The 72,089-nt window shown below is 26.4% G+C and overlaps 4 protein-coding genes across 5 annotated transcripts in view; 2 read left to right on the plus strand and 2 right to left on the minus strand.

The window, feature by feature from the left end:
• Positions 1-2,704: 2,704 nt before the first annotated feature.
• Positions 2,705-13,558, minus strand: LOC135923852 (deoxyuridine 5'-triphosphate nucleotidohydrolase, mitochondrial-like). The gene is made up of 5 exons (XM_065458830.1): positions 13,429-13,558; positions 13,295-13,386; positions 5,795-5,914; positions 3,235-3,305; positions 2,705-2,889 (listed from the first exon to the last, which is right to left on the minus strand). The coding sequence occupies exons 1-5, from the start codon at positions 13,521-13,523 to the stop codon at positions 2,833-2,835; spliced, it is 435 nt and encodes a 144-aa protein (XP_065314902.1). The 5' UTR covers positions 13,524-13,558; the 3' UTR covers positions 2,705-2,832.
• Positions 13,559-22,739: 9,181 nt separating this feature from the next.
• Positions 22,740-27,811, minus strand: LOC135924562 (uncharacterized). Of its 2 annotated transcripts, none has more exons than XM_065459630.1 (5): positions 27,729-27,811; positions 27,580-27,687; positions 27,372-27,481; positions 27,285-27,329; positions 22,740-23,313 (listed from the first exon to the last, which is right to left on the minus strand). In XM_065459630.1, the coding sequence occupies exons 1-5, from the start codon at positions 27,790-27,792 to the stop codon at positions 23,215-23,217; spliced, it is 426 nt and encodes a 141-aa protein (XP_065315702.1). In that variant the 5' UTR covers positions 27,793-27,811; the 3' UTR covers positions 22,740-23,214. The 2 variants fall into 2 exon arrangements, with proteins under 2 accessions (XP_065315702.1, XP_065315701.1); XM_065459629.1 differs by having other exon boundaries at positions 27,523-27,687.
• A 16,737-nt stretch (positions 27,812-44,548) lies between these two features.
• Positions 44,549-54,985, plus strand: LOC135925036 (annexin A4-like). Its single transcript, XM_065460174.1, has 10 exons — positions 44,549-44,556; positions 49,446-49,608; positions 50,297-50,391; positions 50,498-50,611; positions 53,437-53,527; positions 53,635-53,714; positions 53,857-54,112; positions 54,213-54,271; positions 54,633-54,755; positions 54,898-54,985. The coding sequence occupies exons 2-10, from the start codon at positions 49,479-49,481 to the stop codon at positions 54,955-54,957; spliced, it is 1,008 nt and encodes a 335-aa protein (XP_065316246.1). The 5' UTR covers positions 44,549-44,556; positions 49,446-49,478; the 3' UTR covers positions 54,958-54,985.
• An 11,670-nt stretch (positions 54,986-66,655) lies between these two features.
• The window catches only part of LOC135924434 (annexin-B12-like), a 6,831-nt gene continuing 1,397 nt past the window's right edge, over positions 66,656-72,089 (plus strand). Inside the window, exons 1-6 of the mRNA XM_065459491.1 lie at positions 66,656-66,833; positions 67,730-67,824; positions 68,743-68,856; positions 71,333-71,423; positions 71,692-71,771; positions 71,912-72,089. The exon at positions 71,912-72,089 is cut by the window's right edge and continues 78 nt beyond it. Coding sequence (XP_065315563.1) covers positions 66,656-66,833; positions 67,730-67,824; positions 68,743-68,856; positions 71,333-71,423; positions 71,692-71,771; positions 71,912-72,089 — 736 coding nt within the window. The remainder of the gene's footprint in view (positions 66,834-67,729; positions 67,825-68,742; positions 68,857-71,332; positions 71,424-71,691; positions 71,772-71,911) is intronic.

Genomic DNA, 72,089 nt, shown 5'->3' on the forward strand with positions numbered 1-72,089 from the left:
TTTCCCCATCTTAGTAACCCAAAATAAATGCATTCTAGGCTACATAGATCCTTAAAAAAAACTAATAAATACATATTTGTTCTTATCATCGTATCAACCCTTACAACGTTTGGTTAAAGACTAGCAAATTCATTAAGAAAAAGTATGTCCAATTAAATGTATAAACCTAGAGAAAGGTGGGTACTATTTTTGACAAAGGCTCGCCATTTATTTTATTCGCTGAGGTTATTTTAGCTTCATTTTTTCTATGGATTGATGATGAAACTTTTTAAAACTTAACTACTAATGGCTAATGATCAAAGACGATTCATCATTATAGCAATATATTAAACAATGACCAAATTTTATGAATAATTATTTTCAAATATATATCAACCCAGGTATCTGAACCGTAACAAATATCGATTTTTAGAAAAAAATAACAGTTCAAGTTCGGTTCATAACCCTTAAACCCCGGTTTTAATCTTTCGTATGCAAACTTATTAGAATTATTAGGTGGACACATTTTTTAAACATCAAGGTTTCCTTAGAAAATATTTAGCCATATACAATTAAAAATTTTCAAGATTTTTCATTGTCAAATTATATTAAGGATATATCAAAATTTTAACAAAAGAACATTTTTATAAGTTCAAGTGCGTAACTACCACTGGTGTAGCAAAATACGAAAATAATTATTGATACATATCAAGCAAAACTAATTATCAAAAATCTATAAAAGAGCTAGGATATTAAAATATTTCAACAGTTTACATACCCTTTTAATGGTTTGGTTTAGATTATGTGACATAATTTTTAACGGTTCAGGTTAGGATAATAATAAAATTAATATCTGTTTAATGGTTCGGTTTAAATGGATCCTTGATTTTTAAATAGCTTAGTATATTTTTTTTAAAATATATAGCCCAGCGGGTTAGCCTTTTAACCTTTAAAAAATTTAATACGTGGCTTGTGGGTTAGAAATATAAACTTATTGTAGACATTTGATTCCAATACCAACTAAATTTTCTCTTATCAATTTTTTGTAGTTATTAATTATTTTATAATCATAAAATATTAATGTTTTACAATATTTTAATAATTATTTGGTAATATTTTATAACACTTTATTGAGAAGCTCTAACCATACTTAAAATATATTTTGAAGGATACATTCACAGGGCCAAAATGCAATTAAGGTGCTGAACATTTTAACAAAACTTTGTAAACCCTTTGGTTTTTAAATAAATTATTTTTTAAAAATATTTTAGGCAACATTTCCTCCTTCGGCTGTCAAAATCCTATTGAAAATCTCATATTATTTGTAATCGCTTGCAAAGGCGTCGATGTTTGGATCAACCGAAATGTGGAAAACTTCTTTATTATCATATAATTACAAACGAATATTAAATATTATTCCTATCTAACTCATAAAAGAAAAGAGAATTTAGTTTGTAAATATAAGATACAAAGTTGATAAATTGTTCCAAAAGCCTGGCCTTTCTTCTAATGTATTTCAAAAATTTTTAAAAATAATTTAATGTTAAATCATCAGATTCGTGTATTTTCTAGTGTCATATAATATAATAATCAACAAATTTTACCAATTAATAAATAAAAAATGAGCCCACTTTTTAAATAACAAACCGTTTATTTTCCATTGTTAAGATGTGAAAAAAGTCAATCATACATATGCATATTCATGAATTTGCTGAGGGGGGGGCGATATTAGGTGAGGTTATTCTCCAAAATTTTATTTGAATCCACTTAGTGCTGCCTTTAACTATATTCGATTTTTATAAAAATAATTTGACCCTTTTTTTTATATAAAAATACTTTTTTCTAAAATTATGAATTATAGTGTTTATTTTAAAAAGTTATATACTTTTGCTAATTTTTCCTTATCGTGATATATTGTAAACATTTTTATGTGGAGGGGGAGGGAGGAATTTTTAAGATATAATGAGTATGAAAAATATCGCTGTGATCATTGTTTAGCAAATAACATTTACAATTACTAAATTTTATTAAACTCTTTTTTGAATATAATTAACCCTACCCTATATCCGTTTTGGTTAGTTGTATTTTTAGTTGCTATTTGACGGTGCCATCTAGTGTTGTTAAAGAGCCCAATTTTCGTCGATTTTTCAAAATAGCCCGATAGACTTTAGCTAAAATAATATATGTAAGCATCAAGATTTGGCAAATAGATGCCCAAGCATTTCTACCAGCTAAGAGCAAATATTTTTGGCTTACATAATGTTATTTAAATAGTCTCAACACATTTATTCTTTTTCGTCTATAGATATTATTTGATAGAAGAGAATCTATAAAGTGATATTATTTTTAGGGAATAGTGATAAAATTTTTAAAAAATAGGGGTTTCTTTACATCATTCTAATAAGCTTAGCAAAAAGGTTCGAATCGGTTTTTTATTATTTTTGGAAACGGAATCTGAATCATGATCCGTTATTTTAATCTTAACATAAACCTGAACCCATATTCGATACAATCCGGATCCCTGACACGATTCAGATATAATTGTAACATAAGGACTTTCAAATCGGTAAGAAAATTATATAAGATTTCATTCAGTTTATTAATTGTTATTTTTTGAGTAAATGTTATTTCCTTAAGTAGCATACTATTTAAGAATAAATATTTAACTAATTAAATCAAAAAATATTTATATATAGCTTTTTATTAAAGCAATCAGTACAATATTTACAATTTTTTAAAAATCACCAATAATGTGACAGTTTTATATTTATATAATAAAAGTCTAGTCTGTCAATTTTTTTTTTAAAAATTAAAGTATAAGAATTAGATTTAAAAAATATGAATCTTGTAAAATTAGTTAAGACCCGTGGATCCAAAGCCCTTATCATTTCTTTCTGTAATATCCAATCGCTGTTAAAAAAATAAAATATATATAAATAAACAGATAAAATATATTTGTGAATATTAATTATGCAATATAAAAAAAATATAAAATTAATTATGATAGTTATAAACAGAGTTTGAAATAGGAAAACAACATTAAGAATTCTCTTTTATAAAAACCACAAACTATTTAAAATTTTTAAAAGGTTGTTAGAACAGTTGTGAAATGTTTAGAATTGTTGTGAGTAATTGAATTTAGAGGATTTATTATTTACACTTTTGAAATTTTTATGATTATTTTTATTAGAACAAATCATATGAATAATTGTGACAATTAACATATATTATCAAAAAAATGCAGAATTTTTTTACCTCAACTTCTTCGATTGTAGGATAAGAAATCTTTTCGCATATAAGTTGAGCTATCCTACTTCCTTTCTCCACTTTTATATAGTTTATGTAAAAAATTAAATAAATTTTTAACCTGTTAAAAAAAAATTATTTTAAAAAATTAGGCCATGACTCTGACAACACGTGTAAGGTAGAGTTTATATCTAAAACGAATTATTTGTTTTCGATATTCGATTCGTATTTTACGAATACGAATAACACAATTATTCGATTCGAAAATTCAAATCGAATTCGAATAAGGAAAATATATTATTCGTCGAATAATTTTTTATCTATTATTCGATCGAATTATTCGATTAAAATAATTTATATTAATAAATATCGAAAAATAATCATATATTATTAGTAGGAATTATTTGCAATTATTCCTATTTAATAAAATTTCCTAGTGGAATAATGAAGAAACATTTTATATTACTAAATGTTGTTAACGGCTGTTTTTATTCGAATAATTCATAATATAAAATTACTTCGGAAATTGTTTTATGATGGACGAAGAAAGTATTTCTTTTTATATGTAATTTATAACACATATACAATTATAAATAACTAGTTGCTATCCCGTCAAGAATGATGGGCGAACCAGATATTTCGCCTTTGTTTGATGATGGAGAAATCATATATTTGACTTTTTGAAAAATCATTGTGGTTAAAAAATTTGTTGTTGGTATATTTGTCTTCTACATGATATGAATATTATATTGATTTTTCTACATTATATATAAATATACTATATAGGTATGCTTCGATATTATCTTACTAATAAAATTTGTTTGTCGTTTATCCATAGTTAAATTTTACAAAATAAATTAAATATTCTATCTTTTTTAATTTATGGTTAAATAAAATTTTCGAATTGAATCGAATCGAATAATCATTTTATTATTCGTACGAATACGATAATGAAATATTCGATTTAAACGAATACGAATAATTCCATTATTTGATTCGTATTTTTGTAGGTCTAGTAGAGTTAAATCATTCCTTATATTATCACAAAAATTGTAAATCTAACTAAATTATGAATTTGACACATATTTGGTTTAATAGTCTTGTTAAATTGTTTTAAAAAGATAATTATTTATTGCATTATTAGAGCTGAAATGTGTAATGCAATGTAAATAAAGCTCCAAAGGCAGGCCTTCATGATAAATATCATATTATGTATATTAAGTAAATTAAATTGAATTTAGAACTTTTAAGAAATTTTTGTTCACTTTATAAATTAATTCAAATTTCTGTGATAACAAAGCAATAAGTGATCATTACTTTATAAAGTAGGTCTAATTATATATCTTAAGTTAAAAATTATTTTGGGTCAAACCAGGCTTGGCCTAAAATTAATAAAAATTTCCAGGTCAGGGTCTGGTATTATCATAATTATAATTTTTGTCACGATTTTTTTAAATTAAATTTTTTAATAAAAAAATTTATTCTAAATGCTCTATAGAATAAATAATCTTAATTAAATCCCTTTGAAATTTATGTATAAACGATTGTTAAACAACATTGAATTTACTAAAATGTATTTTAACATATAAAAATAACCAATATGTTTAGAAAATATAATACTTACTTAGTATATTTAAAATAAATTCTTTTTTAATGTTAGCAATATTTAATTAAACCAATATTTTTATGCATATGAATTAACTTTCTTAGCATCAAAATATTAAATATCAATATTTATTTAAAGGGCCATTAAAATATATAGATTTCTTATATCTTCTTAAATATAAACAATACTAGGATTCTTATTATGTGAAATTTTTTTATAATTAAATTTAACAATTAATTGGAACTCACATGGAAAATATAGTAAAATGAGGTAAAAATTAATAATTATTTAAATTTACATAAAAAAATTAATTTAAATCATGATTTTTATTCAAAAAATTAGTGATTTTAATCATAATTTAAATCAATTTAATTTAATCATGAAAACCCTAATTAATGTTCTTATTAGAGGTTTGCAAAACCAAATCCAACTCAAAACTGAGTTATTGTAACTACTTTTTATTTCAGGAAAAATATTTTGTGGGTCAGGTTGGCAAATATTTTTGTTACAATTTGAAATTAAATTCGGTTCATTTTTAATTACTAATTCTTATAACAAACTAGTGGCTCAGTTATTGAGTTAGCCTTGGAACCATATAAATCTACTTTTTAATAATCATTATGGTACAGTGTAATCAAAAATTATCATATATACAACTCAGTAAAATTATAAACCACCAAACAAAAAGATTAACTTAGTTTTAAATTTATCATTTTCCTGCAAAATTTACATAAGGTGTTCAACTTCACTTTACAGGGTGTGAGCTACCAGCTATAAAACACATTATAGGGCATAGTAGTCTACCAACTAAATTGTATCTTAGTGTACTAATTTACTTCTTTGTAGAATATAGACTACTCGCTAATAACATCTTTTATTTTATCAAGTTAACACAATACAGAGTGTTGTGTGAACAAGATCTTATTATTATAAATTCAATAATAAATTAAAATATTTTATTACCATTCATAGGTTGATCACTATGATTAAATAATATAACGCTAATATTTCCCCTATAATCTTTATCTATGACACCAGCACCCACATCGATTCCATGCTTTGCTGCTAAACCTGATCTAGGGGCTTTAATAATAAAATTATTAAAAATAAATATATATAATATATTTATCAAGGACCTGCAGGCCTAATATTTTCCAATTTTCCCTTCAAACAATTTGGAAATTATTATAAATAGTGAAATTCTGGCCATAGTCAAAAAATGATCAACAAAATATAATTATATTTTTGTAAAGAATTCATGGACTAGACCTAATTTTTTTTTAGAAATCAACACTAGGCTGGGTGCAAATTACTGATATCTATTAAAATTTAAATTAAGGACCTACAAATTCAGAATTTTTTAGCCCTGGCCTACCTGATAATAATTTCTTCTAAAAAAAGCTTAAAGAAGAAATCTTAACCTAAGATGTTGTAATCGTAGAAATATATGTAGATATATATATATATATATTAAAAGACTAATTATTTAAAATGTCAATAATTTCTTTTATTTCAAAATATTTCAATCAAAATCATGAAAAATCACATGATGATGTTTTTATCAATTAATATAAAATATATAAATTTTATATGATTGACATTTCAAATAATTAACTTTTAATATATATGTCGAGGGATCAGAACTATCGGGGATCATCGCGGGTTTAAAAAAATCAATTTTTTAAAGGGTAAAGAACTATACGGTAATATCACGTTTAAACTATGATAAAGAAGAATCTTAATTTAAAACGCGTTTTCTTTGTTTTTTAAAAAAATTTATTATTTATTTTCAATGTTAATTTTTTGGCCTTATGAAATAAGATATGTCTAAAATAGGGTATCAATTGATAACTAATCAAAATATCTATTCAACTGGAGGTCAGTCTCTTCCCCTTAATGGGCGAGTCTAGGTCTGGTGAGCGAGGAATATTTTTATCAAAACAAAATATCGATATGGGTATCAAATAATAGCTAATTTTAATATCTTTTGACTGAAATTCTTCATTCTTGGTCTTGATGGGTATGACCAGAGTTGTTAAAGTAGCGCGCTAACTTTTTTGGTAGCTATAGCTAATAGCGGCTACTTTTTTTGTAATTATTTAATTTTTTAGCGCGGTACTTTTTTTGAAAGTAGTTAAGTAGCCGCTACTTCGCTACTTTTAAAAAATATAATGAAGGTAAGTATAAACATGAAAATTTAAATATAATATCATAATTAATTATAATTTTTATGATTTATTATTTAATTTTGAAATTGAAATATAATTTCAATTTGTAATTTATATTTTCATTTGTATTATAAACCTTAATCACGTGTTGATAATTTAAAATGTCATCGCCTATGGATATCCAAATCGTTGAACGTGATTCAGACAATGATATTAATGAAATGAAAGATACCAGGGAAGAAAATGTTCTTAATAACTATAATATAAATTTCCCATTCCCTAGATTTGAAAATTTTTTTAAATAAATATATAAGCAAAACTGGTTTCAAATTTATTTGTTTAAAATGTAAAAAAAAATATTTCCTCAAATCAATCCAGTAGCTATAACCTCAAGAAAAACCTAAAGGTAAATTGTCATTTTTACTTCTAATAATATTTATTTTATAAGACTGTTCATGAGTTTTAAGGAAATGGAGAAACATCTAAATAATTTTGGTATAGGCGACTCTACATCCAAAAAGACTAATTCAATTCAAACCAAATTAATTAATAATGCAAATGACAATATTTCTCAGAAAATGGCTGATAAAGTTATTGTTGATTTTATAATTTCTACAGTTCAGCCAATGTTATTAGTTGATAATCCATCATTTACCAACTTTAAAAAGAGGATCTGTGGCATTATCTCTCAAAATGATAATAGGATGCCATACATACGATGTACTTGCAAATAAATTGATAATCTCATATTTCAAATATGTATATAAGATTAAATACCCTCAAGTGCTAGTGTCGAGAGATTATTTAATAAGGCAAAACTTATACTTTCTGATCGTCGCTCTAGACTTGGGGATGATAATATTGAAATGATTTTATTATTAAAATGCAACAAATTACCATAAATATTTATTTTTATTACATAAATTTTTTTATAATCAAAACTAACTATATTTTAATATTTATAAATGTTGATTTTTATATATTTATTTACTATACAATAACATTAGATGCAAAAATTAAAAAATTTGTTTATAAATTTTTTTTATAAAAAGTAGCTAATAGCGAACTACTTTTTTTGACAAATAGCGATAGCGTTAACGCGCTACTTTTTTTAACAAATAGCGATAGCGGTAGCGCGCTACTTTTAAAGGTAGCGTTTAACAACTCTGGGTATGACTTGGTCTGGGAGAGTGCATGGTAGGGGGGGGGTAAAAAATCATTTTTTTGATATGGGTATCAAATATTAATTTTCTTTGTAATAATAATCACTCATAGAGGGCGGGTCTACGTCTTGGAGGATTAGAAAATTTTTTATCAACACAAAATATGGATATGGGTATCAAATAAAAGCTAATTTAAATATCTTTTGATTGAAAGTGTTCATTCTTAGTGTTAATCGGTATGACTTGATCTGGAGGGTGGATGGGGGTGGCAAAATATAATTTTTTTTGATATGAATATCAAATAAAAGGTAATTAAATTATTTTATTGTAATAATAATAATCACTCATGGGCGGCTCTAGGTCTTGAGGGGTCAGGAATATTTAACTTAAATATCTTTTAATCGAAAGTATTCATTCTTGGTGTTGATGGGTTGACTTAGTCTAAAGAGTGGATAGTGATGGGGGGGGGGAGGCAAAAAAATAATTTTTTGATATGGGTATCAAATAAAAGGTAATTAAAATATTTTGTTGTTAATAATCACTCAAATGGGCGGGTCTAGGACCTGGAGAGATCAGGAATATTTTTTAACATAAAATTATCAAATAAAAGCTAACTTAAGTATCTTTGACTGAAAGTATTAATTATTGATCTTGATGGGTATTGGTCTGGGGGATTAAGGAGGGTGTTAAGAAATAATTTTTTTGATAAGTATATCAAATAATAGGTTATTAAAATATTTTTTTTATTGTAATAATAATTAAACTCTAAATGGGCTATAGGTCTTGGAGGGCTAGGAAATTTTTTGTCAACACAAAATATTGATATGACTATAAAATAGAAGCTAATTAAAATATTTTTCTATTAAAATAATAGTACTCACTCTTGGTCTCTTAATGGGTTGGATTAAGTCCGGTGGAGGGAGTGTTTAAAATAATAATTTGATATGAATACCAAACATAAGATAAAGAAAATCTCTAAAGATATAATATTAAATAGCAGTAAATGGTCGGGTCTAAGAATTAGGTGGTCAGAATTTGTATAAAATTTTCATATTATATAAATTGAATATGGTTATAAAATACTTGGGAAGTCCGTTATTTATCACTAAATATATTCTACATATTTATTCTGCATATTATTAAAATTAACTTTCACATAAAATTATAGACAGATCGAAATTTAATATATTAATGGTTAGGTCGAAATTTAATATATTAATGGTTGGGGTTGGCCTACATAATATAAAATTAATTTTATTAAAATCATTCTTTTATGCGTTTATTCCAAATCTCCCTTAGTATAAATTAAGATTTAGGATATTTATAAATTTTCTGTCAAAACACAAACCTCGTTAAACTTAACCTTTCTTTAGTAGCCAGGCCCTCAACATATTAACAAAATTTCCACTTGGATAGAATTTTAAGAAATATAAAAGAATAAAAATAAAAGATTTTTTTAAATCTTTTTTTTGGTTCCAATCCTGAACCCGAAATATTTAAATTGCATTTAATATCGATAGCTTTAGCATGCTATCTTTTTTTTAAAAATTGCGATAGCGATTGCTAGCTACTAAAAATAATTGCAAAAATTATTATAATAATTTTATATAGTTAATTCCAAAATCAATCTTTTTATTTTATCTTGAAATTTAAATTTACTAAAATATGCATTGAAAATATATTTTTCAAAAAAATTAAAAAATTTTAAATGTCGACAGTAGAGATTGATAATGAATAGGGATATACCGATATTTTATATCGGATCGGATCGAGCCGATATTTCGCTCATTTTAAAATATCGGTTATCGGCAAATATTATAAAATTTTCCGATCCGATATAAAATGGCGCTTTTAACAAAATTTAAAAAAAGTTATATCTAAAAAACCATTTATTTTTATAAATAAAATCGAAATACATTTTTATGTTTAATTTTTTTAATAGAAATAATTAGTTAATAAACATTCTGCAATATAGTTATTTTTTTCGCATTCTGTTTAAAAAAGTGTTCATTAATCTCTTCAGTATCTGTTTTTAGTGATGCTAGTGATATTAACAGTCCCCATCACCGCCGACATATCTCTGATATAAAAAGAAATCTTCGATATATTAATTTTAAATATTAATTTCAAATTTCATAATATATTTTTTATTACTAATTATGTAAATAGATTAAGATTACTTATTATATAAATAATAGCAATTGAATTGAATATAAACTATAACTGACCATTATAATATATTTAAATGACATATGTTATGGTATAGTAAAATTATAGATGTTGTACTAATAAAAAGTATATTAAAAATTAAAACCGGTATCTTTGCAGAATACAAAATTAGATATGATATCGGATCGGTTATCGGCCGATATCAATTAAATATCTGAAATATAGGATCGGATCGGCCTCCAAAAAGTGGTATCGGTACACCCCTAATAATGAAGATAATTTTGGTAAAGATCATATAGACAAAGTAATATCCCTGTAAAATGATGATGATATGGAATTTTCTTTTCCTAAATTTACAATTATTTTAATCTCGATAAAAAAAAATTAACACAGGGTATAAATTTTGCTGTAAGATGTGGCTGAAGGTTTTATCATAGGGTATAATGATTGCTCACAAAATAAAAAGGGGAAATTCCTATGAATCATTTTACAATATTGAATATTCGGAGAGAACGAACTATAAAATAAGCAAAACAATATTAAGGAAAGATAAAAATACTACAAACTAAATAGGCGATAGATCTAAAATATTTTAGCTAGACTGCCTTCGTTTATTGCATATTTAAAAGATAGGAATAAGGAAGATAATTTTCACAAAAATAAAATTATCCATTGGGAATCACGTACTGATACCAATAAATAAAAATGATAGATCAAATCTATGCCCTAAAAATATTGAAGCTGAAATTATCCAAATGGAGAGGGGTTGGAATTATTTTGGGAAAAATTAATTCTTTATTTTTAAAAACGAACGTTCATAAATCAATAAAATTTACCAATTTAACCATTCCATAAGACCAACTCCATAATAACAACATCAAAAAGTGCATCTTATTGTAATTGTAAATCAATTTGCAATTGCCAAAAAAGTTGCAACAATAAGAGATGCCAATGTTTTAAAAATGGCATTAATTGTTCCACAAAATGACATTTTTGTGTAAATAATAAATAATTGTTCAAAATTATATCTTATATTTCAATTATCAAAATCAAATAAAATATGTGTTCATTATATGGTTTAAAAAAAGGAAAATGAGGAATGATTTGCTTGTAAAGTATAATAATTTATAACTGTAATAAAAATAATTTATAATGTCATTTTTAAATTTTTGAATCGATGGTTTCAAATATAGCCTCAAGAAATTTTAAGATTTAAAAATATTGAATTAGAGGTACCTCAAGATATAAGGTTGTTCCAAAGACTATAATATAGAGAAAGAAAAGAAAGTGAATTTTGGAAAAACACAACAGGATATCATAGACTAAACGAATTGGAGTCTAGGAAAAAATGCTATGGAAATCGATTTTTGCCCCTGATACATTATTGCAGAACAGTTACAATGATTATGAAGGTTGTGAAATCAATAACAAGCTATACAAGTGGGCAGAATCAAGGAAAGATGCATATGGATGTCACAACAAGCTATACCAGTTTACAAGATCATGAAAAGGTGAATATAAAAGCTTGGTGAAATGGAGGAAATTGCTACAATCTGAAACTTAATATAAAAAAAATTGTGATCATATATATAATATTTTGTTTCTCAAAATAATAATAGTGCTAGATTTATATATATATTGAAAGATTAATTATTTGAAATGTTAATCATATAAAAATTTATACATTTTATACAATAATTAATTAAAAAACACCATTATGTGATTTTTCATGATTTTGATTGGAATTATTGGATTTTGAATGAAATATTTCTAAATAAAATAAATTTATTAATTATTTTAAATAAAAATTTGTTAGTTATTTTATAATGTCAAAGGGTAAAGTCTTTTTAATGTTTAACAACATTTTATTTAGTTTTTTTTATCACATATTACAAAAAATTTTATTTTACCAATGTCTCATAATATTTTTTAAAAAAATATTTTTTTAAACTTATTTACACAAAAACTTTTATATTATTGAACCTTAAAATACCATGACACATGGTATTATTTAAATGATTTTAATAAAATAAATGTTTTAACATTTTAATTCTTAATTAAAACAAAATTTTTAAAAAATTTTCCTTTTGTAGTACAATCCAATCAAAATGTCCTATGTTGCCATAAGATTGACTTTTTAATTCTTTAATTTATATAGTCTTCTAACCAATTTCAAATATTTCAGTGAGTTACTATTGTTTAAGATAAATAAGATTTTTCTTCACACATGTTACACTTATCAAAAATCTGTTATTGATATTATTTCAAGACAATATCACATTTAACTATATAAATTAAAAACATTTTTTATTATTCCATTCTGTCCACTGATACATGATCAAATCGCTATCAATGATACAAAATTACTTTAATAAATTCAAATATTTTTATCCTTTTATTTTTATGTTATAATGTCACACACATTTTCAATATCTATCCCCATACCAGGCCACAATACATATTCATGAGCCCAAAATTTTTTCTTGACCCTGATGTCCAGCATATAATATAATAGATCAATAATTTTACCATGTAATTTAAAAGGAATTACGGCTCTATTGCCTCACATTAGACAATCATATACCAGATATTAATTTCTCTATTTTAATGTTATGCATTAAATTAAAATATTCAGCAATGACTAATAATTTGATGATATTGTATGAAAAAATATTATTGGTGAATAGTAAATATTTCCACCTGCTAATTTTTTAAAACTTTTATTATTTAAATTTATCTTATAATTGTAATATTCAATCACACAAAAAATAGGAAAAATATAATATTAGTAATTTTTGGACCATATGAGGTGACCCTGCTGAACTCTGATTATTTATTATTTGATAAGATTATGTTTGAATTGTAAAAACTTAATTATTGTCTAATTTATTCCATTTAGGTTAAATTTACAGATTTCTTAAACAAAATTATGATTTAAATTTTCATTATAAATATTATATTACCTACTCTACCATAGCAATTATCAGGTAAAGATATTTGAATATCTGTCTTAACTATACATTTACCTCTTGGTGGTACATTGTATTCATACGCACTTTATTTAAAACAATTTAACATATGTGCTCGTATAATTTACCTGTATAGATCATAGCCAGCAGAATCAGGAGTACCTTTTGTAGGTATTTTAGCATTCTCTGTCAATTTCGCAACTTTCAATATATCTTTTATCATTTTCCCGCGAAATAATTAAGCAAGTCAAACCTTGGCTTAAAGAGTGACAAATATAAATCAATTTATAGCTATTTGGGGGGCTAGATTTTCAGGTAGAATATGTAAAGAACATTTATAAATTATTAAATTATATGAATTGTATTTAATTAGTCTAATGTCTCATTATAGTATTATTATTTAATAAATGTTTTCCATAAACTTTCTTTTCAATATCATATTGTTAAATAAACTATTTATCGACAAGATAATTAATTACTCATTCTATTAATTTATTCATTATAAATCTCACTCTATAAATATTTCTTAATCACATTATAAATTTTTCCAGTCATTCCATAATGCTCATGGAGGTGGTTAGCAATTTTCAAGGGAATGTGAAAAAGGATTGAACTTTTAACTAAATTATTTTTATAATGCTCTCATCAATCTCCTCCATGGAAAATATTTAACTATTACAAAATGGTGATAGTGTTCGTGGTAATAGTTAAGGATGGTTGGAAGCAATACCAAGTCCTAACCTAGGCAGCATCTACATGGCAGGATATTCACTGGAAGCATACCCTTCTCACGAACTTATACCTGCTCTCTAAAAAAATTTCGCTATCTTTGGAGGCCAGTACATGTTTCTAATTATAATGGTACCCTCTTCATATATTTTAAAATAATAACTCAAACTATCAGTTTCAGTACTCTACTATCAACTATCAAAAAGAACACGAATACAATTTTATAAAACTACAATTAATATATTAATATGCATTATTATATATTGTTGCTAAGTCTAATCATTTTAATTTAAATTTTGAAAGATAGCACTAAATTATCCAGAAATATGTTTTATGAAAAATAAGGACGTATGCAATATATAGATTTGTCGATGTTTAGCACTACCATCCTAAATTTATTACTAGATTATTAAGTAATTTTCAATATATAGTGATTTCGTAAAAACTTAAATTTCAATCCGGTAGGTATAACCGAGAATAAAAATATTCTAAATTAACTAATTATGTTTTTTTTTACCAATCATCATTTCTTCCCTTGGGCATGTCAAGCAGGACGTTGATTTTTTAAGAAATATAAGCGATTTATTTTCTAAAACAAAAAATTTTAATTAATATTTTAAAATATAATTATTCATGTTTTGTGATATGGAATTTGTAGTCTCAATTCCGTTTTTATAGAATGGGGTTTTTATTTTTGCTATATAATATTTTATGATTAGAATATAGTCATTACGAATTAAATTTAAAGAAATCGACCTTTAAATAAAAATGCTAATTATCTAATATTTTTAAAAAGTGTTTATAAATGTTTTTATTCAATTTAAATATAATTTATTAGAGCTTGTGTTATAGATTTATAACTTCTACTTGGCATCTACTACTCGGGGGAAAGGGCAGAACTCTAATTTTTTGAGGGGGGAGGGGAGGTTAGGGCTGTAAGCCTCGAAAGGGGGTAAAGTAAAATAAAATAAACATTATTTATAGATTAAGATATTATAATTTTAAATTATTTATTAACATACCATTTAATATAGTTTAAATTTATATACACTCGTAGCTAATATTTAGATTCCGAAACAAAAAGTCATCACCAATTGATATTTAATTATTATTCCTAACCTATATTTTGATGCTTATAACAGTTTAATCATGATATTTCGGGGAGTTAACGGAAGTATAAATTAGGAAGGATGGGACGGGGGGGTGGTTGCCTCAAACTAATTTTCTGTCATGTAGACGTTTCTTCTATTAAGATCTATTATAATATTGCTAGTTTAAATTGTTATTGGGTTTAATTTGATATGTAAAAGTGTTCATTGAAAATCTAATAAATTAATCATTTATAGAGTAACATTATTTATAGATTTACTTTTATAAATTGGGAATCAATTTTTTTTTTAAAAATGGAAGTTGGGAGACCTAAAAGTTATACCTTATTAGGATAATATGTAAATGAAAAACTTGAATATCTAAATTGTTTCTTTTAATCTTGATTGTGTAGAATCATTGAATATAAAATATTTGGATTATAATAAGTATGAATTTCGAAAAAAGGTTTGGAATGTCTAGACATATGTTTTATAAGAAAAAATTTATATATTATAGTTTAAAAAACATCATTTTTTTTGGTTAAGAAATTTGATTTTTTTATTGAAATTTTTTTTTATTTTCCTATTTATAACAAATCTTTAAAAACAATTTTTAAATTTTCTATTGTCAAAGAAAAAAAAATAATCCATAAATAAAAAATATAATAAATTTATTTTTTAAAAAAATACTATTTCCATTAAACTATTTTGTTAAATATTTGGTCTATTTTCTCATAAAAGTACTTTTTTGTAGACTCTATTTTAAAATAAAAAAGTTTGCACTATAGTCTTCGTTTGTTACACATATACCTTTCAGGTGGGTACACTTTAAATCAGGATCACTAGACTTTATAATCTCAGGGGGCTAAACAAAAATAATTAACGGCCGAGTTTTATAATAATATATTATATAAGATTAAATTTTTCAATGTATTACTCGATCAAAGATGAAATTCTTTGGAGGAACATTTTTATCAGTTAAAGCTCTTAAAAGATCATTTTTGATCGATACAATTTACAAGAATAAATAAATGCGCCTGAAAGCAAGTTAAAAAAATCTTGCCAGTTAAATATTTAACAGATCAGGATGCGATATTAATCCTCAAGAACAATTAATTGAATTAAAAACTCCACAGGAAATTTTAATCTATATTAATACTAATTGGTTAATGAAGCTTTACTAAATATATTCATTATATTAAACATTATTTTAATTATTCCAAATACCGTATCATCCGCAGAACGCAGCTTGCTAAAATTAATTAAAACTTATCTATGATTATGTCTTATTAATCTCTCCTTAATTTTAATAGAAAATGATATAGTCTTATCATTAGATTACACTAACATAATATTCCTTTGCATATAAAAGGCAAGGAGGTTCAATAAAATCGCAATATTTTAGTCTATGACTATATTCAATTTTATAATGTTAATTACTTTACTCATTTATGATTAATATTTTTAATTCTCATTGCGAAAAGTCATCAAATAAGCTTAGGTAAATCATGATTAGGGACCGCCAAATTATTATTTGACCTGAGTCGCCAAAAGTCTTGGCATGGCACTGCTCTGTATTAGATGAAATTGCTCTTTTAGATCTCCAATATCTACTGTTAATTTTTTTTCCCAGAATTCCCAAAGTGTTTAAATTATGAACATTAAAATTGCATTGTTAAGATCGGAATATTTGTTTTTTAGAGTTCGGTGTAAGCCAGTGCAAAGTGTCAAATATTTTCAGCTAATAGGGAAAAACCGACACACTAAGGTATTAAAGTATTATTATATTAAGAAAAGGCATTATTTTACAAATATCAACTTTCTCAAACTAATAACCCCAGAAAGCTTAAAAATTGATTGTTAAATGTTTTGTAATAATAATTATAAAAGCCTTTATATTTGAGCACAGCTATATCCGAGCACATGAGAAGGATCTCCTCGGGAAATGGCTGTTTATTTTTGATCAAAAGGCGATAACTAAAGCATATCAAAATTAAATAAAAAATTGCCATTTAAAATTAAATATATTAAAGCCTATAAATCAAGTCTTACTAACAAAAGGCTTATTAAACCTCATTTTTCCTTTTCTCAAAATGGTATATTTTGAAAAAATGTAACCTTGCCAAAGTCCTACACAGCTATATGAGCGGAAGGGGTAGAAACAGTTTGCTTACAATTTTATTGAGGGGGGTAGAGGGTAGATAGACTATTAAGGGGGTTAGGCCAGGAGTAAGATAAATTACTTGGGGGTAGGGGGTTAAGGCAAAATGTATTGCTGTAAAAATTAATATTTTTATTATAGATCTATTACAATACAATGATAATGCTAAACATTGCTCAAATCTATATATTACATACAATCATAGACATTATTTTTAAAACTAAAGGGTTAGCCGTTTTCAGCAAACTTATATTCATGAAGAAATACCATTATAATTAAAAAGATATAATTAATGTGGAAATATCGTCACCAAAGGCGGTAAATTTTTTTTAGGATGACAGGTATATGTTTTAGAGGGTGTTCGCATCCATTAAAAATTCTGTCATGTAGACGCTGGTTTAGCAGTAAGTGAGCCTAAATCCCTCCAATATAATCTATGGACAAAAGTAAAGATGTTACCCTGGCCTCTACTCTTCCTATTTGAAAATCGTGTCCTATATTTATAGTCAATCACAAAAATTGACCCTCTTTTGTATTATGAAAATTGATATTCATTTAATATAGAAAAATCAAAACGTAGCCAGGACGTCTCCTTAAGGCATGGGGGGGGGGGGTGCTGGATATTCAATCATCTATAGTATTTTATTGGAGGGCTTTAAACCAAATTTACAAGCATTTATTTATTTAAACCCCCTTAAAATCCTATCCTTTACCTTCCTGAAGATATATGGAATCTCATTTATGTATAGACACTGAGCAAAGAAAGAACCATCTATATAAATGTACATACTCCCCAAGGTGGACGTCTACCATTAGAATATAAGTAGTACAAAGATGATGAATAGTAGAAACGAGAAAACCTGGAGAACCCAAGTCTAGGTCGGGATGCCTCTATTTCAGAAAATGAGATTATTTAAAAATAATAAATTCTAAAAGCATAAAGATAAATTTAAGTTAACAATAAAATTTTAAAGAAATACACTTCTTTTTTTTCATTGTGTATCATTCAATATAAAATAGTTAGAAACCACAATTAAATAATAGTTATTTAAGAAGAGAATTTTATCTAGTTAAATATGGATTAATCAACTGTAACTGTGAATCATTATAAAAATTTTAAAAATACAATAAGTTTCCTATAATTAAATTTTTATGTTTTATCAAACTATATAAATATGAAACATCTAAATTTATATGTATAAAAACCATAATACACTATGATAATAAATTAATTTTACTTTATTCTTCAAAATTCAAAATTTTTGTTAAAATATAGTTTGATTTATTGCGTTTTTTCACATCATTATTGACGATTAAACCGAAGAAATATTATTATAATATATGTAAATCATGCATCATTATAATAAAATTGAATCATATGATTATTAGATGCATATTGTTTAAATTCAAAAAAAATTACTATAAAATTTAGGAAATAACAAAGAAGCTATTTTGAAAATATGTTAAATTTTTCAGACGAAAACATATTATGCCAGATTTTTGTAAGACGATGAAATTAGGTTTGTATAAAATTTGTTGATCTATAGTAGCTATTTATTTCATAGGCTCCAAAAATGTTAAGGAATGTGAGCAATTTTACTCCCTGAACATGACAATCTAGAGGGAGGGATTAAAAGTTATCATTGCCTCGAACATCTTCTTACATTGTTACTAGTATATAATATGAGATGATGCAGTTTAATATTAGAACAATTTACCCTTAAGAAAATCCATAATCATATTTTTTGTAAATTTACCTAAAGAAAATCAGACAAATTGTGTCTTTCATCTGTGACAATGTGAATAACTGTGCTACATCAGCTAGATTGCCAAATTTTTAGGTCAGCTGTGATATTTATTTTCGATTTCCCTTTGAATGTCGATTAGGTGATAAATTAGAGTCCATTCAGCGCGTTCCGTAAATTTATTAGATATGTAATAAACATTAGGGAAAAGTCAAATTATAATAGCAAAATTTTTTAAAAACAATTAAGCAAAATATGGATATGCTAGAAATGTCATTATCCCAATCCCTCCCGTTAATTTTTTTTATGAATCAGGCCTTCGTTTTAAATCTCCATAATTCTGAAATGGTTGAATGGATATAAATTTTTTCTAAAGTTTTTATAAAAGTATTATTATACTGTACTAAAAATGTTTTATAAGTTTATTTTTTTAAAAAAATTTAATTTCTTCACACATTCTTTTTTAAAAAAAAAAATAATGTCCCACCAAAACATATTAGTTTTTTTATTATATATTAAGTCGGAGTGATATATAAACCTTTTTTATTTTAATAAAGCAAACTATAAATAATACTATATAATAATGAATAATTAATATATCCAATTTTAAAATCTCCAAAGTAGGAATAATAAAATAAATATATATTTCTAATTGAAAGCTATTATTAAAATTCAATTTGATTGTTACAATTATTACTTCTAATGTCTAAAAATAAAAACGACGAATCAATTCGTGAAGTGTTTTCATATTATCAGCGTCAGGTAATATTTATTTCCCTTATGATTACCTTTTGCAATTAGTTGGTTGTGAAGGGGTGGGGGGACGGGGTAAAACTTTCTTAATTCATCCTTTTTTCGATGTAAATTTACTAATATTTTATAACCTAAATAATGTTCAAGTATGCAGAATAATTTGTGGTACTTTATAAAATGCCTTTATACGTCACAAAGTTGAAAAATTCCTTTCATTTGTTGAGGTTGTAATAGGTAAGGAAGTTAATCTATAATTCTTTTAATTTTTTTCCCAGTTTTTACCCATAGGCAATGGAGCTTCTTTCTAATATACTTCAATATTAATTTTTCCATTCGGAAACAAGAACATCACATTACAGGTTAAGCTCAAAATTAAAAATAGGAAAATTTTAAGTCTTTCCTCTAAATATCTCGCTCTTTATCGTTAATTTATTACAAATGATCGTCTTATATTTACAAACTTTATTTGGTTAAATTACTTAAATCAATGAATTTTATGCCCTCAAAAATATTATTATATCATAAATGATAGAAAGACGGTTCAATTCCGGTGGAATATGTAGAAGAAGCTTTTAGAGGTTGTGGAAAAAATCCTAGCCTAAAAGATATAGAAATCATTAAGCCTTCATATCAAAGTTAGACTTATGATATTATTCTTTTTAAATAATATTTATTAAAATATATATTTAAAACGTATATGCATGCATTTACAGAACTTAAATTGGTAGACTTCAAGAAGTTTTTGGCCATAATTCACGAAATTAATGAGCTTGAAGGTGAATTAGACAGCACAACAGCTTTCGAAGAGTTTATAAGATGCATGAGCCTTTTTGATCACACTAAAACTGGCACGGTCACATTGTATCAATTCAAAAATCTTTTGAAGAGTTTAGGTATGTACTATAAGATTAAACAATCATTGCTTACATCTTTATTTCAGAAGGAGGAGGGTGAGGGGGGGGGGGGTTGCATAATTATCAATTTGTTTATTTTAATTTTTAATTCTGGTTTGTCGGGTTAATATAATTAAAAAATATTATATGGAAAAAATAGGCACTTGCAAGAATCTATTGTAAAAAGTAAGTATAATATTTATAGAAATTATGTCACCTAAAGTTGTTTAAAAAAAAATTCCAATTCATGGAGATTTGATTTTTAATTTAGGCAGCCATTATTAGCGTAATAAATGCAGTCCTTAAAATTATCTAGTGGCATTTTTAAATATTTTTTTTAGGATCCCAAGCTGCAATGTAAAATAAAAATCATAATGTGTAATTAAGAGAAAATGAATATTAAAACCTTATAAATTTAAAATAAAAAAATTATTTATAAAGGTGAAAGATTGGGAGAGAAAGAGGAATTAGCAGTGATTGAACCAGAACTATTGAAATTCAAGGAGTCGAAAACATCGGATGAATTTAACTACGAAAACTTTTTAAGACATATAATTGATGAATCAGTTTTAGGAGAACCCCCTTTACAGCGGTAGAATGAAGTCGAGAATTGTACTAATTACTTATATTCTTTTTTTTAAAAAAATTGATACAATACCTTATAATAGTTATAAGCTATTAATGTTTAATTATAATTTAATGTTATATTACCTAACTACTTTAAAATAAATGTGCTATATTTCTTTATCCAATTAACAAAATAGGAGGACATGTATGAAGTATTTTGTCAAAGGTCACAAATTTAAAGTTTCAAGATATGTTTTTAGATTTATTAAAATAAACTGAAAATAATTATTTTTTCGATTTTTAGTTTATTTTTGTAAACCCTAGATTACAAGTAATTTAAATAGTCTGATTGAAAGTCTATGTGTATTGGATATCCGATTACCAAACATTATGTTTGTTACCTTGGATTTTTTAAAATAGGCACATAAAAAAAAATGGAGCTCTGAGTTGGTTTAAAATTGAATATTCATGTTTACAAGAAACGAAAATAAATTTAGTAAGGTAAATCAAGATTGGTTACTTATAGCCTTATAAATTTGACTTTTAAATCTTTATCTATGCCGAGTCCAGCCCAATATTTTTTAAAAGTTTATCCAAGCCGGGCTTTTGTTAAATATTATATTGCAAAGAAATAAATAGAAGTTTATTTCAAAGGGTATTAATTAAGGAGTAATAGGCTTTAAAATGGTACGATTATCTTAATATTTGCTCGGTTTTCTCGGCCAACATCTCTATCAATTGAAAAGAGACAGAATTTAAATGTGAAGATATGATTCAGAACAGTCATTCAAGAGAATTGTTGAGAGACTTAACCCGCGTTCACAGTTAGCGCGAATTAGCGGTGAAGTATACAAAGTCCGCAATAAAAAAAAGCGGATAGGAACATGTCAATGGCATGTAAAGGACAAACTATGGCAAGAGAAATGCGGGTTGAGGAAGTTGATTTGAGGGAATGTGATAGATATAAAAGAATTAGGATGGCCTACATAATACTAAAAGCTATTGAAAAGAGTACAACTATAATGATATAAAGAATAGATGTGATGGGACAATCAGATCCGATAATAGGTGTTCAAAGCTCAAGATATAAAGTTTCAACATATTAATGGTTGAGAAAAAAAAATTAGATCGGTAAAACGACACAAAAAATAATTTAAAGTTCCATATCTAGATAAATACATATATTGTAGCCAAGAGGTGGATTTCATTATAAATATATAATAGGCACCAAATTGATGAATCTGATCTTAGAAGTGAATAAATAAAAAAATAACCCAAGCTCCATATACAAAGGCTGCTAAGGTTATTTTTTAAAGTGTTTTTAGATATGTTTAGAAATTAAATATTGAGATAGGACTTAGTTGCATTAGTAATCAGAAATACAAGAAACAGAATCGATCTAAATGTTATTTTAAGTTTAAATTGCGGATAATAAATAAACTTTTTATTTAGTTATTAATTAGATTTTCGAGAATACTATAAAACTAAACGATTAAACTCATATCATACAAATTTAAATTAAATATACAAATTTTCTAAACATAATAAATTTACACATTTAAACCTTGCTAAAAAAATTTGGAATAATATTTAAAATAATGAGAAACAGTGGAGTATAGAATAAAAATTAATTATAAGGGGAATAAATTTTAGAATCAAGAGGTAGGTATAAATATAAAATCCCGATAAGAAAAAAATAAGGTTGAATATAAAATATGTATATAAGGATGTAATTATGCAATGCTCATTGATATCATTAACAATTTCATAAAATTATCAAATTATATGATATAATTAGTGCGGACTATTTATAGATTATTTTAAAAAAATTGAGCCGAATAGATTTTGACACAAATAGGGTATTAGAGATCTATTTAATTTTGACAGGTTAATTTAATTTGATCCATTATACATATCCCGAGAACCCTTTTCAAAACGCATTTTATACTGAAATTATAAAAATATATAAAAAAAAATTCTATAAGGTTTCTGAATTTTCTATCAATTGTTGGTATTGAGGATTTGGTCTTCTCTTTTGGATCTGATCTTTCCTACCCTCGATCAAATAGGCTGCAAACTTTATTATTTTTTTTTAAAATATAAATATTAAACTTTTTAAGCATATTTATCAAACAATTTATAACTTTAAATTTAGCTAATACTAAAGATCTAAGAATTACTTATATCTTATATTGATTTATATTTTCCCAATGAAAATACTCCTATAATATAGTTCGGAAAAGGATTGATTTAAAAAAAAAAATTAATTTTGTAAAGTTTAAAAATTTTAAACGCATTTTTCTTTTTCAAAAAAACTATCAAATAAGTTTAAAGGTTTTTTTAAAAAAATTATTCAGCCCTGTAGTAGGATAAGCCCATTTTTAGAAAACCCGGCGGATCAAAAATTTTTTCATACATTTTATAAAAATAGCTGTATTTTTGTATTCACTGCCACGAATTTGCGCTAATCGTGAATGGGTAACCTGCCTATTCTACATACACCTTACATTTTTATTTTATACTGATATTAAATCATATTTATAATCGTACTTTATTTCTCAATCTCAAAGATATTAAGATAAATAAGTATAAGAACCTATCTAGAAACGCCTTATAAACAATGTTATTAGTGCTTATGGATATAAAATTTATTATTGACTAAGATTAAAGCGTCCAAAATTGTAAAAATAGATCATTTTGATATTGTTAATAGCACCATGCAAAAAAACGCCATTTCATGTTTTTATTAACATTGATAATAACTTTTTTTTAGTTTTTCAGGCATTACAAAAATGTGGCTAAAAGCCCTTAAAAAATTATTATTATAAACTAGAAAATCAATGATTTTAGAGCTTATATTATTTGTGTGAAATGAATTTTTCTTTGTAAGCCAAAACTCTACATCAATTGTTGCTGTTTTCTAGATTAAGATTTTAGAAAGAGGGGTATTCTAAACATAGGGTAGTTTATTTAATAATAAATGAATAGAGTTTGACCTATGTTGAAGAAAATTTTTCTAAATTATAACTTTGTTGTCCAAAACATAAGCACATCTTATTATTATTATTATTGTGAATAATTGTAGAGAAACAAAGAACATCTATAATATTAAAAGAATCATTTGTTAAAATATTAATATTGGGAGTTCTAGTATTTTTAGTGAAATTATTTGAGAAACGTTAATAATTAGAAAAGAGTGCCTCTAATATTTTTATTAGTAGAATTAAAGAAAGATATTAGAAAAAGTGTCCCTTATATTATCATTGGAGAGAAAGTTAATATTTGATTTATTTCTAAGAAAAAAAAACCATTTAGGGAGAATTGTGGGGAATTTTCTGTTTTTATATTACTACTACAATCTTTATGAAAGTAAATCTTGCCAATATTTTATCGCAAAGCTTTCATTATCACCACCATTTAATAACCAGGGTTGGGCAAATTTTCAGAAAATTGTATTCGGATACAGATAATTTATAAAATTTTATATTTAAGATACAAGATACTTTAGAAAAATTTCAATAAGATATAAGATACAAGATACTTGTATCTTTTCTTAGAAATGTATCTAAGATACAAGATACTTTTTTAAAATTTTTTGTCAAAATCAAAATATATAAAGCTTTATTTTCTTATCTATAATATAAATTTATAAAAATTAAAATAAATTGTAGAAAATAACAAATTTTTTATAAAAGATAATGCGATATTTTTTTTAATAATTGCATAATTAGTTAATAATAATAAATCAGCATCATATATCAGAATTATTTTTTAATATTATTAATTTTTAAAATAATTTATAGTTCAATCTTTGACGATTTGGTCTATTAACCATATTAGCAAAGCTAAATAATCGTTCAACGGGGGCAGAGAGGAGGGTAATATTGTGTTATATTTAATAAATATTTCTTTATATTTATAACTATTTAACTAATTTATACTACGCCTGTCTTCTTTCATATAATTTAGGACCTCTAATTCAATATCATTTATTGAATTATTAGAATTGGATGTGGTACTTCTAAAAATTATATTAACAAATCCTGAAGGTTTTTTTTTCTTTTTCACCATCAATCCAACGATTTTTAAAATAGGGATGCAAAATAGTTGCAAAAAATGCGCTTTTAAAGTTATTATAAAAATTAAATATATTTTTTAATCTTTTATTTAAAGAATTTTCTACGGCAATAGCTAATGGTTTAGTTTGAATTAAATTTGTTTTTTTAACGACATTTAATATTGGAGGATTCTCCATAATAGCAGTTAATTTCACTTTGTATTTTGTCAATCGCTATAGCCAATGGGGACATTATATTGCAATATTCTTCTAAATATTGAATTTCAATATCTCTTAATTTTGGAAATTCTAATTTTTGAAATAATTTAGGAAGTTCGCCTTTAAATTTTAATAAACTACTAAGACTATCAAACATACTATTCCATCTTGTGCAGCAAGGTGTAACAAATTGTTTTCCTAAAACTGCTTTGATAAGTTCTGCAGTTTTAGGCCTATTACTAGCATTCCATAGCTTAGTATATTTGACAATTGCGTGATGATGAATTTTAGAAATGTTAGGAGAATCTTTAATAGCTTTCTCGACATCTGTTGTGGCAATAAGACTTATCGTATGGCACAGACAACGAATGTGGAAATATGATATGATAATGAATATGATTATAAATGTGATTTATTATATAATTATATATTATACTTTTAGATGCTTGGCAAAATTTGATGAAGAGTCCACAGAACCACTTATAGATTTGTGGCATTCTTTAAATTCTGCAGTAATTTTATTATGATCATGTTAAAGTACTTGAAAAAATTTCCCATTTATAATACTTAATTTAAAAGTTATATTTTTCGGTTGGAGAATCATCTGAAGATGAATATAAACATATTATTCTATTTTCTTCTTCCATTATTTTAAAATAGACGGATATAAAACGATTCAAATAAAATATGGTAGTTCTAATTGTTAGCAATGCTATATGACGACCAACGTCACATATCATAAATTATCGTAAAATATCTAAATTCTGATTAAATTTCATTTAAATTTTAAAACAACATTATTTTAAATTTTAATACTATTAAAATTAACTAATAAAATTTTTTTTTAAAGTATCTGTATCTTTTTGAATACAAAGTTGGTAGAGATACAAATACTTTTAAATAATATGTATCTTAGATACTGGATACAAGATACTTTCCAAAATTTAAAAAAAGATACAAGAAGAGTGTTTCAAGATTTTGTTAAAATAAAATTTAAGCATATTTTTCCCACTGTTTACTACATTTGAAAATTTTGTTTTTTACATCCCTATTTATTTTACAATTTTTTGTAACTCTAATAAACTTATATGAAATTTAAAATGACAAAAGATCATTCCAAGATAAAAAAAAATAAACATATTTTTCAATATTTCTTTGTAAAAAAAATGTCCCTTGAAAATTGCTAATCACAAGTCTGATGTTTTACATTAAATAGTAGAGAAATCAGTTTATATATTTATTAAAATATAATACAATATTAGTAGCACAACAACAATAATGTAAGGTATAAGATTTTTTTTTATATTATTCTTGAAAATTGTTTTTAGAATTCAATTTTCTTTTTATACTTTTTACTATTATACTTCTAAATTATATCTCTTTAGATAATCCAACCTTGTATGAAATTTAAATGAATGTCTTAATATTGATGCTAAAAATTCAGATTTATATAAAAAAAATTCTTCTCATTCCTATAATTGTTTTTTTTATCATTTTAAACTTTTAATTCCTTTATCAATTTTATTGCACTATAAAGTTAAGAGTATAAAATAAAATATATAGAACTAGTTTACCAAGATATGAATAATTAAGAGACTGAAAATTTTCCTTACCCTTTATAACTAAGATATTCAGTGGTCCAAATAATAATCTCATACCATATAAGATTCTAACTATAATTTTTTTTAACATAATATTGCCTACAATCATTTAATTAATTATCCTTTAAAAAAGGAGAGCCTCCACTAATGTTTATTTAATGAATAATTTACCCGTCTGAAAATATTTAATCTGGATCTTTTTCTGTTGTCATCATGCTAGCATATAAGAAAATTTAAGATAATATAAATTAATTTTACTTTTGATTTACGACAGCACATAAAATATATTACAAAACTCAAAAACAAAAAAATTAAAACATAAACTAGTTTTGATGGATTGCCATAAGTAAAAGGCTCATTATATAAATCTAAACATATGAAATATTCATAAATATTGATTTTATTTTACTTTTTATTTTATTAAAATTATGTTGGACAAAACTATTTTTCTGAATATCAAACATACCAGGTTTGTTATCATCAAGTACATTATTTATAGGTTTAATTGCAACTTTTTGACTTGTAAGAAGGTTGTATTGATTTGTAATACCTGGACGAGACAAATTCTCCTGAGCTTAAAATTTTGTATTGTTATGTATTTTTATTAACAATTACTTGATATAGATATGAAATTTAAAAAAATCAAAGCCAGAATCAATATCATATGATGGATCCACATTTAAATTAAAGTATCCTCGAGAATCATATATTATTAATTTTAAAGTTAGGTTAAACAAAATTAATCGAATATTTAAACAATAAAAGATCCACTGACTTTGAGAATACAAAAGATAATTTTAATTCATATTTTAATATGATTAACAATGACAAATATAATTAATTAATTTTGCTATGAATAAAATTTTATTATTAATTTATATTAAGATAATTTGATTTGGTTTATGGCGAGAGTATCGCCAACATATCTTGATTATCCTATAGAAAACATGTTCAAATAACAGAAAAGTAATGCTCTGACTTTTATAGTGAATGCATACCTAAAAAAAAAGAATATTCAAATATCTTAGCTTTTTATAGAGCAGAGATAGTATATATATTTTATAAAAAGAAAAAAAAATTACCCATAAATTTTAAACACTGAGATATATTTATTAAATGTATAATTTGGAAAAATCGTTCCATTCATTCTTAAACATCTCTGGATATAATCAAGAAGAAAAAAATTTCCTCCTTCCTTCTACTACCTAAAAACTTTTATACACTTACCCTTCTAAAGATTTTTTCTATAAATCCAAAATTCAAAAAAATTTATACTCCCTTGAATATTTTATTATAACGTTTATTATGCACACATATCATAAGGTGCTTAGCATATATTTATTTTTCCTTTTAGCTTTCGCCTTTTCTGGTGGTAATCTCCTTCTATCTATCTCCATTTTATTATTATTACACATGATTTCTATTTTTATCTAATCTATATTTGTATTTCTGATCGATTTCATTTTGTATCGATCACCTGTGTATCTTTATCGAGGCCAAATTATCTTGATCTCCCACCGGTGTATCTCTATCGAGGCCAAAGTATCTTGATCTCCCACCGGTGTATCAAAATCATTATCGATCAGATATCCTACCAGGACCAGAGTATTCCTCACACCGAATTATCAAATCATTGACAAATATCCCAATCCTGATCTCCCACTGGAGTATCAATCCCGATGGATCTCCCACCGGAGTATCGTTTTCAAGTCCATTTTAACTTAGTAGTCATTGAGCTTGAACGGCCCCCGAGGTCACCATCATCCCATCATCCTAGCGCTGGCCAAGAAATGGTTTTCATCTGACCCACGAGTTCAGCTGGGTGGCCTTTTTCAGTTCAGAAATCTATCATATCATATGCCTAAAGCCACCCGTCATCAGAATAACCTAAAAATTTTTAGTTCCTTTCCAGGATTGAACGTGGTACCTTTGGTTTACAAGCCTCATCACCCATCACTAAGCCACCCCGGCGATGTGCTTAGCACATACAATATAATTAAAGAATGAAAATATGTTCTTATTATAATATAAATGAATAATAATAGATTACCAAAAAAGCCTATTTGTGAAGTTACAGAATGGTGATAAAATATTTAAGTAACCCCTTCTCCATCCCTCCCCTGTAAAATCATATCCTATTAGTGGCACAATATTCTACCAGTCATTATACTATAATAAATAGATAATTTTAATATAAAATTCCTTAGGCTATCATTTATAAATATTATCAATAGAAATTGAACTAATTCAGCAAAAGCATAATCGAATGCCTTCCTGGCATCATAATTTAGAAATGACAATTAATTGGTTGGTATAAATCAAATGGTCGTTACTAGTGGTGTAAGGTAACGTCTATGAAATTAACCTCATTTTTTGAGAAAAGAACTGCTATTCATTAATAGTTTCTTTATTTAGTAACGGTAACACAAAACGTTACTTTAAATCTTTTCTTAAAAAATATGGAAAAGATATATTTTATTTTATTGTACATATCTTTTTAATTTTATAAATAATTTAAGATGAATTTTTAATTCAGATTGACAACCAAAGTTCTTCATTTTTATTTTATTTATTATGTTGTTGAATTTTATACTCTCTAGATTGTTAATATAATTAATATGGAATCAATCAAGGCAATCAATAGTAATCATTTTTTCAAGTAAAATTGATTTAACTCTGCCCTATCCCCGGTATGAAACATTTTTTACACAAATAAAAAAAAATTAAGGGCAAAGTTCGATATCCAGCAGCTCAAGTCTAAAAATAACATATTAAAGTAAAAATATAACAATTTAATTTATGATAATGATAAAGGGAATCCGCAATGAAAATTCCTATTAAATCTAATAAGATTTCTTAAAAAATAAAGTACTTCTTTAAATATTTTTAATAAATTCCCCCAATTAAAATTTTTATTTATTAACTATAATACAATCCTCTCATCTTCAGCACCAGTTGATCATGTGTCTACCACATCGAAAGCTATGTTGAGTACTAAACGCTCTTGTTAATCTGTAAATTTTGAAAATCAATTATTGTTAAAAATAACTAAAAATTATCACTAAAAGAACTCACCTTACAATATATTATTTTTTGTATAATTTTTTTTATCTATGGAGAAAAAAATAAAATTTATACATAGTATTTAGTGTTTTTTACGCGCTACTTTTATTTGAATAGAACTTGTTCCTTTTTTTCAAGGTAACAAGTAACGATAATGCTTACTTTTTTTAAAGTGTATATAAAAGTAAAACTGTTTTAATATGTGGAGTATGATTAAAAAATTTACTTCACCATTAAAATAAAAAAAAAATCCTATTACCAATTATTTTGTTACTTGTTTTCATACTTTGCCCTATCCTACTCCCTTGAATGCCTACCCCTATTTTTCTCTGTAAACAAAGGAATCAAATAACTCCTATCCCCTTGCGATCATATAGGAGCTGACTATTTCTTACTATTTATTTCCGTATTACGATAAATGGCTAAGCAATTTATTAGTTCTATAATCTTTTCCCAAAATTTTGATATTTCACAACTATGTTTCTATTAAAGAAAACGGCTAGTCCGAAAATAAAAAAGTAACAGGAAGAAAATAACTGACGCAACAAAAGTATAATAGTACACACAAATTGAGAGTTTTAAACTCTGCGTTGCAAGCGCAAATAATGCATTTCAAATGGCCTCGTGCAAATTGATATTACCTTTTGGCGCTAGCAACCATTTTAAAAAAACACAAATAGGTTTGCTTTTTAATATTATATAAAATGGAAAATAAATAACTTACTTATATCCTAAAAATATTTAGAAATTAAAGAAATAAGAAGGCATACGATATTATAACTTTCAAAAACAAATCTTTTTTTTAGAACATATTTAAAATTTTAAATCGACGATATTGATAAAAAGGCAACTACAATTTAAGCAATAGATATTATTAAAAAATTAGGGCAAAACGTAAACGCTCAATTTGAGTGCACTGTAAGCGAAATTAATTCCTTGGAAAAAAAATCCCCAATAATTTAGAAAATAATTCTCCGGAATTGATTTTCTCAAAATTTTTAAATATATTATTTGAGGATTTTTAGAATTTTTTCTAATATTATATTCATTTTTAATATGTTAAAAAACGGGGATTTTTTCCTGGAGAATTATTTTTCTAGATTCTGCACTATAAATGATGAAATTTTATAAGAAATTTGTGAAAGAGCATTTTCTCTATAGCATCATTAGTCATAATGGTATGAAATCCTAAAGAATTCAAAATCACTCGAGTGAACAATATCGTAAAATATTATTTTAAGTAATTTTTTAAGTAATCTTTACAAAATGACCAATTTAATATTTTATTTTTTGTCATAATTTTATTTCTTTAAAATAATATAAAATTGTTGCAGGTGTGATTAAAAATTTTAACCCCAATCGATGGTACTAAAACTCCATTCATAATTTATTATAGTTAAATGGCGTCTGGGTAACGCCTTTTAAAATTTTTTAAAATACAAAAAAAAATTTATTCGACAAATTATTTTACTATATAATTTTTTTTTTACTGAATAAGTGTACTATAAGAAACCTTGAAAAAAACGACATGTCGGGAAGTGGCCTTATCTTACAAATTTCTGTATTAAATATATAATTAAGATTGTTATTTGATTCAATTTTTGCTCTACCAATTCATCTTTAACTGCCTTCATAAATATTTTTGCATCTTAACGGCCATTATACACGTTATCAGATATATATCTATTGTGTAATTTATTATTATTAAATTGTAGTATACATTTTGTTGAATCATATCTACAAATATTGATATAACATAAATTAGTAACATTGCATTATATATTTACGATTGCGAAAATTTTGCACTTATAAAATAAATTTAATAGATTTATCAAAATAAATATTTATTGGTAAGGGATTCGTTAAATAGTTAAAAACTTTGAAATAATATATTCTTTTCTATATAACTCAAAATTATTTGGTTACCATCTTCGAAAGTTTTAGTTTTATAAATGTAAAATAACTTAGATAAACAATTAACCCATGTTAAATAATAAGGGTAGGATCCTTGGTCAAATTCATTTAAATTGTTAGTTATACTATTTTGTAGAATTGTCAAATTATTTTTAGGATCTCCTTCTTGAATCAATATAAGGTCCAAGTCGATATGCGACATTTGAGAGTTTAGACACAAACTGGAGTTATACGAAATATCGGAGAGAGGAAAAATCAGTGTGTATTTTTTGTTTTTGTTCGCGAATACATGTTTGGGAATTTTCCAATATTTGATCAATGGCTTATAGGGTACTACAAAATGTATCAAGTGATTTAAACCTAATTGCGAGACTGTAAAAATACAATCGTTGAACAGGTTCGAGGAATCGTTAAAGATTATAAAAACCCCTATATGTGATAGCTCCCATATATTTTCGGATGTTATACCGAAACCACGATGGACGCAGAATAGGGTGTTAGTAAAAGCTTTGCCATAATACACATATAAATTTTTGAGAAATATTATATCAAGAGTATATACGGAATCAATTATCACGATTAATAGTACGCCGGGTAAGTATTCATAGGTATTTAAACTGCCGAGGCGCTCCCAGTAAACCTTACGAGTTGACAAGAAATCTAAGGTGCCTGCCTTTTTAGAATGGAACATCATATTTGGTAATGGGAAATTTGATTCCTTTGGGATTAATTGATAATCAAAGTTTTGCCATTCATTAGTGCACAATAATTTGTTCGCGCTGAATGGAATTGCGTCAGCCGCAAGACTTATCATTGTGGGAAATGTATATCCAACTTTTTTAAGATCTTTAATCCAAGCTATAATCAAGTTAACGTCAGAAGGTGGCCAAAAGCCTTTGATGTTCATATCCACAGCAAGCTTAACTATGCACTTGGGAAAATAGCTTTTCATTGCCACCTTATTATACCATTCAGATTGACTGACACCAATGATGTCTGAACTGGTTCCGCATTTCCAATGGCTTAAAAATTTAATCAATTCTCGAGTTTTGAAGTAAACGTCTATCTCATTTTGAGCGTCCATCATATAATTGTGAGAGTTTCGTTTTTGAAAAGCCTATTTAATATTTATAATCATAATTATTTATATTAAAAAATTTAATTCCCCTCAGAATTACAATTCATATTTTTTTATTAAATATATTGTTGATAGACATCTTTGATTATCTTATGTACTCCTCTTAGTAATTTTAAATAGAAACTATTAAGTAAAAAGGTTAAGAAGAAATTGTTTATCAGTAGAATGTCTGATTTAAATTTATAATTATTTTAAAAAAATATTTAACTGTAGGAGCTACGAATTCCAAATTTTGGTCAATAAGCCACATCAATCGCTGCCCAAAATATCCTCGCCAAATATCGCAAGTTCTAAAACTTACCCCTACTGGCAAAACAAGACTCCAAAAGGCCTCATAATGAAATAGCGTGTTTTGTGAATTATAAGGCGCAAAAAGACCAGAAGGTAAGATGATATTGGGAGATACTTTAGAAAATTCTATCTTAAATTCTTCATTATTTGATTTTCGACTCATGCGAAATAGGGCGTCTACATCTGGATCCCCATTAACTACTCCTTGTTGAATTGAGGGAGTCTTAGTATGGCATGATTTAAAGTATTTTACCCATTTATAATCTCCTATGGCATCTAAAGGATATCCTAATTTAAGTGAGAAAAATTTTTTTAAATTATACAACTGGGATTTATAAATAAGAAAGTAGTATTTTATAAAACTGGAGAAGTCAAACACTTAAAAGTAAGGACTATCATATAAATTTGTTTACTTGATATAAATAAAAATATATTTATAAATTTTGCAATAAATTTGTGGCACATATATTTTAATTTACCCCTTGGCCATATGCTTGATTGACCAAAGTGTGGATATGGATTGAATACAGTATCGTTGGATATGGGATATGTCCCAAACTTTCGGGATTTTAATGTGAAATAATCGAAATTGAGTGGTGTATTATCATCATCAGTATCATAGATAAACTTGGCACCGTGCTTAAAAGTATTTATCATAACAAATTATTTTTGGATTAAAAAAGGCATTTTTAATTGATATATGATTATTCAAAGTTAAATATTCAATAATTATAGGCATTGCATAATTAATATGATATTATTTGTATAGTGACACATATAGACTAAGGCATATATAATCTAACACTAATAGTCTCATATAGACATCTATCTCACATCAAATCAGGCCTTCGGGATTCTACTCGAGAGAAGGGGCGAGGGTATGACTCAAAATTGTTATTGAAATTGGTGGGGGGGGGGGTAGACAGTTATGACGACTTTATTTTCATTTGAATAAAACTTTTTCACTAACTTTGATTTAGTAGGATTGGAAATAAAATGTTAGAGAGGGGGAGGGGAAAATTGTAATTGGCTTAAGGGGGGTGTAGAAGTTTCTGCCGGTTTCAAGCTAGCATATTCATGGGGCATTTACTCAAATGTAACAAATAAACAATATCATGTCGTGCCTATTTTGTGTTAGGTCTCTTAACCATTACTATATTATATATTATATTATTAATATTTTTGAAAAATCATATTTAGAGCTTCGAATTATTTTTAGATAAGTGATGTCATTCCTATTCGTTGATTTTGTTTATATTTTCTAAATTATTTAGATGAAGGGTTTTAGTTAATAGATATTTTATTATAATATATATTACTATGAATATACCTGAATAGCGTACAAATATCCAACATTTTTTCGAGTATAACTATTGAGTTTTAAATGTCCTAATATTTGGTATCCTAAATTTTGTTGATCCTCTAGGCTTAAGTAAATAGTGTTGGCATGACTTTTATAAATATTAAGGTTAGAAAATTGATTTCAAATGAATTGTATTCAGTATAATACTTATATATTATATCGTTAAATTTTAATATCTTATAAATGTGAAATGGCATATTTATTTGTTTACTTAAGAGTAATACAATTTAAATCATAGTCTTATAATACCAATATTGAATCTACAAATTACAATAAAATAATTTTCAAATTAATTTATTTAAATGACCTCCAATTTTTAGGGGTTTTTACATCACCTACAACCAATAGAGTCCAACCTAATAGACGTGATAACGCATCTATATGAGTGTTTGGCTGATTGACACTTGTTACAACTATCCATTTTTCTGAAGTTATCGAACTTTTATTAGTCTCTTCCTTTAGTATAAATAAATCTTTCAAATTTTTGATATACCTTGACAAAAATAATATATGATATGTATGACCATTGAAATTTTTATAATTATTATTAATTCTATGGAAAGTGTCTACAAGAAAGAGGGGAAAAAGTTTACTTAGTCATATATATTTTTTATGGGGGATAAGTTCCCAGATATATTTTATGGAAAAGGGGATAAAAAATAAATCTAAGTGTTGTTATAAAATATTTTCTATCATCTCAAACATATTAAATACTGTGTCATAAACAACATTTAACAATTTTTTGTTATGACATCTGTAAAATTACATAAAATCTCATTTGGAAAATCCAGGATATGCTATAATAAATAAACTTCATTTTATAGGAAATCTCAACTGAAAAATAATTGTATATTAAAAGTAAACCCTATCATTTATGTCTCCTACTCTTTTGTAGGATATATTTTAGAAAAATATAATAAGTGATATATATACTTCTTTATCGTTATATTCGATAAAACTCCTTTTAATGTCTAAGTTAGCCGTTGGAAAACGATGTTGAAATATTAAGACGCAATTGAAAAAGAAAAATACTACTATAATAGACAAAAAGAATTTTACGCAACCCTTCCATTGATATTTCACTGTCCTTATAAATAAAGTTTAAAAAAATATATTATATAATAATATCATTCGAAAGAATATCTTGTAATTTTTTGAAAGATATATATTAAAAATCTGCGAATATAATTGGCACCATATCGTGCTAATGTTGTTATCGGCTCGATTTGAACGAATTTTTAAACTGTTCAATTAATATACCATGCAGAAAAATATTGCAAAAGCCTCTAGATTCTAATAGGGCTCATACCTTTTGTATTATCTATGAGGAAAAATCTTCAGGCTTGCTTTATATTTTTCTGGATAAAATATTTAGTTAGCTATTTTTAAAATTGCTCGAAATCGAGCCGTTTAACAACACTATCGGGCCAACCAATTAGATTATTGTATACATTATTTTAATTGATAAATGGATTTAATTAAATATGAATATACAAAAAATTGTAGTGCATATAAAGCTTTACTATGTTTAAAATTTTAGATACATTTTTAAATATGAATATACAAAAAATTGTAGTGCATATAAAGCTTTACTATGTTTAAAATTTTAGATACATTTTTAAAAAGAACACCTCATGAAAGTCTTAATTCTTATAAATTATTATTATAATAGGTATTTAATTTGAATATATTTGCGCTCTGGGACATGATTGCCTGTATAAATTGAGGAAAGTGGGGGGGGGGGGGGTAGATGATAATTTAATTCTAATTTGAAAGGGGAACCCTAACCAAATCATCAAAAATACATTCTCTTATCATAATTATTAATGATTGATTTAAAAAAAAAATAATACTTAGGATATACACGAAAAAAAAATATGAAATAACCTGTGATTCTTTATGAATAGCATTTGAAAAGCTTTACGACTCTTAGCTGGATGATAAAAAATATTATATCAATAAAATAGAGAATAGATATGTCTACTTTCTATTTTACTGGAATATTTCGTTTATTAACATAGAGATACATTGATCCCAGCACATAGATGTTTATATAATATCATTACATTGGAAAATAATAATTATAACTAATTTTCAATAATGTAATATTATGGCTTTTTTATGATAACGATAATATGAATATTTACTGAATACTAGAATCCCTGATTGATTTGGTGATTAATATAAAAGGAGAAGATATTTATCATAAAAATTTTATACATATGTATGATTACAAATATTTAAGAAAATTCTTATAAATATAAAAATAAAAAGACAAAAATTCAGATTTTCTATCGCCTAATTAAAAATAAAAATATAAACTTTTGAAATAATTGGGTTCATTGATATCTTATGAATGTCAAAAAAAGATATAAAAAAATAATATATTTTATGAAAAAATGAAATTTGTATAAAATTACAGGAGGCATCATCATATAATTTATTATGCCTGGTTATTTATAATGAAAAAAAACTTTGTGAATTATTTTTTAAAAGGGTTCAATGGTTATCCAAAAAATATAAAGTCATTTATAATAATAGGTTTTAGACCCAGGAAATGAATCATTAAAGGTGTTTGGCTCTTTTCAAAATGTTTCCCTTTGTTACATATATTTTATGCGCGTTAAAAGGGTTGTTAAAAAGTAATTTTCAAATGGATCTAAACACAGATACATCTTCTATAAGTATGTCTGTATACCGATATAATTTTTTAGTATCTATAGATGCAATTTCCCGTAAGATAGATTTTTATAATAATTATGCCTTGTATGCATAATGCCTATAAACTCAGCCTTGACAGCCTGGGTATCTTTAGCTCCACCTGAAGCTGTTTTACCCACAGTCTTAACACACCAATCTATTTTCGAACCTTTAATTAAAGAAAATTTTAAAATAATCTCATCTAACCTCCCTTTGAAGTATAGTCAACTATTACAGAATGCTGACTGTACTAGTGGTTATGAATGGTTGGAAGCATTACCAAGTCGTAACCTAGGTAACCTCTAATCAGATAAACTACTAAGAGTTGCCATAGGCCATCGACTTGGATGTAACATTGTTCAACCACATACATGCATCAAATGTAAAATATTAGTTGACTCCAAAGGGAGACATGGTCTAAATTGTATATATAGTCAAGGCAGGCATGCAAGGCATGCAGCAATTAATTTAGCTATTAGCAGTTCTCTTACCAGGGCCCGAATACCAAACATCCTGGAGCCTACAAATTTATCATTAGATGATGGCTTAAGACCAGATGGCTTCTTCCGTGCCTTAGTCTTTAAGGAAATCCTTAATTTGGGACTTCACATGCGTATCTTCTTTCCCCAAAAATTTAAATTTTAATCCGGTTGATGTAGCCGAGAAAAAAAAACAATGAAATATTCCAAATTCACAAATTATTTTTTTACACCGATCGTTATCTCTTCCCTTGGACATATGCCAAGCGGAACTTTAAAATTCTTAAAAAATTTAGGCGATAAGATAAGAGCCCTTACATCAGAACCAAAAGAATATTATTTTTTAAAAAACCTACAAATAACTATTTTAAATATAACTATTCATGTTTTTTAGGAACTTGTAGTCCCACCTCCATTTTTATAAAATAATGTTTTATTTTATTTTATTTTATTTTATATTGATATATTGTTATCTATGTTTGTATTTTGTACTTATAAATCGTAAATAAAATTAAATATGTGAAATATTTTAAATAAAAATTTTAATTTAAAATCCAAATTTTGAAGTAAGCTAAGAAAATTCTATTGAATCGATATCTCACCTACATACAAAATATTAAATTATTTTTGTGATATAATTGGATTCTAGGCTAATGCTAGTGTTAATTTAAAACCCATTAAAAGAAGTCAATTATTTTTACATAATTATAAAACTATTTTATAATAAAAACCACAATACATAGACTCTAGATATAAGCGCATCTCATTCATATTAAATTAATATGTATTATATTTATATATTTATTTTTATAAAAAATATCCCCCAATTTAATAAAAACACTCCATAATGAAAATATGAATTGCAAAAAAAACAAAAATCTGTTTAAAAAGTTAAAAGGTTCCTTTAAACTCAAATAGTTTCCTCTCAACACTGAACTTAAAAATATTGTAAAATTTAAGAAAAAAATATTGCAAATGGGTTTATAGTGGGTGAAATAAGGATCAATTTTTTGATACAACTATGGGAGTAAATTTAAGATAGAGATCTCGAATAATTTATATTTGGCTAGAGGAAAATTGGGAATCACAAGTGAAATTTCATAATACTTTCCTGTAAATCATAACATAATAGTAGGACTACCAGCCCTTTTGATAATCGGATAAAGATAAATGAAGTTGTTCAAGACGATTTGGGTAATTTTCTAAATTCAAAGTACTTGAGACTATTGAATTAGTTTCTCTGTGGCAACTAAACAACCCCTTGGAATATAAGCATGAGGTGCTATTTTCCCCTAACACGTAGATTTATAGGGAAATCACATATCACAGCCTGATGTGTAATTATTTGTCACTCTCAGCTTATCATCCAATAGTAAGAGACCAAAATTCGCGCCAAGAAAAACGGACATTATGCCAAACTTTTGTTCTAGATATTTTAAATCGGAAGGTTCAACTTTACAGGGATTGCCAATTTATCTTTTAAATTTATATAATAAAGGGTTGAAATTGTCTCAAAATAAGCCAATAACTGTGTTAGAAATTAATTTATATTTTACAACAAGTCAGAGACAGTGTTAAATTATAAATAATCTCCTCGTATTTGACGGTTTAAAGAAAGGATATAAATGACACAAAATTAAGAGAAAGATGTCTCACACTGCTTTATTAAGTGAGAAGTTAAGCTGACATGAAAGATAAGTGTCAAGAATTCAAGTAATAAATCCAACTCCTTTCAAGGAAAGTAATCTAAAAATGATGGGTCATTATTTAATATAAATTAGAAAACACTTTATGGCTATTAGTGTCAGAATATTTATTTATATATCTGCCCAATTAATTTTAAGAACTAAACATCATGCACAAGTTTGGATTAAAGCTTTTAGATGATCTAAAATATAGTAAAAGAGTGAAAACGGGGAATCAAATTGGTATTATTTAAAAATTGAGCCATAAACGCTTAACTTATGGACACATCTTTTTATTCTATTACTCTTGTGAAAAAAAATACATTTTTCATTTGTAAAATCCCCGAAAGATATTTACATTTGGCATATCTTGGACCTCAAGCGTGTTTTAAACTTTTTTAATAGCAGTAATAACGACTTCTTTTGCTGATTCTTCTAATGGGAGTGATACGTGGGATACGAACATATCTCTAATAAAAAAGTTTAAGTCTTCATAAATAGGTGCCTGAGATTGATAAATGGCTTCGTGTATCCTAAAATTATATCAAATGTAAGATTGTGGAAAATATAAAAACACACACCGGTTGATATCTCTCTTAAGAAAAGAAGAATTCAACTCTTCGGCTATATTATGAGGAACTCTGAAAGAAAACCAGCGTTTGAAGCCCTAAGTATGTTCCCAATGAACAAAACATATTGGCTAAACAAAACTTTAAAAGATATTCTAGCCTGTCTAAGTAATAATAAAAATTCGATAAATAAACTACTTAAAATAAAAATGAAATGTATAATAAATCCTTAATACCGTTATCAAGATTTAAAATTCTGGCATTATATTTATTTTAAAATTGGATTACCAAGCGCATTCATCATCCCCACCCCTATAAACCTCATTATCATCCAACTTATCTATTAATCTTTACTCGGTTTTCCTTTATTATTCTCGACTAGCAAGTACCACCAATATTGATATTATTTAATATTGCTTAATATTAATTTAAATTTGAATTTAACAAATTTATCCCTGGTTATCTACATATTTATTAATAAACTATATTTACATTTCTCTAAATTATATTTTATAAATACTTCATAGGTTCTTTACAATAATATAAATAACTTAATATACCCAAACCCCTTCCTAATATATCCTTTATTTAATCAGGCGCGGGCTTTTCTCTACCTTTTCTTTTTCCCGTAGACGTTTAAATAACAAATTCATCTTGTTATGCGTACAGGTAACTGTAGCCTGACTAAACGTGAATGGTGCTTCTCATAATCAATCCCTTAAATTTTTGACACCCAATCTTATGGGTTTCTTTTTTATTTGGCAGAACCAAGCGTTGTTCTGTTGACATATACTTGTGTGTGCACAACATTATAGGGCTGGGCGCTTAATTATCACGTATCATTTAAATTTTCACAATTAAATTATTATATAAAATATAATATGGAGAGTGATTCAATTTATTTAACATGACGGCACTGTTTTAATGTCAATGATTAGATATAATTATTAATTAATTAATATTATTACAAACTAAAGATATGTATGTAATTTTATATTTGAAAATTTTTCTTCCTTTTCTAACCTATTCCTGCTCACATTTTTTTCCAATATAAAATTTTAACTCATGTTCTGATTAAATTTATAAACTCCCCGTGGGGTTATAATAGTATAATGCTCCAAAGCGTTTAGTTACAGGAATTTATATAAACCTCTAAGATATCTTATTTAATATATATAGATTTGTGAAAATTGACATTTTTGGATAAGGGGAAATTTACTTCTAATTCATAAATCCATCTTACATTTACAATCATCAAATTCGATGATTAGGATTTATTCAACGATGTTACGATTTTTGTCTCCTCTTGTGTCCATTTTGAGTTTACAATTTGCTTCATCACAATTTAAACAATAAAAAAGTTCTATCATGTTAGTATATAAGTAGTAAAACAATTTTTTACCATGTATTATTCCATCAGTTTCTTATAGTTCGCATTTTTCCTTATTTTTTATGGGTAACAACTATTTCTCCATAAATATTTTTTGCTATCTAGTTTAATATTATTGAACATCGAGGGTGCCTACACCATTTTTGCAAGAGTGGGAATCTATATCTATTTTTTGATGAGGCTATCAAAAAAGCGTTGTTTATTTCTAGAAAACAGTTATCTATTAAATAATATTAATTATATACCTTTCAACTAATCAGCTGAAAGCCTTAAGTTATTTTTGTTATGCAACCAAATATTTGTTTCTCATTTTAAAATTGGTTAGTTGATAAAGTTTTTTTTAAAAAAGTAAATTAATTTTAGAATATTTTTTTTATATATAATCTAAATGATTATTTTACTATTATTAACTGGATGAAATTCAAATAACTGTAAAGATGTATCGATATCATCAAGCGATAAAAATTAGATAGTGGTGTTTTGCATCATTTTATTTTATTATATATATTTTTTATGGGGGGGGGGGGTGTATGCCCTCTCTGGTTATATGGTCGCCCTAAGTTAAGAATATTCTAATTGATGAAAAGTAAGTTTAAATACAAAGTATAAAAAATTTGATTTACAGAATCAAATAATTATAAAATCAAGCCTCCTCCCTCTTCTTCAAAACTTATCGCGCTATTGCGCCAGACCCTCATCTCCAATTGTAGCGACCCTTAGCTACGAGATTCTTGACGTTCAACCTCAGAGTGTATGTGTGCACCTATTATTGATATATGCACCGGGCCTAATTTTTAATCTATTTATCCCGAAAAGTCTGACCGAAATAAAAATTATTTGCCGTCCCGACTCGCATTTACTTAAATATAGAAAAATTTAATCTTATTTATTGTAAAAAAATATTCAACAAATAAAAAATAATGGTTATTTGTTTCTTGTATGATTTTTAAAATTTATCCATTTATTTCGCAAAATTGAATATCATATTTAAAAATTTATGCCCGACCCGGCCGGCCCGAAGTTCGGGCCAAAGATTTGTAGATCTCTAGTACCTATACCTTTTTCAATAAAATTTTTATATTTTATTATAAGAATCATTTTATGCTGAGATTTTAAAAAAATACAAACCTAAGTTTTTTACAGAGTTGTTAAAGTAGCGCGCTACTTGTAGCGCTATCTTTTTTGGTAGCTATAGCTAATAGCCGCTACTTTTTTTAAAATTATTTAATTTTTTAGCGCGCTACTTTTAAAAAATATAATGAATGTAAGAAGTATAAACATGAAAATTTAAATATAATATCATAATTAATTATAATTTTTATAATTTATTATTTAATTTTGAAATTTAAATATATTTTCAATTTTTAATTTATATTTTCAATCTGTGTTAATAATCTAAAATGGCATCGCCCATGGATATCCAAATCCTTGAAAGTGATTCAGACATGGAAGATTCAATGGAAGAAAATGTACTTAATAGCTCTAATAACGATTTCCCATTCCCTAGATTTGAAAAATTTTTTAAAATAAATATTAAAACAAAATCTGGATTCAAATTCCTGTGCTTAAAATGTAAAAAAATATATCATCAAATCAATCGAGTAGCTATAACCTGAAGAAACACCTAAAGGTAAATTGTTATTTTTACATTATAATATTATTTATTTTATTAGACTGTTCACGCCAATTGCTATAAGGAAATAGAGAAACATATAAAAAATTTTGGTATAAGAGAATCTTCATTCCAAATACTATCCAAACCAAATTAACTGATAATAAACATGCCAATATTTCACAAAAATTGGCTGATAAAGTAATTGTTGATTTTATTATTGACACAGTTCAGCCATTGTCCTTGGTTGATAATCCATCATTTACTATGATGATTAAAACTTTATCCCCTGGCACAACAGTTTTATGTCGCCAGACACTTATGAATAAAATAGCCGACAACTTCAAAGTGATGAAAGATGCTCTAATAGTAGAGTTATAAGATCTTATGTATGTACACCGGCAGATAGGACACATAACAGAAGGTAAAAACTTATTTATATTTAAAAATTGATCTGATTAAATATTTTTAGAGCTTCCTTGCCCTCAAGTGCTAGTGTCGAGAGATTATTTAGTAAAGCAAAGCTTATACTTTCTGATCGTCGCTCTAGACTTGGGGATGATAATATTGAAATGATATTATTATTAAAATGCAACAAATTAAAATAAATATTTATTTATATTGCTTATTTTTTTAAAATCTAAACTAACTATATTTTTATATTTATAAATGTTGATTTTTATATATTATTTATTATACATTTACATTATAAGCAAAAAAAAAATAAAAAAAATTTGTTTCATTTGTTTCTAAAATTTTTTTTATAAAAAGTAGCTTAAAAGTAGCTAATAGCGCGCTACTTTTTTTGACAAATAGCGAAAGCGGTAGCGCGCTACTTTTTTTGACAAATAGCGAAAGCGGTAGCGCGCTAGTTTTTTTGACAAATAGCTATAGCGGTAGCACGCTACTTTTAAAAATAGCGTTTAACAACTCTGGTTTTTTATCTCAAACTAATATTAAAAAAATTAGAATTGAATTCTTTATTACTTATTCATTAATATTTTTTTTTTAATTTGATTTGTGATAAATTTATTGATTAATAATCACAATTATTTTTTTATTTTTTTTGTTTTAGTTAAAAGAAGATCAAGACAAAATATCGGCAAATTTAAATTATATAATTTTTTTTAAAAAAAATTTAATCCGATAAATCATAATCTTATGATTAAATCAAGGCAATTCGAGGAATTTTTCTATTTTTTACTTGTGGTGACCCTGACATTGACATTGGTCAAAAAAGTTATTTATTTTTGATTAATTTTATATTTTTAAATAATATTTGTCAATATGATTGTTATGTTCCCGGTAGATATAACCTAAGATTACGCCGAGAGGGGAGGGGGAGGGCAAAAAATTATCTAATTATTTGCCTCTTTTTTTTAAATATGATTTTAAGCTGCTGCTAAGAAAATTTTTTATACACCCTCCACACCCGCTCTTTCCAAATTATTTTTTTCTTTTTTAGGAGCAAGACCGGCTTCAGGATAACTTTTGAAACTAAAAATGTTGAGATAATTAATAATGAAAGGGGTTAAAATAGAGGTTAAAGTGAGCAAATTATAAATACATTATGATTGAATAAATCAGGGACAGAAATGTCTTGGGTAAATCGACCTGAACAAAAAAAAACCGAAATTACTCTAATTTTCAAAAAAAAAATTAAACGCTTTTTAAGAAGCATTTGAACAAATTTTTACAAATTGGGGTATTTTGGCCGGGGTACTTTTGTCTGGCTTTTTTGTCCAAGACATTTCTGGATTCTGATTGAATACCTATTAGGAAACATTCTCCATTTAAAAAAATACCTAAAAAACTATATGCCTGTTATAAGAAACAGTAAAATTGTTACAAAAATAATGCACACTTATATCGGAAAAATAATCATTTTAAAGATTCGATGGCTCAAATGATATATTTAAAGATTCATTTATGTTTTTTGGTGATAATGTAAATTAAAAATATTTTGAAACTAAGCTCATGATATACCTGCAAAGAATGACATCATAACGAAGTGTTTGATGAAATTTGTCTTCATTACCAGCTGTTTCCATTTCCTCATTTTCTAACATTTCACTCACTCAACCAGAACATGACATCTCAGGATTTTCTTGATAAGATTATTTCACAGCTACATAAAATGCACATTTACTGGGAGTGCTTGTAGCTCGAACAAATTGTCCTCCGCAAAACGATATCATGAATGATTTGGAACAATAATGTTATATATTATTTTAACCTTTATCTTCACCAGTTTATAAAGTATCCTTTTAGAAAAAGAGAATATTGGAGCTGCATCATTTTAGCAAAAAAATATGTGTTCCTGCTACAAGCACTCCCAATGAGTTTGTATTTTCTGTAGCTGGACTAACCTTAAATTCAAGAAGATCCTCACTATGTCCTTCCAATTTAAATATATATGTGTTAACTATAATTTTATCAATTTAATTTACTGTATCATTGTTTTTAGGAAAATGAACTGTATTTCAAAATTAGTTGTTTCTAATAAATAATTAAATTTGATGAAAAAATTAAGTAAGAAAAATCGAAAATAGTTTTATTAGGTAATGGAAAATATGGCGAGCCGCCTGTTTGCCACTGGCGGCTGCGTAAAATTTGGCGTGCCAATCGCCGATAACGCTGTCGCTGAATCAGCGCATAGGTCTAGTTATATAATATTAATATTTAACAGGTGTTAATCAAATATGACATTTATTGTTTTTAAATTTACCAACGTTAAAATTTAAAAAAGCTAGTTTTAAAAATTATTAATTTTGATGATTAAACCGATATGGAAATACAATCAATTATAAACCGATTTAAATATGGAAATGCAATCAATTGAATGTTCCCCTTCAGGCGCGTACGCAGCGGGGGGGGAAACAGGGGGACAAATCCCCCCCCCCCCCCCAAAGCCAAAAAATGCAGATGCCGGATTATATTTTTCAAAAATATTATTGTTAATATTAATTTATATTTGTTAATATTTATTCTTATCATTAATTACATTTATTTATCACATTCATCTACTAAGTTATTTTATTAATCAATTTCGATTTCAAGTTTTCCTTGGCGTAATTTACCTATTATTTTCAAATTTTAGTGGCGTAATATTTATCTAAATTTCTAATAAAATAATAATTATCTCTGAAACTCCTTGTCCAACAGGGAGAAAAAAATTGCAAGCTTGTCCAACGAGATCGAGTCTCCGCCACAGTAACAGCTATTTTGGAGTTAGAAGAGCTGATTATTAATGCTATTACTGAAATATCACAATGGCTTGAAAGAAATATTTCCTCAGAAGCAAGAAAATTATTGGATTCAATACTTATTCCAAATTTTTATTCTCATTAGAATGTATTATTTAATTATACAACTATTTTATGTAATACTTTTCAAAAACATAACATTAACTTGATTAAGAAGATGAGAATAGCGGAGAGCATTTTATTAGAACTCAAGGAAATAGAGCTAGTGTTGTTGAAGAATTTCATATTTTATATGTTATTGTTGAGTCAAAAGCAGAGCTATACGTGTTAAATATTTGTCCCCCTCGACTTGCAGCAAGCAAGCTCATCATCAAAACATTAATATAGGATCAGTAGAAGAGTATTATAAAACAAATGTCCCCTCTCCCAACCTTTTTCATATGGTGATAGAAAAAAAATATAAATATTTGTTATATTTTTATCATGAAGATGTTAAAATATCTTATGATGCCTTATTAGCTGAATAACTATGATTAAAAGATTAACTATGGTTGATACAGTCCCAAAAAATGCTATGGATGCTTTTTATTTCTAACACATTTTAGATTATACTCCCAATTATTAAAATGGTTATATATATATTAGCAGCTCTTTAGTAAACTAATGAGAGAACATTCACTTTTTTAAGAAGAATAACAGAGCCTTGCAGAGGTACCATTTGCAGGACCAGGCCCAGATTTTTTTTAAAATTTTTTTCCGGCCCGGGTTTTTTTTAAAAAAATTTTCAGGCCCGGCCCGGCTAGCCCAGCCCGAATTTTTTAAAATAAATTAATTTATTTTTGATATTTATAGCTAATAATGGCGATTTCAAATATTTGGTTTTAAAATATACAACTCGGCTCGGATATTTTTTCTTAAAAAATTTTCAGGCCCAGCCCGGGTGTTTTTTTAAAAAAAAATTACGAGCCCGGCGCGGGTATATTTAAAAAAATTAAAATTCGGGGGCCGGGCCTGCAAGTCTGTGAAAAACATACCTATGAAATACAACATCTGAAAGTAGATTGAATGATTTGGATCTTTTGAATATTCATAGACATTTAACGCCAAGCAAGGATTGATAATTGAAAAATTAGCTCAAAACATACAAAATACAATTATTCCTAAGAAACTTTTTGTGTATTAATTTATATTTACAACATTTAAATTTTTTATACTTTATATATTTTAAAAGCTCAAAAAATTCAAATTTCAATTTTGGGTCATTTAAGTGATTCATATCGTGGGTTATATTCACTTTATATTTTATGATTCACATTTAAATGCCGGTTTATATATATAATTTTTTTAATTCACATTAGTTTAAAATTGTGTATTAGAAAAGTTATTAATCCTAATAAATTTATGCTTAGTATTTTTAATTAAAAATATTATTTCTTAAAAAATTTATTATCCCCCCCCCAGACCAAATTCCTGCGTACGCGCCTGTTCCCCTTCATCTAATCTTATTGAAATTTTCGATGACTCCATATAGCATGGGGAGGTAGTATCCATAATGATACCATCATATATTTTATTTATATAAATAAAAATAAAACTTTTTATTATAATAAATGTTAAAAATAATCAATACTTTTATTTCATAGAGTGATGGGTTAAACGAAATGCCTTTCAATTTTGTCTATTACAGCCAATGACAAATAAATATTTCAAAAATTTATAAACAAAAGTTATAAGGTTTTGATTTTTTTTATGACTGTGTATCACTATCCATTAATAAAATAATACTCCATCTCCACTACTAAAGAAACTTCACTATAAAATTTTTGAAAAATTCATGGTCTCAGGAATTGAAAGAAAGAAAAAAAAAATTTTTGGAGTGGGTTGAGAGTGATTTCCCTGTATTCCAATATAATATACTAGTATTTTTGCAATTCTTACATTGTAAATTAAGCCATAATAAAGCCATGGACTCACGCTTGTCTACTGAAAAAAATTTATATTATATCAAAACGAAAGTTTTATCAATTGAAGTATTAATTCCACAAAAAAAAATCATTTATACTCTTCTTTTATACTAATCTCCAACAAAATTTGATATATAAATAATAATTGACGGGGGGGGGGGGGTTATAATTAATGAAGTCAATAGAATATCAACTGTGGCAAAGGCAGAACCGCAGGCCCGGAAGAACAAAAACTAATTAGCCAATTGGGGGAAAAGTTTACTGTACCTTTTAAAAATTTTTATATAAAAAATCCGATCAATACAAAATCTTATGACTGTGAAGTGATATTTTTTTAGACTAATAAAAAATTTTAAGGCAAATCATATTGTGCTATATTTTCAATTCATAATTTGAAAGCAGGTATACGAAAAGAACGACATTTAACAAGCGCCCTATTTTCTATAAATATAAATATATTTGAAGAATTGTGATTATTATTATTAAGTTAAAAGTTAATAATAAATTGATAAATGATGAACATATAAAAAAATTTTAAAAAAATATTAAAATTTAAAAAAAATATACTCCAACCAAAAAATAGTTATTTATAAAATTATTGAATATGCAATGAAATGAAATAACCTTCAACCCTCTAAAAATTATTTATAAAACAAGAGGATAAGTATTAGTTTCATTTTATTGGCAAAAAAAGTATATTTTGTAAATTTATAGTAATCATGGCAGCCCGTATTATTTGTAACCTTGTAAAAATACCAAAATTTTTAGAAATATCTTTAAAAGATAACGATTTTTAATAGATCCATTTATTTTTTTAGTGCAGGGAATAAAATGGATAAATATAAAATTTATTTTAAAAAAAACTATATTCAAAAGAGGAAGGAAGAGTGATAATGTTATTCGATTTACGTATAATTAATAACAACCAACTTTGACCTTTAAAAAATAAATTAAACAGGCAAATGCTCAAGAAATACCGGGTGAAGATGATATGAGTGTTGATAGCAATCAAGGACCTTTTATAGCTGCTGGCAGACAATTTCATGGAACTGTGAAGGATTTTTCCCCGTTTGACGCTAAGGTAGACGCTCAAAAACTTAGAAAAGCTATGAAGGGAATAGGTTAGAAACAATCATTGTAAAAAAAAAAATAATATCCCACTTTTTAAAGAAAAATAAATTATGTGAGAAATTTATACTCTTTAATATAATTTTGTTGAAGTAAAAAGACTCTCAAATATCAATTTTAATTTTTGAGATTAAAAATAATCAATAAATATGAATTTCATTGTTTAACAAAATAAATGGGATAGCAGCATTCTAATACAGTATTGCACACGAAAAGGGATAATAATGGATTTTTTTATAAATGTAAAGAATTGCTGTTAAGGTTTTAAAGCTTACAATATTGGGTTATGTTACATATATTTCAAATTGAATTTAAAAAAACAAATAGAGAATTGAACTTACCTTAATCAAGGTGTTTTTTTGTTTAGCCTACAAAAATTGAGAGTTGGTCGATGCGTTAGGTATCTCTAATCCTCCCCTTCCCCTCTTTTCTAGTGATTTTCTATTAGTCTCGACATTTTTTCCCCATATTTATTCATGGAAAATTATCATATAAATATTTAGTATAGCATCATCTAACTAATATTTGCAATATTTGTCGAGGATTTCAGGATGTCTCCCTCGACAAATATTGCAGATAGAAATCCTGAAATCTCTATTTCAGAACCTTATAAGATTTTCCATCCTATACTTATCATTTCTTTTCATATATTTAATTTTTTTTTTATTGCCTTCTTAACAGGTACGGATGAAAATACGGTTATCAATATTTTGACCAAACGATCCGAAAAACAGAGGCAGGAGATTATAAAAGCTTATAAGACTCTCTATCGAAAGGTTTAATTAATATTCAATTCCATTTATTCCTAGGAATCATTCATTCACTTTGTTTATTTGAAGTATAGCCTACTATACCATCTTTAAAATTATAATTATTTTAAAGAACTTACAATCTTCTGTTAAAGGTGATTTCTCCGGCATAACAAAGGAAGCCTTACTTGCTTTATTATACCCACGTGATACTTACTTGGCAGTACTTTTGCATCAAGCGGTCAAGGTTTGTTCAGAGAAGAAAAAATATTATCATCTCTTAATAATTATAATAACTTTGTTTGAACTTTTTTCCCCTTAGTCCCTAAAAAATATTGATATATTAAAACTAAATAAATTGATTGTGCAATAAGTTGTAGCAAGTAACACTAGGTAAGCAGCGCCGTAAGCATCATTAAAAAAACACTAGTGGAAAAAAATAATTAATAAACACAATAACCCATAGATTTTTAAAAAGCCCTAAATATAATATTCCATAGGGGTTTTTAGCAAAATTGAGTTTTTAGCAAATATTTAAAACTTGATACATTTTATAGGGAGCGTTTTATAAATATTTTGAAGGATTTAGCCGGAAGAATTTTTTATATTGATCTATGTAAAAAATTAAGGGAAAGGTTCTAGATCGCTAAAACAAAAATCGTAAAAAATTGGGAATTCCACTTATATCTTCTAGAAAATTTTAAATATAAATTTAAAAGAAAAATTTGTAGAATAGTAGACCTTAATCTCGCAAGAAAAAAAAATTAAGTTGGCATTTGATCCATTTTTGATCGAAATTTCTCAAAAAGAACTCGCTCTAAGTCTATTAAGTTCCATACACCCTTTTAAAATAAAATACAAAAATTCCTCATCCGGCAAATATTTTTCATGTAAATCTTAAAAAAACGAAAAATCATTGCCAAATTATCTTAAATTAACGAGACAGGCATAACTCTTTTATATATGTTGTTTAAATATGATTTCAGCACGGTATAAATGAATTAAGTTTTAAAAAAAATTCCAACCCCTAATAAGCTTAACCCCTGTCATATTATATAAAAGTAAAGAGATTGATTATATTATATATCTACTATACTCAGGCGCGTACGCAGCGGAAGCCAAAAAATGCAGATGCCGGATTATATTTTTCAAAAATATTATTGTTAATATTAATTTATATTTGTTAATATTTATTCATATCTCACATATATATATATTTAATTACATTTATCGCCATAAAATGGAGAAGAAGACATTCATCTACTAAATTATTTTATCAATTAATTTCGATTTCAAGTTTTCCTTGGCGTAATTTACCTATTATTTTCAAATTTTAGTGGCGTATTATTTATCTAAATTTCTAGTCAAATAATAATTATTTTTAAAACTCCTTGTCCAACAGGAAGAAAGAAATTGCAAGTTTGTCCAACGAGATCGAGTCTCCCCCATCAAGCTTAACAGCTTTTATGGAGTTAGAAGAGCCGATTATTAATGCTATTACTGAAATATCATAATGGGTTGAAAGAAATATGTCCTCAGAAGCAAGAAAATTATTGGATTCATAACTTATTTCAAATTTTTTTTCTCATTAGAATGTATTATTTTATTTTATGTAATACTTTTCAAAAACATGACATTGACTTGATTAAGAAGATGATAATAGCTGAGAGCATTTTATTACAACTCAAGAAAATTAGAGATAATGTTGATGAAGAATTTCATATTTTATTTGTTATTGTTGAGTCAAAAGCAGAGCTATACTTGTTTAAAATTTGTCCCACTCGACTTGCAGCAAGCAAGCTCATCGTCAAAACATTAATATAAGATCAGTAGAAGAGTATTATAAAACAAATGGCCCCCTCTCTTAGATACATTTTTAACCCAAATAAATGAATGGTTTTTAATTCATCATGCAGCCTTACAAATCCGCAGATATTACTTCCACAAAATCCTTTCCAAACTTTTTCAGATGGTGATGGAAAAAAAATATATTTGTTAGATTTTTATCATGAAGATGTTAAAATATCTTATGATGCCTTATTAGCTGAATAACTTTGATTAAAAGATTAACTATGGTTGATACAGTCCCAAAAAATGCTATGGATGCTTTGCATTATTTCAAACACATTTTAGATTATATTCCCAATGTATTTAAATGGTTATATATATTAGCAACTCTCCCATAGACATTCTTTTTTTTAAGAAGAATAACAGAGCCCTGCAGAGGTACCGTTTTCAGGGCATGGCCCGGATTTTTTTAAAAACCGGGTTTTGTTTAAAAAATTTTCAGGCCCGGCTCGGTTTTTTTGAAAATAAAATTTTCAGGCCCGGCACAATGTTTTTTAATAAATTATATTTATTTTTGATTTTTATAGCTAATAATGGAGATTTCAAATATTTATACAGCTCGGCCCGGATATTTTTTTTAAAAAAATTTTTAGGCCCAGCCCGGGTGTTTTTTTAAAAAAAATTTCGGGCCAAGCCCGGGTATTTTTAAAAAATTTATAATACGGTCCGGCCCGGAGGCCTGGGCCTGCAAGTCTCTGAAAAACATACCTATGAAATACAACTTCTGAAAGTAGATTGAATGATTTGGATCTTTTGAATATTCATAGACATTTAACGCCAAGCAAGGATAGATAATTGAAAAATTAGCTCAAAACATACAAAATACAATTATTCCTAAGAAACTTTTTGTGTATTAATTTATATTTTAAACATTTAATTTTATACATTATATAAAAATTTTAAAGGCTCGAAAAATTTCAATTTCAATTTTGGGTTATTTAAGTGATTCATATCGTGGTTATGTTCACTTTATATTTTATAATTCACATTTAATATATAGTTTATATATATAATATTTTTGTAATTCACATTTATTTAAAATTGTGTATTAGAAAAGTTATTAGTCCTAAACCTAATAAATTTATGCTTAATATTTTTAAATAACAATAATATTTCTTAAAAAAATTTTTTATCCCCCCCCCCAGACCAAATTCCTGCGTACGCGCCCTGACTATACTAAAATAACCTTTTATTATCATCTAAATAATTTATATGTGATAATAGGGAGTTGGCACAGATTTGGGGGAAATAGCGGAAGTAATATGTTCTCTTAGCCCACAAGAATTGGAAATGGTTCAAAGAGCTTATAAACAAGGTATGTCCTTTTACTTTATTTTTCATATTTCCTTCTTTTTTTAAGATTTCATAGATATAGTTCTTACTTTTTTTAAAAAATTTTTGCTCCTTAAAAAAATATATTAGAATATAAAAAAGAATTGGCTAAGGCAATTGGAAGTGATACTTCTGGAGATGTCAAAACTCTACTCTTGGATTATATTAAAGTATTATTAATTGTTTAAAGGTATGTTTACTTTTAAACTAAAATTATTATAAGTTTTATAAATATCTCCACTACCTTTATTACTTGTAAACTGTAGTATACGAACGCCCTGATGTGCATGTTTATTATTTTTAATCTATAAGGGTAATAGAATGGGCCCGAGATCGCCGGGAGAAATCGAGGCAGATGCCAAAATTCTCCAGACTAAGGGCTTTAAAAATATTAGCGGCAAAGGCGGTGTGGCCGAAATTTTATCTACTAGGAATCAGCAAGATCTTCAAAAAATTTTTGCCAAATATCAAGCTAATACCAAAAAAAGTGTGTTATCCCAAATTAATTCGGACTTGACACTTAAAGTGACGGATTCCGGAAAAACTAAGAAAGTGCTACAAAATTTAGGTTTTATTTATGTTTAAATTAAATATCCCTTTTTGTGAAATAACTATTTACCATTTAGTAAAATAATTTGTATAAAAATTGTATTCAATTATATAATCAGTACAATGCATCAATAATCCCCCTGAATACTATGCAAAACGAATCAAAGCCACTCTCTGGGTAATTCATAATGATCATTATTAATCTCTTCATAGGCGTAACCATGGGGGTGGGGGGGGGAGGCGAGATTTAACTTCCCTTCGGAAATTTGCCTGTTTTTGTAAAGATCATTACAAGCTAATAGAAATTTCACCCTACATACCCACTCTTCCTCCAAAATTGTATACAACATTTTTAAAATAACGACCATCCAAAATTATTTTTATAGAAATATAACATAGCCAATATGTGGGTCTAAAGACCTCCAATAACGATTATAGGGGAAAATTCAACTAATTGTGCCCACCCCCCACTATCAAAATCATGGCTACTCCTATGAAATTCTTCTTTTTTTGGTTTTTTTATAAATAATTAATTTTAGGGTCCAGGTACCAAAGATCACAAACTATTAAGATTAATAATCGCTAGAAGTGAAATAGATCTTGCAGCAATTAAGGAAGCTTATCAAAGACTCTACAAAAAACCATTAAAGAAAGCTGTAGATGTAAATCATTTTATTTTTTTTTAAAAACTTAAATTAAATTTTCGACATAAGATATACTTATTAAAAATGTACAATTTTTGATAATTTAAGATATTATTTTGATTTACGCATCTGTACAATATTTTATTTTAAATAATTATAGTCCGACACTACAAGAAAATTTCAAAAGGTCTTAGATGGGCTTATAGTAGGAAACGTTTGAGAAAAAAAATGAGCACGCTTTGCTGGCCATGTTATTTATATTTTATTTATTACTTTTTAAAATATTATTTATTAGTAATATATTAGAGAAATTTTTATATAATTAACATTTTTATTAAATGTATAATATAATTTATCAATCCTCTTTCAAAAATCTTGATAATAAAAATGTTCAACTTTCTTTTAAATCACTATACCTTCATCCTTAACCGATATCAAAATAAAATGTATTATAAAATTTCATAATATACTAGATTCCTCAATTATATTTTTGCCCTTGAATAAAACCATCATATTTAGTCTTATTATCTTCGAACTTTAGGCTTTCAAAAAGGGTTCTTTCAATTTCTGAAATTAAAAGATTTTTCCATTAAACCTGCTAGAATCCCTAGGCCTCATACTGAGCTCCCTGTTATATATCTTTGGATATAATAATCATTTTAAATCAGGGATAATCAATTACCAATTTCGGGCAAAGGTACTCTTATCCCTTAAAAATGAATAATAAAAATAAAATAACTAATCTTATCATAGCAATTTAATATAGGGAGAACAAAAACTTGTAAGTTTCTTTCTTACAATTAATTTTACGTAAGTAAAAAAAAGATTAGCAAAATAGATTGATTCTTTGATAGGATGGGATAATATAAATTGATTACAAGTGCTTTTTCCCTAAAATTTTTATACTTTATCGTTGGGATTTTTTTCTGGACTAGAAAAAAGTTATTTTGTTTAGGCTGTGTCCTAAATATAAAAAATGGAAATAAATTTAAATTTTGAGGTAAAAAATAACATATTTTTAATGTAAAATTAAAATAGTGTTCAAAATCATTTTTCATCATTTACAAAAATTTATTTTTTATGAAAATATTAGATTTTTTTCAAAATTTATTTATTTGGGTAATTTTTACGAAAAAATAGTAAGTAATGTTATTTTAGTTATTTTATTCTCGTTTTTTTTTCTCTTTATTTTAATTTTTACACAACTTTTTAAAAAATGGACATGTTTCATAATTTTATTAATTTGCGAAAATTTATAATTTTGATATTTTTTTCAATATATTTAGGACACAACCTTAGTTAGAGTTATTTTATACTTGTGATTATTTTTCTCTAGCTTTATTATTATATAAATACATGATGTATTATAATTTAATAATGGCATCAGGTCAAAACAGCAAAACTTTAATGGCCAAACATTTTTTGCCGATATTGTGTATCGCGAATAATTTTTTTTTCTCCGCGTAGCTTTTATAGCTAAGACAATATGAGGAACCCATTATCGTGATTTTATTTTCCTTCAAATTTTAATCGCAAAAAATTTAGAGCAAATTACAGAGAAGATTGTATCGCGAATACCGTGAATTTGATATCCCGAACCGAAACTTAAATGGCCGATATTTTTTAGCTATAATCTACTAACGCTTCTTTTTCTTATGTAGCTCTGAGAAGAGAGGGAAATAACTTAGAAATTTCTTCCTTTGGGGCTCCATTAATATCCATTACCTAGAATAGTAGAATTACTGGCTAATTTAAAGGGAGCAACAATATTTCTAAAATAGATTTTTCTAATGCCTACAAGGTAAATGAGAAAGCAAGATATTAATTATTACGCATAGGGGTTTGTTTTCATTCTGCATTGCCTTTTGGGTTAAACAGCAGTAGCCCCTACAACTTCTGAGCGATGGAAGCAGAATTCCCTTCCCCCTCCCTAAAAAATACTCCCCCTCCCCCCTTCGAAAAAGAGGGTTGATTATTTTTTGACACCCATAAATTTCAAAAATAATCTTTATTGCATCCAATCTTTAATATAATTATAATTTAAATGAAATGTAAAAAAATATATACTCTAAAAATATTATTTTAAAATGAATAATTTAGGCAAATTAGGGGAAGAGAAAGCGAAAGAATTTATAATTTCATCGATATAATTGTTTAATAAATTTTTTCCCATTGATAAGATGCAGGCGCGTAACCAATGGGTGGGAATTTCCCCCTTCCCTCCCCCCATCGCAAATTTGACTATTTTCATAAATATCATTTTAGGCTAATAACAATTTTACCCCCCCCCCCCCCCAATCAAAATTTTACAAATATTTGGATATCAATTTTCCAACATAAAACATTTTTTATAAATAAATTTTAATTTCCTTTCCTTGAGAGTACATTAACATTATTCAAAAATATTAATAAAATGGAAAATTTTTTAGTCTAAGAGTTTGAAATCAAACGGTAATTTATTTTATATATAATTATTTTATTAAATTCAAAATTGTTAGTGAGTCGGAAATAATAAGTATTTTTAATAATATTTTAATTTTTCATTTTTACTTCCAATTTGTAGAACAGAAGAAATAGAAATACAAAAGTTATATAAGGCTGAGCATGAAAAAAAGTAATGTGTCTTCAAAAGCGATATCATTATTGAATTCAATTGATCAATCAGAGTTTATCATTGCTGCTAGTTGCATCAATAAATTATTTTCCTATAGCTCACTACTTTTTAGAAATTTACAAAAACAAAATTTAGATTTGGTTCAGGTTATTGATTTGGCGGAAAAAATATATGAACAGGTAGAATGATGTAGATGAATATTTTCATAATATTTATCTAGACGTTGAATCGAAGGCTAAATTTTATGATATAACACTAATTAAACCTCGTCTAGCACTTAGGCGATTATTGAAATGTAAAATAAATATTTTCTCAACTGAAGAATATTATAAAATATCCATTTTCATCCCATTCTTAGATACGGTTTTTAGATAAAAACAAGTCTTTAGCAATCTTCAAGTTTAATACCCAAAGATCTTTCTTCGTTTTATAATGCCATTATTGGTAAAATGAAATATTTAGCAAAATTTTATTCCTATGATATAGATACGGAAATAAATTTAATCAGTGAATTCGAATTGTGGTATAAATATTTACTACGTTTAGCTATTTTATCTGAGCATGCTATTGATGCGCTCAATCGGTGTAAAGAAACCTTGGCTCAATTTCCGAATATTTTGAAGTTGTTTTATGTTCTTGTATGTTTGCCTATTACAACATGTACGAATGAAAGGACTTTTTCCAACTTGAGAAGGTTGAAAACATATTTATGAAGTACTACTTCCGAATCTCGGCTAAATGGGTTAGCTCTGTTAAATATTCACAGAGATTTGGTTCCAACGACAAACGAAATTCTTGATGAATTGGCAACATTCCCACGAAAATTAAAAATCACATTATAATTATAGTATTTAATAAAAAAAATTGAATAATATTGTATTTGATAAGAAGTTAAAAAAAACTTGTTTTTTAAATTATTTTCTAGTCAATATTTTATACACACTACTATTAGTATTTTCAATAAAAAAATTATATTCTACTTATATGGTATGAGAATTTAAGCTGAGGCTAGTTTTTAAAGCAAATTTTATAAAAAAAATGACATTAAACTTTATTTCAACTTTACATTTAAAAAAACTTTATTAAATATAATATACCTAACTTAAAAAATAATAAAAAATAGGCTTGTAATATCCATAAGCACGAATTAGTAAAAAATAATAGTTAAAAATATAAATATATTTATTATTAAATTATGAATAATTTAATAGAATAGCTAAAACATAAGACCTGGCCGAAGGCCAGGTAAGGAAGATTTGGGGGCGAAGCCCTAAAAAAAATTCCCCCCCCCCATAAGAAAATCTTGGATACGCCACTGATAAGATGATTAAATTATTAAGAAATGGATCTTTCATGGTACTACGAAGTCTTTTTTAATTAATTTAATTTTACTCATGACCCTTTCGGCAGTACATGAGGTAGTAGGAATGTTTAATAAAAATTTATATAAAATTGTTAAATTAGGGAAAGCAGAAAATTTTAAAGTAGACGATAAGGTAAAATAAACGAATAGTTTTGAATCATAAGTCTCAGAATTATAATCAGAAGAAGAAGAAACTAAATAATGTGTTAGTAAAAATATTTTAATTAATAAATTTACAATTCTCAGAATCTGACAAATCTTTAGATTCTTTAACCTCTAGGTCACCTGTAATAATTACATCCCCCTTTTTAGCCATCTTATAAATATTTATAAACTTCAACATTCCTTCAAAAATTTGACTTGAATTTAAATGGTAATTTTCACAAAAATGTAATAATAAGATCCCCACTTATTATTTAATTTAATATGTATTAATGGAATCACGAGGTCGAGTCCGATATCATAAACCATCACATGGTTATGGATAAGTGTAGTAAACCACTCAAATTTTTAGAAGCAGTTGCTTCGCCTCCCCCCGTTGTAGTGGCCACTGGTTAAAAGTATCAGCCCCAATATTTAAAAGAACTATGGTGGCTATTTTCCAAGGATTAAGTGGAATCATGTATTATTTAGATGATGTTTTAATATCATGGAACAGAATAAGAGCATAATACGAGATTAATCAAAGCATTAGATATAATTTTAGAAAATGGTCTGAGAGCTAATATGAAAAAAAGTGTTTTTGGAGTAAAAGAAAAAAAGTACTTAGAACATATAATAAAGGGAAATGAAATTTATCCCATTTCAAAGAATATAGATTAGATTGTGAGCATGAGAGCACCGAGTAATAAGATTGAATTACAAGTTTTATAAGCTACAAATTTTTATCATCGTTCATACCGAATTTTGCAAAGATAGCTACACATGTCTACAAGTTGTTAAAGAAAAATATAAGATTTGAATGGATAAAAGAAAAACTTAAAGATGGTAGACCTATTCTGAATTGATGAAGCTAATGAAGGTATAGGAAGAGCTAATAGATGGATCAATGGTCTCAAAAAACTGGTTAACGTTAGCAGGGAAGAAGCTAGTAAATTATATGGAGAAATGATAAGAGTGGTGGGTCAGCCAAGACAATGCTGGGCTTTTGAGGGTGTTCATCTGATGAGATACTGTCCCGATCAAATCATGACCGCCAATAACGAGACCATGACAATACAAAATGAGGTTCCACAGTTATTGAATCAAGTTGAGATGAACCAAGTTGCTAGATGAAGGTTCTAAGGGAAGAGTGTGCTGGAGGTGAAGGTGCAAAAGAAATATTTTTTATCCCTATTTACTTAAGTTTATTAAAGGAATATTGGCTATTATGATTTTTTATAATAATTTTGGACTAGTCATTTATTCTTATTTGAAATATTAAGTTATGAGAGTAAATCGTTTGTTTTTATTTTTTTAAAAAAGAAGAAATCTATATGTAATTATGATGAATTTATTTGAATATGCATTAATTTTTTTTTTGGATAAGCGAATAGGATTAATTTATTTGAATATTTAATCATGATTATTATGTAAAAGACAAGAAAAATATTATAATACATTTATTGGTTTTTCTTGTTTTTTCTAATAAATTTTGAGTTAAAAAATAATTAAATTTTAATAAATTAATATTGTTCTATTAATTGGGTAACTTATTAGAACTAATCATAACATACTGTAATGTCATAAAACATCTCCACGAATAATCTTCTTACGCGGACATGGGGTATCCCCAGAATTCGTCCATACCCACAGGCTGAGGGACCTCGGTGGCCAAAACTGCCACAGCTCTTTGTAGCAGATCTCCGTCATTTGGACTTCGAGATCCGTTCAGGGTCTGAACCCGAGCGTCATAATTTCGAATAGGGGGAGGATGCCGATCAATGTCCGTATCAGGCTTTGAAGGAACTGAGGTCATTGGCTATCCCAACTCCAAATCACGATGCATACGTTTACGTCCGTCATTAGTTCCCACTCGCGGGTTTTCTGACAACACCCCCATGGGCACGCGGGCCTCCCTGGATGGCCTGGAACACTAATGTCTCAAGTGGCTCACCTCCTGGCAATTGTAGCATCTCCGGCGTCGAGCTTCAGGGGTCGGTGGCTGATTCTCATTGGATGATCCTGTCACCACTGTCATTCCATTATTTTTTTTGATCAAAGTGACTTGGAGGTAGAAATCTCCTAAATCTACGAGTCGCGATACTGTTTTCATTATTACAACAATTAAATTTCTTTTTGAATTTTTATAAATATAAACTTGTCTATAAACAAAACTTAAAGAAAAAAAATTAATTCTTATTAATTAAATTTTATAATATAAATTTATTTATAAACAACTTAAAAAAAAAATAAACTTTTATTATTTAAAGTTTGTATAATAGTGCGCACAAATTGAGCAGTAGCGTTTTGCCGTACTTTTTTAATAAAAAAAACATAACGCTTGCTGTGTTTAAATTGAAGATTATTTTTATTTTGTAAAAAAAAAAATGGAGTTAATAAATTTGGATAATGAAAAGGAGCTTTGGAGGGATTGTAAAGAAGTTCGAAATACTTAGTAGACCAATTGAAATTAGTGTCAATAGCATTGAAATTATTAAAAAAACTATATGCTTGTTGCATAATATAATAATTAGTAATGAAGGAATAGCTGGAGATGTTGATGATACAATTATATTAAATATTTTAGTAACTTATATTTTCTTGATATATAAAAGATACAATGCCCAACCTGACCACAAGACCATTCCCAATAAGCAGAGAAAATAACTCATCAACATTACAATCAAGAGATTTAAGACATAAATTTAAAAATTATTTAAATTTATAATTATTTTGTATTGTTTATTTTATCAAATAATATAATGAATATAGTATATGACTGATTAAATATATATTTATAATAAAATGTTTAAATTTTGAAATCTTTATTCTGAAAACCTCATAATTTAAAATCTAAGAATATATTTTACAAAAAAATATATTAAAAAACTGACTAGTTAATGAATTATTTATTAAAGATATTATAATATCTATATCATTAGAAGCCTTTAAGTATTAAGATCATTCTCAACAAGCAGACAATTTCTTCAACAATTGAAAAAGATTTAAGAAACAAATTTAAGAAATATTTAAACTCTTGGTTATTTTTTATATTTAATTGTTATATTTATTGTTAATTTTTTCAAAAATGTAATTGAATATTGTATACTACTCAATAAATAAATAAATATAATTTTGAAATCTTTATTCTGAAAATAAAAACATATATATATATATACACAAATAATTCACTAAATTAAATCAAAATACATATAATTTCAAAACATATATATGGAACTAATTTATTCTATAATGCTAGTTAAAATATCTAAAGCAGTTTCATTATTATTTTGTATTGGTTCATTTGTTTGTAGTTCATTCATTGATAATTCACAAAAGTATTTGTATACATTGGATTTAAATGATAATTGAGTAGTATAGTTGAATTTGTTAAGACCTTCCTCCATAGATAATAGGAACAATCTATATAAAATATAAAATTTTTAAGATAATTATAAATTTTACTTATTTGAAGATGGAGGAGCTTTTATTAAGTCTAATAATTCGTCCTCTAACTTTTTACTAGAAGATTTAGCCAAACTTCTGATACTCTCACTAGTATCAAAATTGCTAGTTGTAGATCTGTCTAGAGATTCTCGATGATGGGGGAATGGACATGATTGTAGGTTGCCCGAGACAATGCCATCACCGAATGAATTTCTTGGATGATTTTATGAGTCCCAATGCAAAAAAAGGCTAATTAAAAATTATAAAAATATAGCGCATTTATATAATTTTTATATAAAAATAGCAATAATTATCTTTATATCTAAAATAGTTCGTCAAAACAATACTGATTTCTTTTATTTCAATTCTTGTACATATACTGTTTTATAATAAATAACAATAATTAAGAATCTTTATATCTAGAATAGTTCGTCAAAACAATACTGATTTATACTGTTTTATAATTATTAAATTTAACTTCTATAAGTAATGAATAAATATAAATACGTTATATTATTGTATGACAAATATGTTTTTCAAATAACGTTGAATATTTTATAACCTTATAAAATATAACAAGAATCTTCTTACTTGCATTACGATATGGAACCATGATCATATATAGCAATTCAATTACTTTGATGAACAGCCATCATAATAACTTGTTTGGCTACATAAAATCGCCGCTTATTTTGCAAAATTTTCTCCCTAATAATTTGCTAATTTTAAGGAATTCCTTAAAAGATATAATTTATAATTATTTAAATCTGGTTTAAAAATAAAATATACAATGTTGCAGGATGTTATATATAAACATCCAAAGTAAATTGTATAGGTGCAATTTTATCAGTTGAACAAACCATACGGGTTATAACTTATCTCAAGATAATATGTATTACATTATCCCTGTAGGTTACTATTCATCTTCATGTATAATGAATTGTCTCGCCAATACCCCCGGGGAATATTTATTTCATAAATTTTGGAAGAAAAAAAAAGTAAAAACTAAATGTAACCTTATATTAATATAAAAGCAATTTGTCCAGCATGTTTAAAGTTTGTTAGTAACTAAATCAGGTGGCAAATTTAAAAAATATCATATTCCCATTTGTTCTTTCTATAATGAATTCCTAAAAATCATTTAATATCAAATTTGTGGACATTCTCCTTCATCTCTCGCGGTTTTCTAGAGTCCCAAATGCTCATCCTTGTAGAATTTCATTCCTGATCACCATAAAATAGAATGAACAAACCAGTCACATTAAAAATAGAATCATACAAGTGAAAAATATCAATATTTCGCCAGATGAATAAAGGTTAAACGTATTAGACAAGAAATAAATGTAGGTGATATTAGTGGAGCTATCCGTTTGTGTTGTTCAGCGGATAACATTTAAGGATATTTAACTTATTAGTTCTCTCAGTCCTTGGGTCACCTTAGCGGTTCACTTTAAATTTTTTTTGTTAATTTTAATTAAATACACGAATTCATGCGAATATTAGTGAACTGCCTAAACATCAGCTTCTATTCATTTCAAAAAACCTTTTTATCAAAAATTATTTACGGATTTAGTTCTGTTGCATTTTTCAATTATCAAGACTTATTATTAAATTTATTGTTATTCTTACATACTTTATTTTCAGCTTTACCCCCACTTTTTTTTTAAGTTAGCCTTTGACACCTCTTATATGCTCAGTTCCTCGTCTTTTTAAATGTTTTTACGTTTTCTTTCATAGCTTTTCCTGGACATTCCAATTTTAACATGTTTCCATCTCCCAGGGTTATTTAATTTCTCCGATAATTCTTTTTTTCCACTTCTCTTATATTAATATTATTCCCACTCAAATTACAAGACCTCTTTCTCATTGGCATTATAATTTGGCACACCTAATTTAACATATTTATACGCTCCACTATTTCTTAATATTTCCTTCATTTAATTTAATAACTGCGCTCATACCTCTTTTTTAAATCCCATTATCATATATGCCGCGCAACTAGTTTCAATTATTAGTTCATACTTCATTTACAATCTATTACGCTTACCTAATTATTTCGCTTCAGATATAGTTATGACAAATAAATCAGTAAATTTTCTATCCATTATACAGCCTTCCTGAATAACATATCTTCGCATATGGAATTGAGCTATATCATTTAAAATAATATGATATCCTTGTTTTATCATATCGTGTTATTTAGCTATTAAAGCCGTTGGTTGGAATTAGTTCGGCATGCCGGTCCTAACAACAACTCAGAAAACAATTTTGTATAAACTATTAAAAATATTTCATATTTTAGAAAAAAGCGAAAAAAATTGAAAATACAACTAGAGATAGGTGGAAAACAAGTGAATCCTCCTGGAGCAAACAGAATTTTATTTTTCAAATTGATAGGTATATATATCATAAAATCGAGGAATGATTGATTGATTTGAAATAATAATTGCAAATAACAATCACAACAAATTTAATTTTTGGGAAAGAATCAAATATTTTTTAAAATAATTTTTATTTTAACAATTATCTAGGTGTTTTTTTTAAATAAAAAAAACGAAAATTTATTTGCAAATTATTCGACAAAATACAATCAATGCGATTCCCGGAACTTCTTTATCTTATTCTTTTAGTGACAACTATTTTGGCCCAAAAACAAAAAGTATTTTAAAAGAAAATTGTCACATTTCATATTTATTTATAAATATGATAGTGAAAGTGTCGCAAATCATAAATTGTGCTTTTTTTTTCAATATCGTCGACTTGAATTAGATTATTCCATGTCCACATTTTGTAATTTTACTTGAGAATAATTTTAAAAATTTAAGTTCTATATTTTCAATATGATAATATAATCCAGTAGCGTCATTGGGGGTAGGGGGCGCAGGGGCTTGAGCCCCTGAAAAATTTGAAAAGCCCTCAAAATAAATAATATTTTAAATAAAATGATCCTTGAGATTGTAAAGGTAACGCTCCTGGTATAATTTTATATTTGGCTTTTTAACTTTAAAAAAAATTGATTTATGTAAAAAGTTACTGACCAAAAGTGCATATTGAATCACCTAATTTTCAGACGACGATAAGATATCTTAAAACAAAATTCATGGTTTTTATTGTTAGCTGACTTAATATTTAGAGTGAATCAACTTGTATCTTTAGACCAACTTTCAGAATTATCCTAACTTTTTAAAGGATATTCTATCTATTATTTTAAAAGTTGATTTACTTTGAAGTTTTCGATCTATTTTAAGGATCTTATTAAACAATTCTCTTTATTATGCTTAACAATAAATTCTTATCAATCGTTAAGACCTTTTTATAATCCTCCGTATCGATTAAGATTGATTCTATGATTTTTAAAAAAATGGTGGATACAGACGTCTATGTTTTAAAGTGCTATTTATATATTCAAGGAATTTTCTTTTATTGAACTATTTTGCTTACACTTTTGTTTAGAAATGCCAATTAAATTTAATCATGAAAATTTTATAGAAATAAATATGCTAGAAACCCAAAAAACGATTTTTCTGGCAACGTATATATAATTTATAAATAAATTTTTTGAAAAAAATTACATTTATATATTCCTGGTTAATACTTAATCCCCCTCCCCTCCCCCTCCACTCTTCCTTTCACTTGTTTTTTTTTTGAAAAAATCATGAATTTTTTGTTCATTTGATACTAAACACAAAGTATTAAAATCTAAGATGCCAAATGTTTGTGAATAATTATGTTTATTTTTGGATTATAAAAGAACGAGTTATATTTATACATCAAACTTGAAACAAGTGCCTAGAAGCTAGATAATTATTTCCTATATATTTTGGATAATTTTAATAAATATATTTAAAAAAATTTAAATAGTTGTTTAAATAGCAATTTTGATAATTCATTTAAATAAATTCCGAATCTATACAAATTAACCTTCAAACTCCTAAAAAAAGAGGGGAATAATGTTATTTGCTTTTATTTTATTGACAAAACACAAATATATATTTTTTTAAATTTATCATAATTATCTATTTTTTTCTACCTGTCATTATATGTGACTAACCTTTTATTTAAAGAAAATTTAAATCTAAAGATAAAGATAAACTTTTAAACTCTCTCAAATAAGAGTTCTAGTTTATACAATTAATTCATTATAAAGAAAAACATTCAAAAATCCTAGATAAAATTTGTATATCCTCAAACTAATTTCTAAGAAATATTTTTTTCCATTTTGAAGTTAAATAAAATTTAAGTGATAAATCACCGTATATTGAATTATATAAATTTGATTTCTGGCCTCTGATACTCCTATTATTAATTTTTTAACAGGTGCCAGTAAAAAAAACCCCCGAGGTAAATGGAGACATGGACTTAGACGAAGGCCCTGATGTAGAAGAAATAGATGATGGTGATTTAGCTGTCGATAGCAAATTAGGATCTTTTGTGACTGCGGGTAAACCATTTCAAGGAACCATAAAAGATTTTACACCGTTCAACGCCAAAGAAGATGCTAAAAAGCTTAGGAAAGCTATAAAGGGATTAGGTTAAAAAAACGTAATCTTTAATTTATAATTTAAAGCCTAAAACTTTCATCAAGGAGGATTTTAATGAAAAAATAGAAGGATATAATTGTGGATAACTATTCATAACAGGCTTATTTATAGTTTCAAATGCTCATTTTATTTTAGATTAGATAACTACTTATTGAGCGTATCCAAGAAAAATAATAAGTTTTGGTTTGCCATAGCTAAATGAAGTTCGACACTGTACGACCCTAACCGGGCTTATGTAATATTTTTTGCCCAGTCCTTAAAATGTATTCTGTACAAGTTCCCCCATTAGTTCCCTGATAAATTTTTTTATGGAGGTAACAAATTTTTATAATTTGTAAGCCTTAAAAAAGAAAATTTATAATTTCAGCTCACCTCTTAAAAATATTTCCACAATCTGCCTCGAGATATCGGGCCATGTCGATCCTAAATATTAGCTATATTCATCAGAGATCTGCAGGTCCTACCCTAAGCCTGGCCCGGGTGCACAGGCCGGGCAGTATATTTTAAAATTAAATATTTTGAATCGCCATTATTACCTAAAAAATTTAAAATAAATATAATATATTTTAAAAAAAATCCTGCCTGGCCTGGTATAAAAATATAAAACCTGGACTGGAAAAATTTTTTGAAATAAAATCCAGGCCAGGTGCTGTACAGATGGTACCTCTGCAGGTCTCTGATACATATCTATATAGTAACATAGAGGGATAGAGTATATATATATATATAGGATTAATGGGATCAACATAATACCACTAAAACTAGCCAAAATTTTTGATTTTCAGAGGTTAATCCTTTTTTATAAAATTTTTATTAGCATTTTGGCATAATTATGTTCATAAGTAAAAACATCTTAACAAAATTTTATGCCTTAAAATGATACCAGGCACGGACGATAAAACGGTTATCAATATTCTGACTAAACGATCTCAGAGGCAGAGACAGGAAATTGCGGAAGCCTATAAAACCCTTTTTGGTAAGGTATGTACTATATAGTGGTATAAATATTACTACAGTCATCTGCGGTGGGGACACGCTATATATTACTCTAAAAAAATAGTAGGGAGCACGCGAAAAGGGGCAAAATGCGAATTTTTATTTTTCTAAGAATTTTAGGCAAAATCTTTATCAAAATGCAAAATATTACCCATAACTAAACCTTTGTGATCTTATAATGTTAAGCCAAGAAAGAAAGAAAGAAAGAAAGAAAGAAAGAAAGAAAGAAAGAAAGAAAGAAAGAAAGAAAGAAAGAAAGAAAGAAAGAAAGAAAGAAAGAAAGAAAGAAAGAAAGAAAGATTATGGGTGGGATAGGCAGGATTGTGGGAAGATTGTCCGCAACGCCATCTCATCGAGATACCAGGATTTAAGGTAAGGATGAATTTGGATTGAAATTCTTGGATAATTTTGTGGATACCAATGCAGAAGAGAACAGGGCCTGGGGGGAGGGGTTCTCCCTTGAATTCCATTTTGAGATATGATTATATTATTATCGTATTTTAAAAATGTTAATAGCTGTGACGAATGTATGATGTATATTCAGGATATTTGTTACAGAACGAAGTGTTGTCGTTTTTTTGTATTGAAAGCATAATTGAAATCAAGTTTAACTGCGTCATCACGAATACTATTTGCAATGGAAACTTTTTTTTTATAAAAATACTTTTTTATTCTAAAAATTTTGAATTATAGTTGTTATTTTAAAAACTAATTAACTTTTAGTAATTTTACTTTCAAATTCTACTTTATAGTGGTATATTGTATACATAGGAGAAGAGGTGGTAGTGGGTTTATTAGCTTAAAATAATATTTACGAGAAAGGGAGGGGGATTTTTTTTCCCTTCTGCCCCACCCAGGCTACGCCTATGCCTTGTATACTATTCGTTATCAAATTTATTTAAGAATCTGGAAAAAAGCATTAAAGGGGATTTCTCCGGCACAACAAAGAAAGCCTTAGTCGCTCTGTTATACCCACGTGAAGTTTATTCAGCCATACTTTTGCATAGAGCACTCAGGGTAAGTTCCAAGAAAACATTTTGCAAAATATTTTAATATTAAAAATTTTACTTTTATCCCTTCCCTCCTCTCTTTATGGCCTAAAAGATGAGAAAATAAATTGATTTAAATAAAAATATTATCTATAACATGTTTTAAGCTTTAAAATAATAATATACTCTTTGCGAGTTAAATATCTAGAGGTGTAACAGAAATTTTCCCCCCTCCCCTCCATCCCGTAAATCATAGAGAATTTATTGATTAACATATCTTTTTAAGCTTATCGGAAAAGTTACTTGGTATGCGAATGAATTTGAAGATAATTTTTTATTTTTTAATTTTAAGAAACTTTGCTCTGCCATTGCAGTAGTAATAGAGAGGTAAAAATAAAAGACACGCCATGCTAATATTATAGATATTCGAGGTTATTAATAATCTAATGAACTTTGTAAAATCATAGATAGATATCTTTTAATTTTGATTGAGGAGGCTTTTCGAAATAGAAAAATTATATAACGAGAAATGATTATTCTAATTCATCGTTATATTTCAATAATAAACTATTTGCTTCATAGGCGAATTTAGGATTTTGCTAGGTGGGGGTGGGGGTGGGGGGGGATTAGATAAATTTTTCCCCATAAATTTTATTGGAGATCTTTAAGTCTATTTATTGTAGGCCTTTAGCTATATTAAATTTTTATTAAAAATAATTTTTGGGTTTTCACTTTTTTTAAATTAAAATGCTTATTTTTAAAAAAATTTGAATTCTAAGTTATTTTAAAAAGTTATATACTACTAATTTTTCTTTCAAACTTTTCCTTGGGAGATGGGGGGGGGGGGGGGGTTATTATTTACGAGAACAGACAAATTTGCGATCACTTTCCTCCCCCATTGGTTATGCGCCTGATTTGCTTCATTAAAAAAAATGGACTCTTTATAAAAATTAAATATTTAAGAATAAAATTTCGTGCTTTCCAAATTTCTTTCCTAGTTGAGTTGCATAAACTTTAAAATATTCTTCATTTTCTAATCTCTCATCGCGCCATCATTATAATTCTCCTGTTTTTTTTAAACTTTGGAACCTAAAAAAATTTAGAAGCAACCCACACATTTCCGTTTTCTAAATTAAGATAATCATTTCTGATTATATTCTCCAATTTCTAAACTTTGTTTTACTATTTTTATTTTTCAATTGACGCTTAAATTTAAAAATATTATAAAATTTTCTATTTTAGGTGGCTTCCCCTTTTTTCTGACTTTGTTAATGATGAAGTTTTAAAAATTATATATAAATTATATTGTATGGATGATAGCGAGACACTATCATGTCTGATGAACAGAATAAAAATAACAGTGTTGTTAAACGGCTCGATTTGAGCCGATTTTTAAAAATGGATAACTCAATTTTTTAACCATAAAATATTCAAACCTTATGATTCTGGTCATAGATGGCAGGAAGGTTTTAACATCTATTAGCGAAATCTCGAGGCTTAGACACTATATTTCTGGCTAAAATATTGAGTTAGTCGTTTTAAAATTCGGCTCAAATCAACACTAATTTAAACTATTCTCTGTACTGTTGTTATTGCTCAAACAATTCAGCATTGAGCTTAATGTTTAATTTTTTTGTACCTTCTTGAACTCCCATAAAATATCCCATCCATATAATAAGTTCCAAAGTGTCACTGATATATATATTTTTTTGCAAATTTGGTGTGAGCTTGTTAAATATTATTTAAGGCTGTATCCAAAATCATTTTAAAAAAAAATCGAAAAGTTTCAAATTCTAAAAATTTTAATCAAATAATAAATTTTTAAAATTTATTTTAAAAAATTTCTAATTATGTTTTGGACATGTTTTTATTTTTCTAATTAAAATAGCTTATTAAGTTTTCCCATTAAAGATCTGAAAGTTTATGAATTTAATTATTTTTTTTTAATGTTTTGGATACAGCCTAATATGAAATTAATTCGACTCCATGTTTTGTAATCTTAAAAACGATTTATTAATAACAAGTCCCCATGGCAATATTGATTCTTCTATTTAAAATATATTTGAATTATAAATTTATCCGACCTTATAATATTTTAACAAGTGCTTATTATGGGGAATTCTTTCATCTTGTCTATTAATGTCCTTTTATTAATATTTTAAATTGTAAAAATTGAAGTGTATACATTTAAAATTATTTTTGGGATTATAGAAAGCGTATTTTTTTTTATCTTTCAATTTATGTGATTATACAAAGTGGGGAAAGATTTCTTAATACAGATTCATTATAGAAAAAAAAATTTGTATTTTTTGTGGGAAATATATTTATAATATTTGCAATTTTTTTTTTATATAATCAAATAAAAAATAATAAATGTTGGGGAGATACCCTAGGATACTCTGAGTCCTCCTTATTTTTCGGGAAAATCTAAAGCTTTCTATTACACCTCTGTCACTATTCAACTGTTGAGTAATTAATATTTTGGATAATTTCTACGTGTATAGAGAGTTGGGACAAATTTGGGTGGAGTAGCGGAAGTTCTATGTACCCTTACGCCCGAAGAATTGGAAATGGTTAAAAAAGCGTATCAAAAAAGTATAATTTTTTATATATAGCAATATAATACGAATAAAATATTGGTAAGTAAAACTGCTTCATTTTTTTCTAATACGATTTCTCCTCTTTCTCATTTATCTTGTTTTATTTTGAGTAGTGTGTCGACTATTTATTATAAAAGTCATTAAGTTTATTTTTATAGTTTCAGAAAAGTTTGAAAAATAAGATTCATAGGTATTCCATTTCAGAATACTGAGGTATGAAAATGCATATATTATATTTTTTTTCCGTTCAATTGTTTCTTTAGGATATAAAAAGGACTTGTACAAAACGATTTCAAGAGACACTTCTGGAGATGTCAAACTTCTACTACTAGAATATATTAAAGTATTGATTATTTTAAGTATAACCGGTGTTATTTTTTTAATTCAAACTTTAAAAACAAGAGTTAAAAAAGTAAATAAATTATATAAAAAACTAAGTGAATTTAATATAAATTTAGTTTTATATGTAAAAAAAATTAATAGGGCAATAGAATGGGGCCAAGATCGAGTCAAGAAATTGAAGAAGATGCCAAAATCTTGCAGAAAAACGGTTTCAAGAGTATAGGAGGCAAGGACGGTGTTGCCCAACTCTTATCTACTAGAAATCAGCAAGATCTTCAAAAGATTTTTGCCCAATACCAAGAGATCACTAAAAAAAATT

This window comes from Gordionus sp. m RMFG-2023, chromosome 2 (assembly GCF_954871325.1).
Source record: "Gordionus sp. m RMFG-2023 chromosome 2, tfGorSpeb1-WG-v2, whole genome shotgun sequence".
NCBI lineage: Eukaryota > Metazoa > Nematomorpha > Gordioida > Chordodea > Parachordodidae > Gordionus > Gordionus sp. m RMFG-2023.

Excerpts from the sequence above, each read along its gene's own strand:
- LOC135924562 (XM_065459629.1), bottom strand. The coding sequence starts at position 27,792 with ATGTGGATCCATCATATGATATTGATTCTGGCTTTGATTTTTTTAAAT. Across the intron at positions 27,688-27,728 it reads AAATTTCATATCTATATCAA|CTCAGGAGAATTTGTCTCGT; the intron begins GTAATTGTTAAT and ends CAAAATTTTAAG. Across the intron at positions 27,482-27,522 it reads TAATTTTAATAAAATAAAAA|ATTTATATAATGAGCCTTTT; the intron begins GTAAAATAAAAT and ends TCATATGTTTAG.
- LOC135923852 (XM_065458830.1), bottom strand. The coding sequence starts at position 13,523 with ATGATAAAAGATATATTGAAAGTTGCGAAATTGACAGAGAATGCTAAA. Across the intron at positions 13,387-13,428 it reads GCTGGCTATGATCTATACAG|TGCGTATGAATACAATGTAC; the intron begins GTAAATTATACG and ends TTTTAAATAAAG. Across the intron at positions 2,890-3,234 it reads CTACAATCGAAGAAGTTGAG|CGATTGGATATTACAGAAAG; the intron begins GTAAAAAAATTC and ends TTTTTTTAACAG.
- LOC135925036 (XM_065460174.1), top strand. The coding sequence starts at position 49,479 with ATGAGTGTTGATAGCAATCAAGGACCTTTTATAGCTGCTGGCAGACAA. Across the intron at positions 53,528-53,634 it reads TCAAAGAGCTTATAAACAAG|AATATAAAAAAGAATTGGCT; the intron begins GTATGTCCTTTT and ends AAAATATATTAG. Across the intron at positions 53,715-53,856 it reads TACTCTTGGATTATATTAAA|GGTAATAGAATGGGCCCGAG; the intron begins GTATTATTAATT and ends TTAATCTATAAG.